Raw genomic sequence first — 71749 nt, forward strand, 5'->3', positions numbered from 1 at the left:
GCTGCAGGCACTTTTATCAGTATTGTTATGCTACACTTGAATGAGACTATAAACCACTTGATTCAATTATTGAGAAGCCATTCTTCACATCACCACTCAGATGACAGAACTTGATTTTCCACTTGCAGAAATACAAGATCCACATTCTTTAGTGCCCAGGAAGAATCATAGAATATCAGGGTTGGAAGGGACCTCAGGAGTTCATCTAGTCCAACCCCCTGCTCAAAGCAGGACCAATCCCCAATTTTTGCCCCAGATTCCTAAATGGCTCCTTCAAGGATTGAACTCACAACCCTGGGTTTAGCAAGCCAATGCTCAAACCACTGAGCTATCCCTCCCCCCAAGAGATATACTAGAGCATGATGCTCAGTCAAGAATTGCATCGGCTGGTAGCAGTTGTAGGGAATGGCATGCAGGTACATGTCATTCTGAAATATACCTATAAGCAGATGGAAAATGACCAGTATTAAGAGGCAACTGAACAAAGTGGCACAAGTAAGTCTGAGTGGATTGTTACACACTAAAAGAATGCAGAGTATTGGAACCATACTCATTCTTGGATGGCATCAGGGCTGATGTTAGGGGGTAGAGATCATATAGGCAGCTACCTATGGCACTGAATTTTCATGGGTTGTCACTCCTACACAGCAATGCAGCGGCAGCAAGGCTAGGAGCCACCACAGCCACACAGCTCCTGCCTAGTCACCACTCCTGCCAGGACAGTTTTCAAAGGGGGGTGGGTCTGCCCCGTTAAGTGTGTCTAACCAAACTCAGCAGAAGTGGAAGGGAGCTGTTTTGCCAATGTAACTTTGGCCTAACTGTTCCCACAGCCCCTAAGCTTGGGAAAAAAGAAAAGGAGTACTTGTGGCACCTTAGAGACTAACAAATTTATTAGAGCATAAGCTTTCATGAGCTACAGCTCACTTCACCCCACTGATGTAGCTTTGGCCTGGCCATTACCCACCAGGTTAGACAACTTTTGGGGAAAGCATCTGCTTTTTTAATGGCATCCCTCCCTACATCAGCAACTGGGTCCAAACTAATGGGGCTCTGGCCCAACTGCAGCCTTTCTCCAGCCAGGACAGTTTTCCAGGGCAAGAGGGGCTGCCTAAAGTGTGAGAAAGTCTAGCACTGGCCCTGGGAGGCACAATCCATAAAGTTATTCCACATGCACTCGGGGCAGTTATGCCACCACAAACATACACTAGGCAAAGCAGCATGGGAAATACAAACAAAGAGCACAAGGTATAGGTCTTGCAAGCCTTGCTTGTGCCAGGAAACTGATCAGCTTTTCTCAGAGTATCCTGTTTATCCCAAAAGGGGAAGATTGGGAGTATTGACAGAGCTGTGCAGAGGACGCATGGGTGGAATAGCAAGAGGTGTTACAGGACAGAATTGATGTTCATTGGCACAGCTGTGGGAGTATGGGGCCCAGGATTGGAATAAACATGGGGGCTGCAGGATAGGCTCGAGCTATGCTGGCAGAGCAGTGCAGGCACCCAGGGATGCATATGAAGGGGCTGCATTGGCAGCTAGTGGTGAGATACTTTGAAATAGTTATGGGGGGGGGGGGGCAGAAACAGAATAGGAGAAGATTCAGAGATTCCAAGGACAGAAGGGATGATTATGATCATCTAGTCCAGTGGTCTCCAAAGTTTTTGGATCACGCATCCCCACGGTGCAGCCGAAGAAAGGAGAGCGGAAGACTTACCGCAGCCATGCCGCTGAAGAAAGAAGACAGGAAGACCTGCCTCAGGTGTGCCGCTGGAGGGGAAGACCTGCTGCAGGCGTGCAGAGCTGCTGCCAAAGGAAAAAAATGGCGGAGTGCTGTCCGGCGGTGCTCCTCCTGCCGCGCATCCCCTGAGATCCTCTGGGCACCCCCTGGGGGATGCACACCCCACTATGGAGACCACTGATCTAGTTTGACCGACCGCCTATGTAACACATACTATAGAACTTCCCCCAAAGTATTTTTTTTAACTAGAGCATATCTTTTAAAAAAATCCAATCCTGATTTTAAAAATGTCAATGACAGAGAATCCACCACAACCCTGGTAAATTGTTCCAATGGTTAATTACCCTCACTGTTAAAAATTTACACCTTATTTCTAGTCTCAGTGTGTCTAGCTTCAACTTTCAGTCATTGGATTTTGTTATACCTTTGTCTGCTAAACTGAAGAGCCTATTACCAAATATTTGTTCCCCATGTAGGTACTTATAGACTGTAAACAAGCCACTCCTTGACCTCCTCTTTGTTAAGCTAAATACCTTGAGATCCTTGGGTCATGCTGCTGCAGTTCAGGATTGAGATGTATATTAGCGCTATGGGGGAATGGAATAGCTGAGGTGTAACAGGTGCACTTGGCGCTGTGTGAGAGGGGCCCAGTTTTAAAATAACTTGAATGTTGCAGATCAGGCTTAAGGTGAATTGACAAATCTGGGGTTAGGGGGGATTTATAAGAGTGCCATGAGAGGCCGGTTGCAGGTGAAGCATGAGGTGTATTGGCAGAGCCTTGCAGGTCAGGAAAAGAAGGGGATGCCATGGGTCAGGATTGGATTGCCCCGGAGAGTTGTCATAAATGTCCTCCCACACCTGAAGGAAGGTAGTGTAACTGCTGTGTCATTCTTTTTGCCTTTGAGATGCAAAGCCCTGGCAACTAAGAATGGGGATCATTTGATTATGAAGTGCCCTAGGGGCTAAAGAAGAAGGGAATTCTCCTACCCGCTAATGAAATTGACCCAAAAGCACTGCCCCAAGCAGAGAACTGTCCTGCAGAGAGATGAACCGCCTCGGCCGTGGGAGAAACTGCAGTGCATGATAGCGATCCTGGCCATAATTCAGCATGATTAAAGCGACCGAATTATGCTAATTTCAGTCACAGTCCAAAAGTCTCCTTCCCAAAACCGGCACTAATTACAGTACTAGTGAGTTGTCCGCCCTGAACCAGCCTTCTAAAATCCAAGACAAAATGCAAATACAAACAAACAAAAATTAGAGGCTCATTAGAAATTACACCTCCCCGCCCCATCCCTTTGCTGAGTACCCCCTTCTTGCTGCCTCTCTGGAGGGAGCCGGCCCCAATCCCACTGGGATACAATGTCGAGGCTTCTTCGGGTTTCTGTTGGAATTCAGCCTGCCAACCCTTCGCAAGATCAACCCCAGCCAATGGCAGGCTCCGGCTCCGCTGGGGGGCGAGCTGGGATTGGTGCAGGAGCTCTGCTGATCACTGTGGAAACCCCCCCCCCCCCCGATGAATGGAGGGGGATGCTGCTGGGAAGAGGGGGGCAGCGGGCTGAGGTTCCCACAGAACAGGGTTATTATCGGAGAGGGGGAAGCCTACCCGTGCAGGGAAGAGCCGCCTAGGGGCACTTCAGAGCAGGCAGCGGGGCGGGGTGACTGCAAAGCGGCTGGCAGCGGAGAGGGAAGGGAAGACAAAGAGAAGCCAGGGCGACCATGAGAGGCGGGCAGGGGGGAGAACAGGGGATCAGCTGAATTCACCCAAGGGGGGAAAGGCTCTTTCCTTCCAGCCACCCTCCGGGAGGCGCAGGCAGGCCGCGGGGCAGCGGGCGGTGGGGGCCGGGGGGAGCGAGGCGCGCCCATGGGGAAAGGCGGGGAGAAAGGCGAGGAGGCCGGGGAGCGCCAGGCGCCGAGCCGGCTCTACAGCTGGGAGGAGGTCCAGCGGCACAACCTGCGGACGGACAAGTGGCTGGTGATCGAGCGGAAGGTTTACAACATCACCACGTGGGCGGCCAGGCACCCGGGCGGCCCCCGGGTGATCAGCCACTACGCCGGCGAAGATGCCACGGTAAGGCACAGCCGCCCCCGGCCGGGCTCGGACACCTGCCCGCGGCTCCGCGAGCGCCGGGCTGGCCGCGGGGGAGCGCCGCTGAAGCCAGCCGGGCGCACCGGCCGAGGAGCGGGTGGGTGGGTGGGGAACCGCTAGGCGCCCTCTCAACCCCCCCTCTCGCCGGTGTTTGCCTTTGCTCTGGTGCGGCCTCGGCCCTTCGAGTCCTGGGGTCAAGCGATCCCCAGTTCTCTCCCTGCCTGGCAGGTTGGGGAGCCCCGCTAGCCAGCCCCCCAAGACAGGGGCAAGCGGGGGCGGGGAGGGGGCAGCGCAGGCTCCGAAACGGCTCTCGCAGGACGGGGGGCTGGGTTGAGGGGGCAGCGCAGGGAGCCGCTTCGCTCTCTCCCCCCCAGGAGGCAGGTCTCCAGGGGGCTCTGCCACCGCTCGGCAAGGAAAGAGCCGGATCGGTTTCTCCCAGGCTGCTACTGCACTGAGCTCTGCCTCCCGGTTCCGTGGCTTCCCGCCCAAAGCGAGCGGAGCGGAGCAGCTGCAGGATCGGCCCGTGGCTCGCTCGCTGGCGGCCGGCTCCCAAACCCCCTGCCCCAGGGGCGCAGCCACCGAGTCTGTGCTCCAGAGTCGGCGCCTCAGCCCGCCGCTCGCTGCCTTGTAGCTTCCACGCTGTGTGCGCCCCCCAGACCGACGTCAGGGGGCCGGAGAGAACAAGCCGCGGGACTCGTCTACGGTGGCTGGGGCTCCTCAGCGGACGGGAGAGGTGGGTCTGACATCGGTGCACTGCAGCTGGCTTCCCCCAGGTGTGCGTTTGCTGCCGGTCACTGGCTGTGAGGTTATTTCCAGTCATCCTCCTTAAAGTCCAACGGTTTCCTTTGCTGCCTCTGTGCCCTTGAAGCAAAGCCTCTGAATGAATGGGCTTTGCAAATGGGCCATATTCGCCTTTCAGTTGCATTAGCAGAAACCCACTGCAACCAGAAGGGTTGCAGCAGCAGTACAAATGAGAGACCGCTTTGGCTCAGATGTCTCCAGTTTGTCACTCAGTGGGCATTTGGTCTTGCTCTGGGGTTCAGCTTGTCTTTGCCAGGATTGTCCCACGAGTTTGTGGTTCTGTCACTGTCGTGTAGCTTCCCCAACTACATCCCACTCCACAGTCCTCAGTGCAACACTGTCCAGTAGGAGGCAGAATGTTCTCAAGGTAGGTCCATTTCAAGCACCCTCCGCCAAACCCTGTCAGTGAAGGGGACTCCACCTGCATCAGGCTTACAACTTTTCTATGTACCTACAATTATCAGCCACAAAATGCCCCTCCCATACAGCTGTAAAAGGATATTAAGACTAAACTGACATAGTTAACTGAGGGCTTCAGGAAATTATGACCTGAGTGCTCAGGGGAAGGCAGTAGTGACAAAAACACAACTCTGCAAGGTAATTCACATTCTTGAGTCTTATAAGGTCCCCAGCCTTAAGGATGCTCACACCATCAGCACCTGAGTATCCATCCCAGACTGCCCAATAGCAACACACCATCAGCGCCTGACCATCCATCCCAGGCTGCCCCATGGGAACATACACCAACAGTGCCTATACCTCCATCATGGGTTACACCTAAGGACCCACACCAGCATGTTCAGTTGTCATGAGCCAACTCCCAAGGAAGGGCATTGACACCAGAAGCTCCTGTTCGTGTCACTCACACCACCCATTAAGGCAGCTCATATCATTGCTACCACACTGGCCTTTTCTCCTGGGCCACCTATGGACACCCACGCTGATGGTGTATGATCGCATGTGTTCACTCATCACAGGAGGTCCCTAAAACTGCTGACATTGACGGTTCCCATGACAACCCATTCATTCAGTATGGGCCTACCTCTAAAGATGTTTGTACCAAGAGTGCCCATGCCAGCCTGGTTATCTGTCATGGGCTGCCCGTGCTCAGAGTTTGTCCTACAGAGGCCACACCTCACTGTGTTCTCACAGTTGGTGCCGGTGGCATTCTGTTTATGCCTCATCTCATGGGCAGCTGTCATACTGCCTTAGACCTTGAGAAGACAGACTAGATTTGCACTGTGTTCCATGGTGCGTTTTAAACTGTTGAGAATCCCAAGGGCTTCACAAAGCAAGAGCCTGGATACTATAATGCTGTGATTGGGATGGCAAATAGGGCACCCAATTTGGTGCACAGCTACAACTCACACATCTCTGGAGGTCAAAAACTGTTTTACTGGGAGAAGCCAGGACAACCCCTGCCACTGACATGTTAGCAACACCAACAAATCTTCAACTCATCTGGACAATGTCCAACTGTGGACAGGCAGAAGAGATCTGAATGTAACATATCCAATTATTTCATAGTACATCGCCCATTCCATCCCCCACTATAGCACTGAGGGTTAGCCCAAATCCCTATGTGGGACTTGAACCCATGACCTGCCAGCCTAGGAGAAATTGCAGATACAATACAAGAGGTGTATCTGCTGACACAAGAACTCGTCTGTCATTGTCACTCTCTTTTTTCTGGTGGTGAGAGATGAACTCAGTATTAAATATTCAGGAGCTGGTGTTCTCTAGACTGCTATGGGAGTATGTTGAAACATTCCCCTCTTTGCATAAGTCCGTGACATAGTTAATGAATCTCAATCATGCTCACATGGAGGGAATCTATGACTTCACCACCCCTGGGATCTCCCTTGAGAATGGGAGTAAGGTGTGAGAGCACGCAGGCTTTGCTGAGGTAAGGGAGAAAGTGGTTCCCAAACTTTAACAACCTGCAAACCCCTTTCACTAAAATGTCAAGTCTCGTAAAGTCCCTTCTAAAAATGAATATTTCCAGGGATTTTCACCCTTACCTCATCATAAATTATAAAAGCAGTGATCTTGAAAATATAAAATGTGTTTTTATGGCATGCTTATTACACACTATTAATTATTATTTATCATTACAGTATTTTTATTACATTATGAAATGGCAACACTCTTCCAAGATCTCACTTTTGTAGCTTGTATCAGTTTTGATTCAGCCTGTTATAAGACAAGGCTCCTTTCAGAGGCGCCAGTAGAAAAAAGAGGTGCGGGGGCAAAGCCAAAGGCCTCCGGAAAGTGGGGGGCCAGCAGAGGCCTCCGGAAAAAAAGGGGAGGGACCTGCGGGGGGGGGGGTGTTGTGCCGACACAGGGGCAGCAGGTGACCCTCACCCCCGGCCCCCAGTACTGGCGCCTCTGATTCATGTGGTGTTACTGGAGGGTGGCTCAAAGAAGCATCTTCTGTCTGCTACTCAGGTGTCCCCTCCAGGAGTTACCCTACAAATATCCCCTCCACTTTCTTTGAATGTGTTCCCCAAATACATGACATGCATTTCATAATGCTTCTAGGGAGAGAGTCTGCGCTGGATCTTTCCTTCAATCAATTTATTTTGAGGGGCCTTAATAGTCTCACTTCTCTATGGGAAAAGACAGAAACCTGCACACACAAAAAATGCCAGGACTGCCCGTGAGTCCCCTGTTGCTCTCACACCTTACTCCCATTCTCAAGGGAGATCCCAGAAGCGGTGAGGTCATAGATTCCCTCCATGTGAGCATGACTAAGATTCATTAAGTATGTCACGGACTTATGCAGAGAGAGGAATGTTTCAACATGCTCCCATAGTAAAAAAATATCCACCTCCCTTTCTATTTTGTATAAGGAGTCTTGAAGTTTACATCTCCTCAGTGTGATAGATATGCTTGTTTTGATCTGATTAGCTCTCGGAAGTCCTCAAGGCTCTGGGCCCCTTTAACATTTCGTGAACCCCAGTTTGGGAACAACTGCCCTAGAAGATTCATTTTTTCCATGAACTAAATGATGCTAATCAGATATTCTCTATAATTGCCTTTGTGATTCAAGCGCTCCTTCTTTTTTCTCAGAACCTTTGCTCTGAGTGGCTGATTCTCCATGACCTGGCAGCAAGAGTCCTTGGATATTCACCCCAAAACATTAATTCTGGTTACCAACATCCTCCCTTACTTCCCTTTTGGATCATGTTCTGGAGGTGACATCAGTCCCACAAAGGGAGTGAGGAGGAAAGAGTCTAGTGACCTGCATTAACTTTTTGAGGGAATACCCAGGGAGGCTTGTTGTCAGATCAGAGGAAGGATGGGCCAGTGGTTAGGGCACTAGCCCAGGGCTTGGAAGAGCTGGTTTTAAGTCCCTGTTCTGCCACAGACTTCCTGTGTGACTTTGGGCAGGTCACTTGGCTCCCTGTATCTCAATCTCCCATCTGTAAAATAATAGCACTTTCCTACTTCACAGGGATGATGTGAGCATAAATACCGCAGAGATTGTGAGGTGCTCAGATACTACAGCAATGGAGGCTATATATGTATATAGGGTATATAGATAGAACTATGACTCAGGACAAAGATGCTTGGACTGGGTCAGAGGACCAAACAGAAAGAGTTTCAAACTGTACCCAATGGAAGCTTATGCTGAAGGCCTTGTTGACGCTGGAGATTTATCCCAGTTTCAGCCATTGATGTAGCTGTATCAGTGCTAGCCCTTAGTATCCACAAGGCAAGCTATGATGATGGGAACCAATGGGTCTCACCCCTGCTTGAAATGTGCCTCTGCAAATCATGGCTTTCCTTGTCCACATGGGGGTTTTGCACTGGTGCAGCCAGTGACTGAAATCAAGGCAAATCGCCCAACGTAGTAAAGGCACAACTGAACCTATCTGACTGCAAATCATCCCTTATGGTAACAGGCTTTCACTTTGCTCCTCACTTGATTCCAAAGAGGGATTGTTTAGACACTTTGATACACGCTAACCCAATAAGAGAAAGATTTCTTTCTCCCTGGTTGAGGTGGAAAGGGATCAAATTGCTCCCAGAGTTAAAGGGAAAGTCCTGACTCCCTGAAAAATGTACATTAGGTAAGTCAGATTTTTTGGTTTTTTTGGCTTGCTCCACACAGTTATTAAGCTGCATATTCTGCCTCTTCCCCTCTGCTGAGACTCTGGCATTTTACAGCTTTCCTAATCTCTACATTATTCTCATGGACTTTCTTTTTCTTTCTCTCCTTCCTGCGGCTGGCTCCCCCACCTTCTTCCTGCTCCAGCGCTGACTTCTCACACAGTGATGCTAATATCCTCCTCTCTGTGTTTCTTTAGCCCCAAATTAAATGACTCAGATTGACATTCCCCCTTCTTCCCCCTTGCTCATTCACTTCCTCCAGCAAAACTGAGGTGGACAGAGCCGTTTCAGGGCCTGATCCAAAGCCTGTTGGAGTAAGCTGAAAGACTCTGGCTCCAACAGGCTTTGGATCAGGCTCTTACCCCAGTATTTTCAGAAGGGCTCAGCACCCACAATTTAAGACAGATTTTCAAAAGAGCTTATGTCCCATACAGGTCAGTTGTGGATAGTGAGCACTTGAAAATCTGGCCCTTAGTGTATAGAGCAATAGGAACACAGGACTGAAAGGGGCTAGCTCTAAATTACAGACCCCAGTCCCCTGCTATCATAGGCAACCCCATCATATAATTCCATTTATTAACATAACATCTCCAGCTTAAAACTAGTTAGGTTGTTGGCCTCCACTACTTCTATAGGAAGGCTGGTCCCAAACCTCACTCTAGTGATAAGAAACCTAATTTCCAGCCCTTCTCTGCACTTGTTCCAATTTGAATTCATCTTTCTTGAACACAGCTAATCATAATTATACACAGCATTCTTACCAGTGCCTTGTACAATGGCATTAATGCTTCCCTGTCCCTACTAGAAATATTTTACCTAATACATCCTAGGATGGTATTTGCTTTTTTTCAGAGCAACATCACATTGGTGGCTCATAGCCATCTTGTGATCAACTAATACTTCCAGGTCTTTTTCCTTCTCTGTCATTTCCAATTGATGCAGGCCCAATCTATAGCAGAAATTCTTATTGATCCTTAAGTGCATGACCTTACACTTTTATGCTATTAAATTTCATTCCATTTCTATTTCTCCAGTCCTCAAGATCATCCATTGTCTCCTGTATGACATTCCAATCCTCCTCTTCATTGACAATGACTCCCAATTTTGTCTTCTTTATTGAGAACTGAGGCAAAGTATTAATTTATTGGGGATATATCTAGATTATCTTTAATTTCTATCCCATCCTCACTGCACAGCAGCTCCACTTCTTTTCTTGTTCTCTTTTTAATAATACTGCTAATGAACCTTTTACTGTTTGTTTTAATTTCTTTGACAAAGTCCAACTCAGCTTGACATTTGGCAATTTTCACCTTCTCCTCACACTTTCTGACCTCCACAATGCAGTTTTTTTAGCTGATTAATCGCTTCTTCTATTCCTTATAGGCTCTCTGTTTACTCCTCATCTCCTTTATGAGGTGCTTGTTCATCCAGCTAAATCTGAAGCACTTCCCTACGAGATTTTCCCCCTTGCTTGGGATGTAAATTCCAGACAGTTTTTGCACTGTTGAATTAAATAAATTCCAAGCCTTCTCCACATTTAAGTCCCTGAGCTTCTTTGGTCCACCTGATTTCACTAATTAGTTCCCTTAATTTCTCAGAGACTGCCCTTTTGAAATAAACAAAACATAGCAGCCAACCTGTTTGGATTATCCTTCCATTGAATTTAAACCGAATCAATTTGTGATCACTCGATCCAAGGATTTTTCCTATGACCAATTCTTCTATAATGTTCCCACTGCTTACCAAAACCAAGTCTAAAATAGCATCAACTGTTGTGGCCTCAGTGACTGTTTGGTGAAGAAATCTGTCAGCTACCACATCCAGGAGTAACTGGGCCTTACCATTATTGGTAGCATTTGTTCTCCAATCTATATCTGGGAAGTTAAAGTCTCCCAAAATGACACAATTTCCAGTACTATTTAATGATACTCTCTAATAATATTTACGTGTTCTCTATTCATATCCAAATCCAACCCTGGGGGGGTCTATATCTAACCCCTAACACTACCCCAGTAAAACCTCTTTTACAATCCTTCACCAAAGTGATTTTGACCCAAACTGTGTTATCACTTTGTGTGTCTTTACAGTCCTTTCTCCTTTCCTCTCTCATGTCTTCAAATCCAAAACCGAACTCCACCATCATCTCCAGATGGATCTCTAGCACTTGGATCTTTTCTGCCATGAGCTCTATCAGGTGGCATGTCATATGTAAATAGTTTTCATCAGGTACCCATTCAAAGATACTATACAATCCACAGCTTCTGCATCCAGTCTTTGTCTCCATTTCTCCTCAGGACACCTCTAGCGCCACCTCCGTAGCCATCATTGTCTTTTCTTTCTAGTCCCTCGCCTTAAAGAAGAAAGGATGAAAATCCCCTGAACTCCCTCCTACAGACTTCCAAGTTTTCTATACTCTGTTTGCTAGGCCCTTCTCAATAGATGGGACTTAACACTCCTGGGTTCTGTTCCAGGCTCGGAGACGCTGGCCAGTACCTTGTCTCCTTTGAAAATCTTAGCCTTATTTCCTTGGGTGACACAGAGACCACATTAGCCAGTCTCATTGTGTGAACAGTGAAAATCCACATGCTGGCAATGAGCTAGATCACTCGCTAATGGCCAGTGTCTGGGGCAAAAGAAAACAAAGCCTGAGCCCCCTTGTGATCTCTCAAGTAAAGGGAAATGTCATAAATAAGAAATCTGGCAATTTAAACAAATAAACAGGTTTCTGGTGGTGGCTCTTGTGACAGTAGATCTCAGTACTATGTGGACCTGTTGAAAATCACTGGATGGAAGTTCTGTGAAGATTCTGGATTGAATCCCAGAATTTTGCAGTAACAGAAATGACTCAGCTGGAAAGAGGGATCCTTGCCTTTGAGAAACTCCCAACCCCACTGCCAATTTGGGCCAGATTCTGGCCAGATCCTGCAGAGGGAGGGGTGTGTAAAACTAAAGTGCCAGTCAGAATCCCATCAGAAATATAGTCCCTTTTCTCTGCCAGCACCTGTGGGAGCTAGATACCTAAAACTGAGCAGGAAAGGGTTGGATGGAGGAAAAGTCAAGGTTTTGCCATCAATGGAACTGGCAAAGCACAGAGAGGAGCATTTGTTACACACATGCAATGTGCACTGATGAGGAAGCCCCATGCAGAATTCTGGTTGACTCAGCAACTTGGCCTCTGCATCCCATCCAGAGTCTCAAGGTTGCAGAGCCAGAACCTTGCACATTGTAAGGAGTGAACTATCCAACACCTTGAAAACTCTGAAGAAAACCTCTCTGAGAAATGGATTTATTGTCTCCCCTCCACTGTGTGGGAGCTGGCATGTTCTGGGTGCATCAGTGGGGGTCAATTTTATGAATTTGCTGAGGTTCTTGTCAGATTTTAAAGCTAAAATCTACCCATCAGATTTGCCAATTGAATAAATATTATAGCCAATATCTGAACAGAATTTAATTTGGATAATTCCTTTTTATTGAGTCCAGGGAGTGTTTGCTTACTAATTTTAACACAAGGTTTTTCTGAGGTCAACTTTTACCTTGCACAGTATCTCTCAGAGCAGGCTGCTTACGGCTTGTCTACACAGAGAATTAGTGTGTGAAAAGCCAGAGTGTAAATCTATAGCGTGCTAGCTTGCCATGCACTATCTGGATAGGTGGACCTGCTACGGTGCATTAAAAGTTCCATAGTGTGCTTTGGCATACTGCTGTTTCAGTACTATGGATGTTTTAGGGTATGTCTATACTGGGAACGAGTCTCCCAGACCAGATCCACACACTTGTGTTAGCAGGACTTAAACTAGTGCATTAAAAATTGCTGTGTAGACAGTGCTTTGATGTTGTAACTTGGGCTGGTGCTCAGGCTTGGGTATTCAAGCTTTCAAGCCTGGAGTTGCATTTTCACTGAATATTTTAGAGCTATACACAGGTCAGGGGCAGATACCTTTCAACAGTCTTTTTCCTTCTGGTGTCCTTTTGTTCTGGTGTTTGTACAGTGCCTAGTGCAATGGGGTCCCACTTTATTATTTTTTGTATTGTTGGTAATGCAAATAATAATAATAATAATAGAGTGCAAACACTTAGAAAAAAACCCCCCAAAAATCTTTAATCATTCCTCTAAATGTAATGGACATCATCCACACATTCTTTGATTATATTTAATATCTTTCTTTTCATATACTTTAGGGCTTACTAGAGACATTATATTGAAAGAATGAGACAGATCATCTGCATATTGAGAGATGTTTTTCTGATAAATAAGGCAGACAAATTCACAGCTTCTAATTGGGGTGAAAGATATATTAGACTTCTTTTTGCCTAGGTGCCTAATTCCCATTGAATTCAATGGGAATTAGGCACCTAGGAGCTTCTGAAAATCTCACTAGGCACCTATTTGCATCATTAGGCACCTAAATACCTTTAAAAATCTGGCCCTTTGTCTACAAACTGCATATTCATTCATCTACTTCTAGCAGCATCTGCTAGAACCAGGAGCACTACACTGAAAGAGTTGCGTATTGTGGGTACTGACAGTGAACTGACACTAGAACTGGGGAAACTGTTGGGGTAATGTGGGGGAAACTCTGAGGAGAAGACATTGCTGGGGACAAACAGGAAAAGGCCAGTGTGCAGTGAGCAATCGCTTTATTGAATCCCATCTGTCTGCCTGTGTTTCCACTCCAGGATGCTTTCCGGGCCTTTCACCTCAACCCCAGCTTTGTGCAGAAGTTTCTCAAGCCATTACTGATTGGAGAGCTTGCCCCAGGGGAACCTAGCCAGGACCGAGGCAAAAATGTGAGTATCAGCAAACCCCTCTCTGTGGGCTCTGTTTCTGGAGAAGAGTCTACAATCTGGTCATTCCACAATTTATCTATAAAGCTGCCCTCCAGGTTCTGTGTGCAAAACCACTACATATAATTCACAAGCCTTCTTCACAATAGACAGCTCTAGTAAGTACAGGAAACTGCAGGGAAAGACACCCACAGTCAGACAGCTCTGTGTGTCCATGTGTATATCCCAATATTGACTGGTGCAGGGATAGGCAATACTTAGGTCAACTTCTCTTGACCTGCAGTACCCCCTGCTATTCCCCTCCTGCAGGTTTTCACAGCTCTGCCTGTGCACTTCAGGCCTGATCTGTGACAACTAAAGAAGAGCCAGTTCAAACTCATCAATTTGAACACTTGCAAACTTTGGATAAATATGGATCAAAATCTGAATCCATTGTTCGTGGCTGGAGTTCATCTCTAGTCAACAACCCTGTTGCTCAAATTCTCATGACCTGGGTCTGCCCATCATTCCATAATGCATGTCAGTTTTGTGCTACAGACAAAAGGCCATGAGGCCACCAGAATGAGACTGCTTGTCATCTAAAGCGGATTTGAACTCTCTTCCATCCTCTGCTCCATACCATTGACCATGCAGCCCAAGCAAACACTATTCTGAACTTCATATGGGCTTATCCTGATTAGCTCTCAGCAATGGAGAAGTCTGTGAAAGTGGCCACATTTATGGAGGAAGTGGCAATAACACCAATGGGTGAGATGAAACAAACTGCTCTCTCTGAGCACTATGCTTATGAAGATGTAACACAACAGGGCCCTTTATCCACCCCATGTCAATGTGTCCAGCTCTATGCAAGTCCCAAATGTTCCATTCATTCATTATTCAGACCCTGTGCACTGCACAACTGACTCCTAAAGTGAAACCCTTTCTCCTCTGTATTGTTCTTTAGCCGACTGAGTCTGTGACATGCCTGTTTCATGCACAATAGCAATGACTATATTAACCTGCATTACCTTTTGACCTGCTTTCATGAGTGACTGCATGCTAACTGAACACATCCCAAAGAGAATGGAGCTGCCTTGGCACTATACTCTCTCATCAGCAGAGGTTCAGGGTTATGCATAAGTGAAGAGACTGAATTCTCTCTTCCCGAAGGAGAGGGGAGATGTCCCTTCATAGCCTATATGGAATGAATTATGGAACACTGAGACTGGATAAATGGAGAGGTGCTGGACCAGCTGGTAAATCACCATAGCTTTATTGACTCCAGCGTGTCTCGGGTGACTTATACCAGCTGACGATCTGGATTTTAATTGTAATTCAGAAGGTGGGGTAAGACCCATCTGGGTAAGGACTCAGATCAGGTTCCTGAGGGGGGCAGTGTAGAAATTCTGGAGACTGCATGAGTACAGAGACTAATTCTTCTCCCATTCTGGGGAAGCTGATGGCTTCAAAACAGGCAGGGGTTAGTAGTGTGGAAGCCCAAGCTTGAATGGACACATTCACACATGTAAAGAAGGTGCACCTTAAATCTTGCATTTCCATTTTGCAGCCCCAGCTGGTGGATGATTTCCGGGCCCTGAGAAAGACAGCAGAGGATATGAACTTGTTCAAAGCAGATCCCTTATTTTTCTCCCTTTACCTGGGTCACATCATCATGATGGAAGCTTTGGCTTGGTTACTAGTTTCCTACTATGGCACCGGTTGGATCACAACCTTTATCCTTTCCTGCATCCTTGCAACCTCCCAGGTGAGATATAGCACAGAGTAATGGGGGTGCATGTGCTTCCATGACAGGTGACCTGTCAGTGCATCCAGTTGTTCCGAGCACTTCATGCCGGGACTATCACAACACTCACTTTGGAAGAACATTCATGAACCTCGTGCAACTCCCAGATCCCCTCACTGCCTTGCTCTTGCTCATAGTGAGCCTACTCACTGCCTCACACTCAGATGCATTGAGCCCACTGCCTGTCTCTTGTCCCCCTCCCATAGATCCAATACCAATGAAATTAATACAAAACTCTCCCCCTTCCATGCTTTTTCTTTGCATAGGATTGTGCACATTTCATACAGACAGACAATACTTGCCTTCCACTCTGTGTGTCCTTTACTTACCTTTGATTTCAGGCAGCCCTGTCACCCCTGGTCCTTTTTCCTCTGCAGGCCCAAGCTGGGTGGCTACAGCATGACTTTGGACACCTCTCTGTCTTTAAGAAATCTATATGGAACCATATTGTCCACAAGTTTGTCATCGGGCACCTGAAGGTAAAGGTCGTTTGCTGGATGCCAGCACACACTGTGCAGAAAGGAAATGATTGCAGCGAAGGAGACTGGGGATCCACTCCATCCCATTTCACAGACTGAAGGTGTAAAAGCCATAAACCCCAGCCCTCCAGTCGGATCTCCCCCTTTCAGAGGGAGCAGCAGCATGGAGGAAGAATTAGTGACAGATTCCAGGTGGAGTTCTTGTGAGGCTCAGATAGGGGAGCCAGATCCTCAGCGGTGTAAATCATCATAGCTCCAGTAACACCAATGGAACTATGCTGATTTATGCCAGCTGCGGATCTGGCCCATAAGATTGTTAAAATGAAGCATTATACAATCTCCTTTACTCCCCTTCCCGCCCCCACTTTCCCTACCTAAAGCCCGTGTAACATGTTTATTGATTAAAATGACCATCCTGGCAGCTCTCACCCATTCAGGACAATTTTAGAACTTCAGTCCAGGACAGGGTCCAACACAAGAGTCCTATACAATCCAGCTGGCAAAAGGATCCACCTACAATGGAGAGTCTTGTAGGAAGGGATGGAATGGTAGGCGTTATTAGATGCACATTTAGTTTGGCCTTGGCCATTTTAACCACAGGCCTGGAATGACCTCACTAGCAATAAAAAGTATAAAAAGGCAGCAGTGAGACAACACTGTGTCCAGACCCAAGGTGGGGCTTCATCTATTGAAAGCCACAGCAACAGGTAACCTTGGCCACAGGTCTGTTCTCACCTTGTGACAGTGTCCCTCTACCCCTCTTTCTTGAGGCCCAGCTTGGGTGGTACTGACCAGGCATTTCCCAATTTGCAAGTAGAACAAATAATGCTCAATTGCTACCCAACCTGCTTTAATGCAAGGAGAGGAAATAGGGAGTCCTAGCAGAAGAAGCCCATTCTTCTTGGTGTATGCAAAGGGATTAAATATGGAGAGCCTCATTTGCATGAACAAGGTTAAGCAAATTGCCAAATTTGGGCTCTAGATGAATTTTCTTCTTCAGGGCATATTTGGCAGTATAGAAGAAATCAAGGCAGGAGGCAGGCAAAATATCAGAGCAGAGAGATGATAGCTCAGAGAGAGAGAGAGAGATCATTAGGGATCTGGGATGAAGAGACAGGATTTCCCTTCCTCTAGAGCACTAAACAGGGGATAATCTTTTAGGATTAGATTGGCATAGCCTACCTGATACATCTCCTTTCCTTCCGGGGGAGAGGAGGGGCATTCCTGGACCTTTGCCCATCTCACAATTCTCTGTGTTCCTCCTTCTTCACTTTATAGATGATCACTTGCAGGTCCTGAACAAGGAACACCAAAAAACCACAAATCAATTTATTGCAGCAATCTAAAAACGAGGGCTCCCATGTTGGGGTTGGTTATTCTCTCACTGCCAACTTCCCAACAATGCCCCTTTATTCATAGCAACCAGAGCTCTCAGATTGCCCAGTCCTGGGACAACCAGTTTCCAACATGTGTAAGCAGGGGCAAGTAACCTCCGAATGCTCGTTAACATGACTAAACTGAAGGCAGCTTTGTGAGATGGAGGCTCTCTGTCCACTCTGAATTCTTGGAAGCAGCCAGCTGCCCACAACGCTTATCACCAGTCACAAGGCAAGTGCTTTGCTGGCCTTCTGCCTGAGCATCCTTGGCAGAGGGATAACTTGGCACTGTGTTTCACAAGTGCCAGCGGAAAATGAGGATATAGGACCCTTATGGGACACTGTCCAGTCCTTTTTTTTTTAATACTCTCCATTAAAATCTTTTTTGGACACTGGAAAATAATATTTCTTTCCTGGCCAGTTTTGTCTTTTTTCCATTGGGCAAAGAGAGATTCTTTTCACATTCTTTCTTGCACTGCATAAGCCAACATGGCTTTGCCTGCCTTACGTCATGCTGGACTTCATCAATGAAATGGGTGATGGCACCAATGACAACAGAGCTCTGGGTAAAGGATGCTGTTTATCTTGTGCTTCCCCTGCTGGTGGGATGTCTGTCTGCCTGTCTTTGCAGCATATAAATATTAGGAGTTACATGAAAGCAAGGCTAACTTCTTTTTTCTCAACATGAGTGGCATTTTTTTAATACGATATAATAATCCAGACAGATCCAGATCCTCAGCTGGTACCAATCAGCCTGTCAGAGCAGAGGATTTAGCCCCTTCACACTTACAACAATTTCAAAGGTAGCTAAGAGTTTGGACATAAACTATACGCCATGGGCGGTTTAGATTATACAAGTGAATGAATATCACAGCAGGGGGATCATCCAGTGGTGTAGCCAGGTCGAGAAAACAGGGGGAGCGGAGATTAAAAAAGGCGCCACCTGCTAGTATTCACCCAGCGGCGCTCCAGGTCTTCAGCGGTGGGTCAGACGGCGCTCCGGGTCTTCAGTGGCGGGTCAGGCGGCGCTCCGGGTCTTCAGCGGCGGGTCAGGCGGCACTCCGGGTCTTCAGCGGCGGGTCAGGCGGCGCTCCGGTTCTTCAGCGGCGGGTCAGGCGGCGCTCCAGGTCTTCAGCAGCACTTTGGCGTTGGGTCCTTCACTCGCTCTGGTCTTCGGCGGCACTGAAGGACACCCCCCCCCAGCCCCCGCCATCGCAATGCCACCGAAGACCGGAGCAAGTGTGAAGGACCCGACGCCGAAGTGCTGCTGAAGACCTGGAGCGCCGCCTGACCTGCCGCCAAAGACCTGGAGCACCACCGGGTGAGTAAAAATTAAAAAGGCACCAAAGAATTAAAAAGATGCCACTTCTGCTCGGTGGGAGAGCAGCTGCTGCCCCACTCCCCCCCTAGCTATGCTACTGGGATCATCTCTCCATTAGCGGGAACCATGCCTCCCAATGGACTAAACATTTCCTCCCTCTTTCCAGGGTGCCTCAGCAAACTGGTGGAATCATCGTCACTTCCAGCATCATGCCAAGCCCAACATCTTCAAGAAGGACCCAGATGTGAACATGCTGCATATTTTTGTGCTGGGAGATTCTCAGCCCATTGAGGTAAGACAAGGAAGTGGTGGCTGCTGGTGGGCTTTAGAGACCTTTTTCTGTGAGGACAGGGGTTGATCAGTGTCTGGAGGACCAGACCTCGGCTGTTAAGACTTCGTCTTGAGGAAATGTTGAAGGGAAACACCCCAGTTCCCTTCATCTATATTTTCTGACAGGAGTTTGGGTCAAAATTTGAGAGGATATGAGGGCCAGAAAGTTCAGTGGCTGATATAATTTCTCATGCCTGTTTTCAGCCCAAAGGTGATCATATGTTTAGGTGGCTTGAGAGATAGGGAATGAGAGTGAAGAGAATGCAGAAATAGGGTCAATTTTAATCCCGTTGTTCTGAGATATCCAAGTGTGGAAAAAATGGTGCAGAATACTCCTTTGCTGACTTAACCCTAACAAGGCTTCTTTCTGATATTTCCAAATTCTCATTGGTTTATTACTTCTGTGAGGACAGGCACCTCTTGTAAGCAGTCAAAGCAAATTCATTTTAAAAGTTTATCTAATATTGAAAGAAATGCCTTACGATATTTGTGTACAAACAGGGGTCCTCACTTCATTGGAGCCTTGGCAAATTCTCTTTAGAGCAGATTGCATGGTAACATCAGAATAATGGTTTCCTCTTGTGTCTTCTGCTTGGAGAAAAACTTGAGGAAACTATCGGGGGCAGGAGGAAGGAAAGAACTACACTAAGTTGCATCCAATGAAGTGAGCTGTAGCTCACAAAAGCTTATGCTCAAATAAATTTGTTAGTCTCTAAGGTGCCACAAGTACTCCTTTTCTTTTTTGCGAATACAGACTAACACGGCTGCTACTTTGAAACCTACACTAATGCAATTGTAGTGCTGATGTGTTAAACACCAAAGGCTTGGTTGTACTTCATGACCTTATAGGGGCATAGGGGAGAGGAATCCCTCATGTGTGCCCTTTATGTGCAGTCCAGGCTTTGGGTCTGGTCATGCAGGGGTAAAAGGTGCTGCATGCTTACTTACTTCCCCACTGGAGCAAGTCGGGGTGGGGCAGGGAATCCGTGAAGCTTTGGCTGCATTTTCCAATCCACCATCCAGCAGAGCTCAGCCAGCATAGCAGGGTGAATGGTAATTATACCCCTGAAGCAAGCGGGGAACACGGAGGGAATTGCAGCTCCCTGAGATGTAATTCCTTCTTGGGGCAATTCAGTCGTGGGTGGTGTCCTTGGGACACAACCTAATCTTGCAAAAATCTGTAAATTCAAAAGACAGGGGGCCAGATACTTGACTATGTAAATCCATGAAGTCAATGGGGCTATATTGATTTACAACAGCTCAGGTTTAGAGCCATGGTTCCCAAGGCAACTATGAGTCAGCCACACTGCACACAGTAACTGAATCTATTAAGGTAATGCAATTAAATCCAACTCTCTGGGGTCACAATATTTACTGTCTGTATTGCAGAAAAACCCAAGGGAAGGGTATAATAAAGATCAATAGTGGTATATGACTTATCAGCATAAGGACATACAGCAAAAAAAAGCTTAGAAAACCAATGTGTGGATCTGAAACACCACAGCAAAGGCATTTGCAACAAACAGAATATAGGGAGACATAAGAAAATACTGGGGCACATTCATGCCACCGCAACCCACTTCTATGCCACAAAGAAGCTAATTCCAGATACATGGTGAAGAGGCAGCCTAAAAGGTGAATTACATGCATGGGTACTGTGTTCTATGAAGACAGAAAGGTCTAAACATATGTCATTGAAATGAATCACCCCGAATGGACCATAACACACCACTAACCAACCATTACGCTATAGTAACTAAATATCTGGAGTCAGATCTTCAACTGGTGTAAATTGGTGCTCCTCCATTGACGTCAATGGAGTTTGCTGACTTACACCATTTGAAGAGCTGGCCCCTGATAGCTAGGTTTTGAGGATGATGGTCCCATCACTGCACAAATAGTTGAGCAGAATAGGGGTGCTTATAGCAATGAAGGAATTGGTTCTGTCTTCCAAGATGAGTGTCTGAAGTTTGAGCACTATAACAGTGCTTGGATGTGCTTGCACTGTTGTATATTGAAACCTTACCCTGATGCAGCCTTGCAGAACTTGGACTGCACTTAATTCCCTTCTCATAAATCTGCAATTCCTGAAATCACCAGTGCCTCGTCAGCCATGTGACTGTATTACAGGTGAAAGGTGTTAGCCTGTTTGAACTCGGATGAAGACATGGACCAGGTCCCTGGAAGATGCCCCTCAATCAGAGGGAAGGGAACAAAATGGAACAGAGGTCAATCAAGATGGAAATGAACAAGGGAGTGGGGAGAAATAGTGAGATAAACAAGTAAGAGGAGAACACAAGTGTGGGAACACTGTCTGGAGAACCACAGACAACTGGTGACAGGGACTGGCCTATTTACAAGTCTGGGGTGGTGAGTGGAGACCACGAAGAACTAAAGGAACACCCCCTCAATGAAGAAGGGGCCAGAGGTCCCAAGTAATCAGTTGACTACAAAAGAAGGAAACAGGAATGAGCGTGCAGATCAAAGGTTTAAAGCAAGGGAACCCCAGATGGGGACACTGAGCTGAGAACCCCAGACAACTGACAATGAGTATTGGATTGATAGCACAGGAAACTCTCCCCTACCCACAGAACAGTCAGCAGCAGTCCAAGCTTCCCAACACTGCCCCATCATTGTGTAAAGAAGCATTTCCTCACACAACGCACAGTCAACCTGTGGAACTCATTGCCGGGGAGGTTGTGAAGCCAAAACTATAACTGGGTTCAAAAAAGAATTAGATAAGTTCATGGAGTATAGTTCATAGAATCATAGAATATCAGGGTTGGAAGGGACCTCAGGAGGTCATCTAGTCCAACCCCCTGCTCAAAGCAGGACCAGTACCCAACTAAATCATCCCAGCCAGGGCTTTGTCAAGCCTGACCTTAAAAACCTCAAAGGAAGGAGATTCCACCACCTCTCTAGATAACCCATTCCAGTGCTTCACCAGCCTCCTAGTGAAAAAGTTTTTCCTAACAGCCGACCTAAACTTCCCCCACTACAACTTGAGACCGTTACTCCTTGTTCTGTCATCTGCTACCACTGAGAACAGTCTAGATCCATCCCCTTTGGAACCCCCTTTCAGGTAGTTGAAAGCAGCTATCAAATCTCCCCTCATTCTTCTCTTCTGCGGACTGAATAATCCCAGTTCCCTCAGCCTCTCCTCATAAATCATGTGCTCCACCCCCCTAATCATTTTTGTTGCCCTCCGCTGGACTCTCTCCAATTTGTCCACATCCTTCTTGGAGTGTGGGGCCCAAAACTGGACACAGTACTCCAGATGAGGCCTCACCAATGCCTAATAGAAGGGAATGATCACATCCCTCGATCTGCTGGCAATGCCCCTACTTATACAACCCAAAATGCTTTTCGCCTTCTTGGCAACAAGGACACACTGTTGACTCCTATCCAGCTTCTCGTCCATTGTAACCCCTAGGTCCTTTTCTGCAGAACTGCTGCCTAGCCACTTGGTCCCTAGTCTATAGCAGTGCATAGAATTCTTCTGTCCTAAGTGCATCTGCACTTGTCTTTGTTGATCATCATCAGATTTCTTTTGGCCCAATCCTCTAATTTGTCTAGGTCCCTCTGTATCCTATCCCTACCCTCCAGCATATCTACCACTCCTCCCAGTTTAGGTCCATTAATGGCTATTAGCCAAGGTGGTCAGGGACACAGTCCCATGCTGTGGATATCCCTAACTCTCTGACTGCCAGATGCTGGGAGTGGATGACAGGGGATGGATCACTCAGTGATTTCCCTGAGTTCTGTTCTGTTCATTCCCTCTGAAGAGTATGGCATCGGCCACTGTCGGAAGGCAGGATACTGGGCTAGATGAACCATTGGTCTGACCCAGTATGGCCATTCTTATGGCTTAACCCAGATGGGAGGATCACTCAGAGGGGAGAGGGCTTTTTAGGGCTAGTCAATCTTTGGCCTCTCTGCTGCTACTGCCACCTACCATCACTACCAATTGGTGACAGTATTTTGTGATGGGGACACCTGTCCTCTGGAAACTAGATGGAAACCCTAGATTTAGTTCACATACTGGAGACTACCAAACAGCCACTGATCTGATTCTTCACTCCCTTGTGCTTGCCTACTCTTTTTATGGCTATTATTGTCATTGATCTGGACTGCCATAACTGTACTGATGTCACTGAGGAACTTTCTCCTCTGATTGCTGCAAACCTGTAGTGTGATACATTAAAAAACTGCAATAAAAGCCGTATCAGCCAGTACTGCACACAGTATTAAAAGCTGTTACTTCTGCACAGTTTGTCTGAATTACAGATGCTGTGGGGAGACTAATTATGAATTTCCTGATGTCGATATACTTAAAGAGGTGCAGTTTTAATGGACTGAATTGTACCTTAGGGTACATTGCTACACAAAAAAGAAAAATCCTGCAACAGCAAGTCTCAGAGCTTCGGTTAACTATTCGGCCTTGTGGGGCTAAAAATTGTAGGGTAGATGTTCAGGCTCAGGCTAGAGCCTTGGGCTCGGGCTGGAGCCCAGGCTCCGAGACCTGGGTCTTGGCTTCAGCCCAAGTCAAAACAAACTGCTATATTTAGCCCCACAGCACAGGCTGCTCAAGTCAGTTGACTGAGCTCTGGGACTCTCTGCCACTGGATCATTTTGCTGTGTAGACAGACGATAAAATACGTTAGTTGCAATTACAACACCCTGGCCTCTCATTGATGTGAGAGCAGTGCCTAGAGGCAGAGACTGAAATCAGCCCCGCATTGTGCTAGGCCCTGTCCCTACCCTGAGGTGTATACAACCCAAATAGATAAGACAGACAAAGGGGAGGAGGAGAAGAAAAGAAGAATTATCATCCCTGTTTTTCACATGAGGAACTGAAGCACAAGGAAATTAAATGACTGGATCGAGGTCACCCAGGAAAGCTGTGTAGAGCTGAGAATTAGCCTGAGCTCTCCTGAGTCCCACTCTAGTGCCTTACTCATTAGACCTTCCTTCCTCTTGCCTGAAGGATGGTTATGAGCTCATGCACATTTATTACAGCTGATTGATATTTTTTCCTCAAAATATTTTATTTAATGAAATATGGCTTTTGACTAAAAATGTCATAGTACCTTTGCAGTGTGGCCACAATTTTCCATTTCTTTCATGAAAACTGGAAGCCAAAACCCAGCCATTTTTAGACAACTTGCATTTCAATGAGACTCAGGCTCCTAAGTGCCTGTGTCACTTTTGAAAACAAAACTTAGGCCCCTAAGTCAGTTAGGCATTGCAACACTGAGGCCTAAAGGGGAAAGTCGATCTAAGCTACACAATTTGAGTTACGTGAATAGCATAACTCAAATCGACGTAGCTTAGATCTACTTACCGTGGGGTCCACACTATGCTGTATCAATGGGAGACACTCTCCCATCGACTCCCCTTCCTCTTCTCGATCTGGTGGAGTACCGGAGTCGACATCCAAGCGATTGGCGGTCAACTTAGCGGGTCTGGATCGATCACCGCATCATCGATCCTGGCTATAGTGTAGACAAGCCCTGAGTGGAGCAACACCTTTAAAACTCTGGGCCTCAGTATCTCTCCCTCAGTTCCCCCTCTGTAACAGGAGGATAATAGCATTTCCCTACCTCATGGTACATGAAAGACTGAGAAGTGCTCAGGTACTTCGGTAACAGGCTAAATAAGTACTCAAGTTGGATGATTTTAAATGGGAACTTGCCTCTAGTGTAGACAGGGAAGTCACGATTAAACATGTATTAGCAGGGCAAGATCAACCCTGACAACAATCAGTTAACACATCTTAAAACATGACCTATTCCTCTACTCTAGACATACCCTTGAAGAAGGAAGTATTGTATGCTAAGACAGCTTTCTAAGGGCTTGCTCCTGCTCCATGTAAAGCAATGACAAAACCCTCATTGCCTTCAGTAGGGTAGGTTTAGGCCATAAATCCCCAGCTCTGACTAAAGAGAGTTAACCAAATATAAAGAGGTGTCATTGAGAGTCTCCTCCTGTGGAGAGTTTTCTCATAACCATGGGTGTAATAAGCTGAGACAGTTCTCTGTCATTTGTCTCCCCCTCCAGTATGGCAAGAAGAAGCTGAAATATCTACCTTACAACCACCAGCATGAGTACTTCTTCCTAGGTGAGTATGCCCGGGCCCCCTATGCTTCCCTATATGGTGAGATCGAGGGGATGCATCTTTACCTTGTGGCTCCCTTTTGCCTCAGCAGAGCGATTCTTCACTTCCTAACTAATCCCTCCCTATCCAGGACCCGCTATCCCTTTCACATCTTAATTGCAATAGAAGCAGGCACCTCAGTTCCTCCGTAACATCATCATTGAGATCCATGGATCCTTACCACCACCAAAGAGGCTAAATAAAGTGAGGCAAGTGACTAATTCTAGGAGGCATCCTGCATTAGATAAACATGTCAGCAGAAATTCTGGGCTTGCTCATTGTTAGTCTAGAATCTTCCATACCAGAAGGTGAGCAGGACATGGAGGAAATGCCTCCTCTCTTTGCTGAAAGACAGTAGCAGAGCTCTGATTTCCCCATCAGAAGCTCTTGCCTCATCTCGTATTTTCAGGTCCCCAGCATGTCTGTTCACCTCATGCTACACACCTGTCTCCCTCATCTGCTATCTTTTGTTTGCCTTTCAGTTTTCCCACCTCTCCTCATCCCCGTGTACTTCCAAATGCAAATCATCATGACCATGATCAGACGCAGGTTCTGGGCGGTGAGTGAAAGGTTGTCTCTGCTCTGAGTGTCAAACCCTGTCTCACGTGGATGGTAGAGAGAACCCTATCAGGGGAGGGAGTGACGAGGCTTCTGTCCACTCTGTAAAGAGACCTGGCTTAAGGAGGGGTGTTGTTGGGGGTAAGGAGAGGGTACGTTGCTTGTAATGCATAATCTCTTCTTTCTTTCCCTAGGACTTGACCTGGGCCTTAAGTTATTACATGCGCTATTTCATCATGTACATCCCTTTCTATGGAGTTCTGGGATCCCTGTTTCTCCTCACCTTTGTCAGGTAGGAGACACTGCTCTCCCCTACCTCCAGACATGGACCCCACCCATCCCACATGATGAGCGATGTCAAGCTAACTCATCTATGCCGTGACGTTCTCCCTCATTAATCAACATTCTCTCCACTCATTTACCCTAATCTGTGCTATATCCCACTGCCTTGACTAGCTTCTCTTGCCTCAATCTCCTCCAGAAGATTTGATTCTGGTGTTTAGTCTCTCTCATCATCAGGAAATGCTTAGTGGTGGTGATGGCATGTGGAGATGGGAATCTCCCATTCCCTCCTTCCTTCCTCACTCATTCCCAGCCATGTAAAGCTCCCACACTGGGTCTAAGTCACCTGAGGAATTTTGGATGTGGTTCCTTTCAGAGCCCCTCCCAATTCAGCTGGAAAGTAACTCAGGAAAGAGGCAGGGAGCTCCCTCCCCTAGGGACTGAATGTGTTGCCTCCACATTACACCCAGCTCCTGCCAGCTCAGGGAGCGAGAAGTCAAATGCTGTCCCCCACTTGGATCCCCTGCATGTAGCATGCTTTGCTGGATGGCCCCTGGCCCAAGCACTCACAGATCATTTGTTTTACACCCTAGTACTGAGACAGTACTATGATTGACTGGACTGATGTTCCAGACCATAGGATTGTATTGACATCTTCCACTGGAAGCAGTGACTGTGATAGCTAGCTCATGCCCAAAGGCTGGCCTGAATTTAGTTTCATTGTTAGGGTCCTTAGAAAAATAATGTTTTAAAAGAATTTTTGCAAAACTGTGTAAAAATCTTTAAATTGTAGGATCGGAATTCCACCTCCCATGTTATTTTAATGGCTCTGATCATGAGTTAGGAAAAATTCCCATTGATATCAATGGGCTTTGGATCAGGCCCTTAGAGAAGCATGAACACCAAAAGATTTCATTAAGTCATGATAATCATCCATATGTTTAAAGGTTTAGCCAACCTCTTTTGTGTCAAATCCAGTTGAAAATCTCACAGTGACAGAAGTAGTTAGATTTCCAGTACTACTTTGTTTCAGTTGGATCACAAATGCAACAAGACCAGCTTTCCTCCCAGTAATATGGTTAATGAATCATCACAAAGATTCCTTAAAATTGCTTATTTAAATTTAAGACAATAAGGAAAGAGTCCAAGGAGTTTTATAGAGCAAACCAGCATTCTAATCTGTTATGAAATCTCTCCCTAGCTGCTCTCTCATTGGTCAGGGAAGCCAGAATTCTTATACTGAGTTACCACTTCTATTCAGGCTGCAGATGCAAGCTCAGATAAAAGCATTTACTTTTGATGTGAGGCCAGGCACTTCTAGCCAGCAGGAGGAAGACAGTAAATTCAGATTGTTCTGATTAAGATATTTGGCCCATATTACCCTTCAGTTGCTGGATTAAAACACTATGCTAAACAAATATGGTGTATAAAAACCCATCCAGGCCAACATCACAACCTTAGAAAAATTCTTGGATCTTTCTTCACATGCACCGCCCTCTTCTTTAATTTGTGAGTGAAATTATTGTTGGTGAAAGATGCTGGCTAGGCTAGACGAGTCTGGAGACTGAAGTCCTCTGTTTCTTCAAAGAAGAAGTTCAAAGTTCAGAACAAGGACAGTCCTGTGAAAGTCCCTCTCAACCCCGGCCTAGCGAATAGGCATAAAAAGAGAGTTCTGTTTCCTGGGTCTATTTCAGTAGTCTCCAACCTTTTTATACACAAGATCAGTTTTTGAATTTAAGTGCAACCCAGGATCTACCACTCCCCTTCCCTGAGGCCCCGCCCCGCTCACTCCATCCTCCCTCTCTCCATTGCTCTCTCTCCCCCACTCTCACTCATTTTCACTGGGCTGGGGCAGGGGATTAGGGTGTGGGAGTGGGTGTGGGGTGTGAGCTCTGGGAGGGAGTTTGGATGCAGGAGGGGGCTCTGGGCTGGGGCATGGGGTTGGGGTGTAAGAGAAGGTTTGGGGTGCAGGAGGGAGTATGGGGTGCTGACTCCGGGAGGGGGGCGGGGGGGAGGACTCCCACCAGGCGGCACTTACCTCGGATGGCTCCGGGCGGCAGCGCAGCAGGGCTAAGGCAGGCTCCCTGCCTGCCCTGGCACCATACTGCTTCTGGAAGCAGCCAGCACACCCTGGCAGCCCTGGGGGGGGGCACATGGCTCCATGTGCTGCCCCTCCCTGTAGGCACCACCCCCACAGCTCCCATTGGCATCAGTTCTCTGTTCCCAGCCAATGGGAGCTGTAGGGGCGGTTCTTGCAGGCAGGAGCAGCGTGTGGAAACTCCTGCCCACCCCCACCTCCAGGAGCTGCAGGCCAGGAGTTTGTTGGCCCCTTCCAGGAGCAGCTCAGGGCCAGGGCAGGCAAGGAGCCTGCCTTAGCTTTGCTGTGCTGCCGGACTTTTAGCAACTGGAGATCATGATCGACTGGCAGAAGCTCCAGGATCAACCAGTCAATTGCAATCTACTGGTTTAGGACTTAGGACGGAAGAATCCCATGCACCTCTACAGGCTGAGGACTGACTGGCTAAGCAGCAGTTCTGCAGAAAAGGATCTGAGGATTACAGTGGATGAGAAGCTGGATATGAGTCAGCAGTGTGTCCTTGTTGCCAAGAAGGCTAATGACATACTGGGCTGTATTAGTAGGAGCATTGCCAGCAGATCGAGGGAAGTGATTATTCCCCTCTACTCAGCTCTGGTGAGGCTACATCTGGAGTAAGGTGTCCAGTTTTGGACCCCCCCTACAGAAAGGATGTGGACAAATTGGAGAGAGTCCAGAGGAGGGCAACGAAAATGATCAGGGGGCTGGGGCACATGACTTACGAGGAGAGGCTGACGGAACTGGGCTTGTTTAGTCTGCAGAAGAGAAGAATGAGGGGGCATTTGATAGTAGCCTTCAACTACCTGAAGGGGGGTTCCAAAGAGGATGGAGCTAGACTGTTCTCAGTGGTAGCAGATGACAGAACAAGAAGCAATGGTCTCAAGTTGCAGTGGGGAAGGTCTCGGTTGGATATTAGGAAACACTATTTGATTAGGGTGGTGGTGAAGCACTGGAATGGGTTGCCTAGGGAAGTGTTGGAATCTCCATCCTTAGATGTTTTTAAGGCCTGGCTTGATAAAGCCTTGGCTGGGATGATTTAGTTGGGGTTGGTCCTGCTTTGAGCAGGGGATGGACTAGATGATCTGAGGCTCTTCCAACTCTAATCTTCTATGAGTCTATGGTTGGTGACCACTGGTCTATTCCATTCTTGATCTCTTTGCTAAGACTGACCACCAGAAACCTAGCAATGATTGGGGGAGGAGGGTGTTGTGAGGAGAACATGTGTCCACCAGGAAATTTAACAGATCAAAAAGGTTCATTCTGAGTGAGTGTTTCCAGGTCAGTTTTTATTTTATCCATACTGGTATCTCCTATGTATCTCAAATAAGGGGTGAATCAAAGCTTGTAAAGGCAGGGTAGTGTGAAAGAGCAATCCCCAAGTGAGAATGCGAGATCAAGGGAGATAGCCACTAAGGGAAATACAGTTAGGTATCCTAATAATCATGTTAGTGCCTAGACCTAAAATGGAGCCCCAACAGAGAAAGAAAAACCTACTGCAGAACTGATTCCTTCCATTGACCAGAATCAGAAAGCTGCCTGCTCCCTCATCTTGGGAAATACTCCCCTAGTATCCTATGCCTTCTCTGTGTACAACATGGCTGCTGCCTGTACACTGCCTCTCCCCACTCCCTTTGCTATCATTGTTGGCCTTACCTGTACTACCCTATATGAGGATGGCAAACTGCACAGATTATAGCCTGATCTGCCCTGTGAATGTTTATGCTTCCTTTTGAAGGTTTCTGGAGAGTCACTGGTTTGTGTGGGTCACACAGATGAACCATATTCCAATGGAAATTGACTGTGAGAAGCACAGAGACTGGCTCAGCACTCAGGTAATGGCTGGGATATTAATGTCCCATAATAGGTTAGAAATTCACTTGCCCCTCAGAGAACCGCTGGATTATCATTGACTACCTGTCCCCAACAGTTAGTTTGAGCCCAGTTTAGAAGTTTTACAACATAATAGCCTGGGGTATCTGTCTAGGATCCTTTCCCCCCTTCCCCCCTCCCCCACACTCTCTCCTATAGGGAGTAAGGCTGACTATGAGGAGATGGAAATCCAAATCTGTGTGCTGAATCTGTCCCCTGAATTGATACATTTTGAGGGGCTAATTAAAGCTTTCCTTATTCAGGTCTGGGGAAGTGCAAGGCTCAAGGGGCTTCACAACAACCATCCTTCATAAAGTGCATTGGCACACAGGTGTGCAAATCAGAAGTAACTCCATGTAAGTCAATGGGCCAGATCCTTAGGTGTAAATCAATTTAGTTTCTTTGACTTCAGTGGAGATATACAAGACCAGCTGAGGACCTGGCCCAATGTCTTTCTAACTTTTACTGTTCAGGAATAACGAATTCTGAACACATCATGTGAAAACCTGTCATAGCAGCTGCAATGGCTCAAAATGCCTTCCACAGACTCACCAAACATATACACCCATACATATATACATACCTGCCTCCTACCTAGTGTTCTAAGACTAATTCAGCTCTTACGTGGCCTGCGTCTCCTCTCCATTACACTGGTGTAAATCAGAAATAGTTCCAATAACATCAGTAGGAAGCGGGCATAACTGAGTTGAGTGCAGAATCCATCTCCTACATCAGGTTACAGTATCTACTGATTTCAGAGTAGCAGCCGTGTTAGTCTGTATTCGCAAAAAGAAAAGGAGTACTTGTGGCACCTTAGAGACTAACAAATTTATTAGAGCATAAGCTTTCGTGAGCTACAGCTCACTTCATCGGATGCATTTACTGAGGCTCGCAAGGGGTAGCTTTCAAAGTCTGGCAGTCACCATCTCTCTCTTGGGTCCTGATCCAGTAAACACTTAAGCATTTGCTTAACTTTAAGCATGTAAATAGTCCCACTGTAGTCCGCTACTCATGTGTATGAAGTGAAGCACGTGCTTACCTGTTTTGTTGGATGGGGGATTTGGAGAAAGAGCAAATCTGACACTGATGTGGTTTTAAGCTGAGTTCTTTGGAAACACCTATTGCTCGTGCAGTCATCATGCAGAATTCACTGCCACAGCTTAGCAAGGAAAAGAATGTAAGAAGATTTTAAAAAAGACTATGTAATTGTATGCTCATGAATAACAATGGTAGCTATGCCAGCTAAGCAAATGTTCCCAGCTTGTTCAAACCTCATGCTTCAGGGTTCAGCTGATGATCTGTGTGCAGCTAGGAAGGGAACCTTCCATCCCTCACCTCCCACAAAGTCATAGTATTACACAGCTGGCTGGATGTACAATGGCCTCTTGTTTTGCCTGGCTCGGAAGCATTGGGTATAGGCTGTGCTGAAGGCAGGATACTGATTAGATGAACCTGAGGCAGTATGGCAACCCCTATGCTGCCTCACACGTGCAGTTCACTTTCCAAAACTTGAGAGAATCCCTGATCAAGCCTCTCTGGTGACAAAGACCTGGGTTTGATGCCTTGCAGCCTTCTCTCCTTCCTAGGCTAGGAGCCATGCAAGAGGATGTGGTTATTCCCAGGGGAGTTGGTCACTCTTCTTTTAGTGCCCCCAGCCATCTCTGTCAATCTGCCTCTGGCTCAGAAGGGATGGACGTCTCAGGAGCAACTTGCAATTGGAGATAGGGAGGGACTATTATGATAACTAAAAGATAGGGATCTGAATGAGTGGAAACACCCTGATATCAGCCTTGTTATCATGAAGGATCACAGGACAACCTGCAATGTGGTTTTCTGCACACCTTGGACCTAAGAGCCATTTCCAAGATAGGCTGAGACTATGAACACCCTAGTAGTTTAACTGGCCTGGCACCATTAGCCTCTTTGCCAGTTACTGAGGTGGTCTTCCTGGTCTCTAGCCCCAGGGTGCATCAGGGGAATATACAGTAGGTCAGGAGTGGCCAGATGGGATTGGTCTAGAGCAGTGGTTCCCAAACTTGTTCCACCGCTTGTGCAGGGAAAGCCCCTGGTGGGCTGGGCTGGTTTGTTTACCTGCCGCATCCGCAGGTTCGGCCGATCGCGGATCCCAATGGCTATGGTTCGCTGCTCCAGGCCAATGGGAGCTGCTGGAATTGGCCAAACCTGCGGACGCAGCAGGTAAACAAACTGGCCCGGGCCGCCAGGGGCTTTCCCTGCACAAGCGGCGGAACAAGTTTGGGAACCACTGGTCTAGAGGAGCATAGGGAATACAGCCAATGCAGGAGAAGCTGCATCAGAGAATATTTCATCCAACAGCTTGGTAGTGCAGTAAAGGTGCACACGACTGCTTGGTTTGAAGTACCCCCTCTGCCTTTTGCAACATGCAGGAAGAAGAGCCCTATACCAATTGCTTTTAGGCCAAGGCTTCATTAAAATTCACTGTTGGCATCTTGTCTTTGCAGTTGGCAGCTACCTGTAATATCGAGCCGTCCTTTTTCAATGACTGGTTCACAGGGCACCTGAACTTCCAAATCGAGCACCAGTGAGTATGTGCCCAGGGGGATGGGAAGGAATCTTATGGACACAACCAGGTCACCATCTGGCCAATCAGGGCAGGGCTTAGGGAGGGGTGCAAGCATTATGGGGCGGCAGTGAGCAGGAAAGGAAAAGAGACCTCAGGAACATCATGCATGAAATCAGAAGAAACAACTGCAGTCATCCTCTCATTTCACCACTAAACACAAATATCTTTCACCTGTTGCCACCAGCAAATTCCCCTTTCACCCTCACAATCTTAATTTACAGTCTGATTCAGGACTCATTGATTAAAATGGCCATTAAATCGGGTCCTGGGCTCATTTGGTTTGGAGTATTTCTACTCACTTCAGTAATTCCCTCTGCCTCTTCCCAGCCTCTGATTTATGTAGCTTTAGTGCAACTGCATAGGACTATCTGCAGTTCTAGGTACCTTAGTTCAGCAAAGATGTCAAAAGATTAGATCAATTATGCAAAATGCTGTTCATGACAATACAAAAACTAGAGGAGAGGTCATATGGAGTAAGACTGAAGGACCCGGAAGTTGACTTAGGGAATGAAAGAGAACCCAAAAGAGCAGCAGAGGATACCAAGACCACAGATTCTTTATCTGTTTGTCTGGTCTATGAGCTTCCAGATAATTTAGCTTGTCAACAGACAATTAGTTGTTGTCCAAAGGGAATGCAACTCAAGTTGCAGTGGGGGAGGTTTAGGTTGGATATTAGGAAAAACTTTTTCACTAGGAGGGAGGTGAAACCCTGGAATGGGTTACCTAGGGAGGTGGTGGAATCACCATCCCTAGTGGTTTTTAAGGCCTGGCTTGACAAAGCGTTGGCTGGGATGATTTAGTTGGGGTTGGTCCTTCTTTGAGCAGGGGATTGGACTAGATGACCTCCTGAGGTCCCTTCCAACCCTAATGTTCTATGATTCTATGACAGCAATCTCAGCAGATCAACTAAGGGTTCTTCACTCTTCATTTTTCTAACACTCCCTGTTTTCTAATCTGATCTTTCATTCTTTCTAAGTACGTTTTTGTTTTGGGGCATGACAGCAGGAATGGGAATCAATACATTCAATTTTCAAGAGCATTTCTTTAAAGCTTGGATTTCTCCCTCTCGCTCTGTTCTGTCCGCCTGTTTTGCTTGGAGAGAAGGAGGCAGTAATTAGTCCTAAGAGGAAGCAGAAAGAAGTGTCTGTTTCCAGGCGTCTGTCGCTAGGTTTTTCTCAGGCTCTCTCTACTTCTTTATTCAAGCCTGTTTCCCCTGATGCCACGACACAATTACTGCAAGATTGCCCCACTGGTGAAGTCATTGTGCACCAAGTACGGAGTCCACTATGAAGAGAAATCTCTCGGCAAGGCATTCATAGACATTGTTGGGTAAGGGGCCTTCAGTACTACTCATGGGTGTATGCAGCCTGTAATGCCAGTGCCCGCCTTCCAGTAATCTATTGTCTATTTTAATAGAAAAAAAGCTCTGCTTCATTGGTACCTGTGCCTAGAGCAGTGGCATCAGAGCTGTAAAATGTTTGTTTGATGTAGGAGTGATAATCTTTTTGCATCAAACTAAAAAGCATTTGGATTTTTACTGTAGAAATGACATAGCTCCATTGACTTCAGTGGAGTAACAACAATTTCTGGGCCGGATCCCCAGTTGACATAATGTCATAGAGAAGAAAAGGACAACGCTATCTCAAAAACAGCAGGTTCCAGCTCTCTAACCCACAGACTCCTGCACTTAGGACGGAAGAATCCCATGCACCACTACAGACTAGGGACCAAATGGCTCGGCAGCAGTTCTGCAGAAAAGGACCTAGGGGTTACAGTGGACGAGAAGCTGGATATGCGTCAACAGTGTGCTGTTGTTGCCAAGAAGGCCAATGGCATTTTGGGATGTATAAGTAGGGGCATTGCCAGCAGATCGAGGGACGTGATCATTCCCCTCTATTCGACATTGCTGAGGCCTCATCTGGCGTACTGTGTCCAGTTTTGGGCCTCACACTCCAAGAAGGATGTGGAAAAATTGGAAAGAGTCCAGCAGACAGCAACAAAAATGATTAGGGGACTGGAACACATGACTTATAAGGAGAGGCTGAGGTAACTGGGATTGTTTAGTCTGCGGAAGAGAAGAATGAGGGGGGATTTGATAGCTGCTTTCACCTACCTGAAAGGGGGTTCCAAAGAGGATGGATCTAGACTATTCTCAGTGGTAGCAGATGACAGAACGAAGAGTAATGGTCTTAAGTTGCAGTGGGGGAGGTTTAAGTTGGATATTAGGAAAAACTTTTTCAAGTAGGAGGGTGGTGAAGCACTGGAATGCATTACCTAGGGAGGTGGTGGAATCTCCTTCCTTAGAAGTTTTTAAGGTCAGGCTTGACAAAGCCCTGGCTGGGATGATTTGGTTGGGGATTGGTCCTGCTTTGAGCAGAGGGTTGGACTAGATGACCTCCTGAGGTCCCTTCCAACCCTGATATTCTATGATTCTATGACTCCGTCCACCCTGGCCCTCAAACAAGGAGAAATCGGGAGTGACTTGCTCTGTGATTACCAAGTCGCCACTGAATTCCCCAAGAGATGTTCACCCCTTTCTAGCACATTTCATACCATGCTATTCAGGTGGCTGTTCCTTTAAATCAAGGAGCTACAGGCCTAAAGTAGCCATTTTGCACCTGACTATTGCAGACAGCACCTTCCTATTGCTCAACTGACATTCCCGAAGAAGTGGCACATCTTCAGGATAGGGGAAATAGGTAGACTTTAAGTCACTTTAAGACAAAAGGCCCAGATCTTGAGCCACACTGAGTCCTGTTTGTGCCCCTCCAGCAGTGGAGAGGGCACTTTACAGCACACATATGCTCAGGATTTATGTGCTAAAGAAGCAGTTGTGGATTACTCCACCATTGCAGAATCCTCAGCTGGCAAAGAGTTAGCATAACTGGTTCTGTACCACCTACTCCAAAGGGGGCCTGTTGGGGGTCGGAGGAGATGTGGAAACAACAGGCTGCAGTAACAGCCCCTAAGAAACCAATCTAAGCTGGCACAAGTTAGTGCAATCCTTAAAAGGATGGAAAAGTGACAACAAACCACCTTTGCTCTTCCCCCCTTGCCCTCAGATGCATCAAGTACTGCTCTGATGCACAGGGGAATTCTGCCAGATGTTTCTCAGGACAGTGGCCACATGGCTATAACATACAAATTCTCTGAAACGATGAAACATGGGTGTTGCCTGAATTGTAACTAGAAGGAGTTCCTGCTGCAGAACATATTGACCTACTTTCTGGCACTTTGTATAAAGTCCTCCTACTACAAAGGGCAGGGTACATAACACTCTGTGGAAACCTCTGCACGCTCAGAGACAGACAGATTCAGGTAGCTTCACTCCCCACTGAAGTCAATGAGCCCACCTGTGGAGTAAGGGCCTGCGATTCAATATTGGTAAGAGTATCACAATCTGGCCCATAGTGTCAGCCCAGCCAAATGCGGCACCAGCAACCTCCTATGTACAGTGAGGAAGCGTGTGTGGCCCTTGTTTGGGAGAGTAAGAACCAACAATCCTCTGTGGAAGTCCCCCACATTCACACAGCCTCACTTCCAGACCATGTATGCAATCTCCAGCCACCTTGTCTCATTGAGAGGAATATTTGATCCATAATAGCCCAAATGTGTTGCATTTTCTGATTGTCTTCAGTGAATTGCAGTGGAAGGAAATTCTGTATGAGGGGTGGTGCAGAGGAAGAAGTGGGGAATTCTTGTATGTGTGCAGCTTGTTCTGCATGGTTAGGCAGGGTTAGTTTCAGTGTGTGGAGTTACCATTTGTTGTCTTTTGGGTCAACTCCTCAGTGGATATAAATCAGTGTAATGCCCATGAAGTCTGTGGAGTTAATCTGATGGACACTACCTGAGGATTGTGCCCATTGTGTTTTAAGTCAAGTTGTGTATGGAGTGAGATAGGCACCTCATCTTGCTTTATAGACCCAACATTCAGGAAGGAATATTGACCTCCTGAGGAATGATGGTTGGATTCAGAAGTGGGCAACTCCTTGCAGAATCTCTGTGAGTCCTGCTTCACTAATGCCTTTCTTCTCTTTTCATAGGTCCCTAAAGAAATCTGGAGATCTCTGGTTGGATGCCTACCTCCATAAATGAAACTGGATCATAGTGGGGAGCTGCAAGTGAATGGGAAAGGACCGTGTGGTTTTGTTTTTTTTCTGTCAGATTTCAGGCTATATCTGTGTGCACAGTTTGAGGAGAGTTTCCTGTCTTGCGAAATGCTGCTGGGGGGGGGGGGGGGGTAGGTGGGAGCTTCAAGAGACCTTTTTAAACCAGAGGGATTTTAAAAGTGTTTGGCACAGTCTTCAGAAGATGAGTTAAAAGATCCATTTCATACCACCCGGCTGGAAATTGACCAAGCTGAGTGGGGTTTTCTATTTTGGAGGTGGAGGGTGAGAGAGCGGAGTGGATAAACAGAAGAGCAATTTCTTCCCTCCTCTCCCTCTTCCTGAGCCATTCACTGCAGCCCTAGCCTCAACCCCCCACACACAGGCACTAGATTCATAAACGTGATCAGGCCAGCGTCAGAGAGCTTCTGCATCTGTTCCAATATTTACAATCCCAGAAACCCCCATCAGCTTGCACCCTTTTCCCCCTTCTGATGCTGGTGCAGAGGAGCTACAGCCCAGGATTGGATTGTGTTTAAAAACAAAAAAAACAAAAGCCTGTTTGATCACCCATGGAACGGCGAAGTCTCTTGGCTGTGCTGCCTGCTGCATCCTCCTTGGAGGATTGGGAGGCGCAGCTGTGAGCAGCAGATGCTGCATTATGAGTCTGCCTGCCTCACTCAGAGCCCTGCTGTGGCTTTGTCTCTCTCAGCCTCTTTCTGTCTCTGAGCGTAGCGCTGCTTTTGTAAAGGCCATGGCACCAGTCCTACGCTGAACTCCCACATTAGCTTCGCTGGGACTCTACACAGGCACAGGTATCCAACTGCATGGGCCTCCATGCTGGATCAGGCTCCGGGTGTGTTTTTACTGCTCACCCCTGTTTTCAGGGGTCTGTGACTCAGCTCTGGGCTGAAACAGCGAGAGGGATTTAACAATCATGTCCTCAGGTTTGCTTTCCATGTGGCCCATTAACACTGCTAAGATGTCTGCTAACTAATGATAATATCGATGTGTATAACAAATTGACCTGCCCATTGCAGTTGCTTTATTGTGCTCCTCTATAGTTCCCAGACTGCCTTGGGGGGATTGCAGCTACTTAACACAAATACAGCAGAGAACCAAGCTATCCTGGTTTTACATTTGGTGTGAAACTTTCCATAGAGCACTGAGAAATGTCTTAAATTGTCTAGACCTATTTTCTGTCTGATACACAGTTACCCAAGAACTATTAATGGCTCTAATGGAGGGTAGTTTGCAAGGTTCAGTTGGTTCCATGGCACAGGGCCCAATCCAAAGCCAATTGGTAGCAATAGAAAGTCTTCCATTGACAGCAGTTGGCTTTACATTAGGCCCGGAGACTTTAATTTAATACAGTTGAAAGCAAGATAGATGTGACATTCCAGTAATGTTAAGGGCCAAGGTTTCTAAAAAAGGCCTCTAAACTTCTGCCCATCCCTTGTTACTTGTTCAAAACCCACATTTCCTTGTGCAAAATAGGTATTTAGTCATGCAGTTACCTAATAGCGAGTTTGTAAGCACATCATTAGGTCCCAATCCCACAACTGCATCTCCCCCAGGCAGATCCTTTCACCCAGATGGTGCCCTGCTAAAATCAACAGGGCTCTGCCTGCCTGGAGGCAGCTGCAGGACTGGGGCTTGACACTTGAGAAAGTTTAATCCACTTTAGAATATGCCTCCCTGAAGGTCAGATTTTACTGCACTAAAGTCAGGAAATTCATAGCGGAGATTGTAATTTAACCAATTCACTGATGCCTGAAGTTTGTAGGGGACTCTAAATATTTGGGTGATTTTACACACCCTGTTGATTGCAATACTTTAAATATCACCACAGGTGGTTAGAATGAAGTTTTATTGTCGTGGTGTGTTTCAGTTTCAACCAGACCTTGAACACCTTTTATATTGCAGTCCCTAGGGTTCCAATCTCTAACAGCATAATTAATAGTATCCTTCTGTATTTTGTAGTCTTTTTGAACAAGGTAGTAATGAGCTAGCATGGGATTGTGTAAAACACCATTGAAACTGCCTTAATCTCAGTCTCCTTCTGATTCAATGAATGTATCTCACATTCTCTGCTCCAGCAGAGATGAGCACAAACATACTGCAGCACCTGCTTTGCAGTCTTCCAAACAGGCAGCTTGCTTTTCGAGAAGGTTCAGGTGCTTTGCTCTTCCAGTTCTTGTTTCCAAAACAAACTCTGAGTTTGGCTGCTGCTTCCTCTGGGCTCTGGCCCCTTTCTCTTTGCTGTCTGTCTTGTTGGAATGTTGTCCATTTGCATGGTAAACGAGCAGAGGAACCTCAGGAGAGGGGTGGCCCAACAGACCCATCCCAAACCAGTAGCCTTATTCCAGTCACGTGCTTTTGTAGTTGTCATTGATCAGCTTACTGGAGGGACTTGTGTTTTATTAAAAGAATAATGTAATTCTGGTAGGGCACCCTGCATTGCCAATGCTTGGGAGATGGCAGCTATCACTACTGACAGCTGTAGAACCTCAGAACATTCTAGAAGAGCAATGGGGCAGGGCACCATGCAGAAGGAAGGGCCACTCCTGAAGCAGAACAATTGTTTCATTTGTCCTGAGCAACAACAAACAAAATCATAAAGGGAACAAGTAGGGACAGGCAAGTCCCTGATATTGGCTGTTTCCCCTCACCCAGGTGAGCTGGGTGCTTTAGATCAACCTATAGAAACATTCTTGTTCATGGAAAACTCTGAGTCTCTAAGACCTGCAAAATAAAAACAATGCCATTTTATAATTGGGAGAGATTTGAGTGTTGTACTGTTATGTCTACTGGAAGATGAAAGTCCTCTCTCTACAGAGGATCAAATCACTGATTCCACCATAACTTGCAGTTGTATTTATCTTACTTTATGTACTAATGTAACCCATGCCTGCTGAGTCTGGTGCCCTGTCCCCCTCTAGTGGCAGCTAGACCACTTAGTGATTAATGAGTCTGCTACAGCATTGGCTAAGAGGCATGTGGCTCTTAGCTCATGCAATACAGGTTCATGCATTTAACTCCAGAGGTCCCAGGTTCAGTGCTGACAACTGGGGTCTGTCAGTGTTACACTAACATGCAAACCAAATTCTCTCATGAAAACTGTGTGTTGGGAACAATGTCAGCTGTCTCTGTATTTTGCCTCTGGGGCCAGTCCCACTTAGTCACCTTCCCAAATAAGCAGTGCTCTTCTCAAAACTTCCCTCTTCGCTGGAACTGAGGCCTCTCTTCTCTCCCTCCCTCCAACTCCAGAGAGTCTTTTATTCAGACAAAGGGGTGTCCAGATGCAGCAATTTGATAGCATGACAAGGTGTCCATGCATACATTGGAGTAAGTCAGACTGAGCCCTGGTATAAAGGGATGAATCAGGCTCACTGTATTCAGAGAGATGAAAAAACTTTTATGATGAAATTTGAAATTCTAGTCAGCTAGTCTGAAAGGGGCAGAGCACTTTGCAACCCGGGGCAGCAGAGCAAGATTCTGGCTTTATTGAAGGCTTTGGAATGAAAGCCAGGAACCACTGAAGTGGCCTTGCATGGCTTTGGTCCCAAACCAGCCTAAACTCAGCAATTTTAGCTGAATTCAACTTGTGTTTGTAGGTTTGAACTTGACACTCAAAGTGAAATTCAGGGGTGCAAACATGGAAACTTAAAACCTAGTTTGCCCAAATCCCCAGAGAACAGCAATCAACGAGTTCCCCTCCCAGAGAGAGCAGGGAAAAATCTGTAATGTTTTTTCTCTTTTGATTATTTATTGCTTTTGAATGAGATACAAGCACACAACAAACTCTCGGACATGCAGGGAGCCTGTTGGGGCTTTCAAGAAACACATCACGGGTGAGTTGGCTTTTGGCAGCACGCAGGCCATTTCCAGAGGCTATGGGTTGGAGATAAGCAGCTTGTTTCAGACAGGACAATTGAATGGGTAGACATGGAGGGACAATCTTTGCGTCCCTCCATTTAGCAAGTGGGGTGGGGGTGGAATGTTGAGGTTAGAAGGTTCCTTGGCAGTTGGGATTGGCAGTTGGAGGGGGAAGGAGTGACCTGCTGAAAGGGGGCAGGAGCCCTGGGCGGGGAGATGGGGAGTATGGGTGGGTACGGGCAGGTCGTAGGGAGCTGGGGGACGTGTGAGGGGAACAGGGTCAGAGATGTGAGCATGAGGGAGAAAAATCAGCAGGGGAAAGAGAGGATGAGGAGAGAAAGGAACAAGGCTGAGATCAACTGTTCCATGTTCTCTCTCATGGCATTGTTACCTGACCAGATAATGGCTTCAAGGCTGGATTGTGGCTAGCCCTGCATGGATGCATGAGGAGGGAGGACACCAGCTCAATGAGCGCTCCCTTTCACAAGGAAGGAGAAGGCTCACTCTCAATCCTTGATCTCCCTGAGTAAAGACTGGATGCATCTAATGTAAGCAGCAATACTAGACAACCCAAAGAGTTGGGTTTTGGACCCTCCTACTCCCACCTAGTTAGCAGAACAGGGCCAGTGAGGGGGGGAAGGGAAAGAAAACACACACTGCACCCTTCAAAGGGGTGTTCCAGTTCTTTCTGAAATGTGTGCTTCCCTAGCACTCTGGGAGACATACTGGGTGATCCAGCTAGGAAATCTCCTAAAAGCTGTGGGCTAGATCTTCAGTGGGTGTAAATCTGTGTCACTCCATTGCCATCAATAGATCTGTGCCAGTTTGCACCTGCTGGGGATCTGGCCTTCCAAGTAAATCCTGACAGTAATAGTCAGATGTGGTGAGGGGTTAAAAAGGGTCAGGGACCTACAGCTGAGGATTTGTGTACCATGGATTAGGGGACTCAGCATCATAACACCATCCACATACATCAATAGAAGTCTATGTCAAAATGCCTCCTTTCTGTAACAAGCTGCTATACATCAGTCATGGCCTCTTCCAACAGATACTTTTCTAAAAGCCACCCTACCAGAGCCCTAAAATTTAGAGTGTGTCTAGAGGTAGTTTTAAAAAAAGAAAAAGCTTCCATTCAAAAATCTTCATAGAAAAGCTCCTGATTGTATCCTTCTTCAATAAATATTTCAGTAAATCAAAGGAACTATTTTTTCTAGTTATCTACTTCTCAATAAATTCATAACTGTTGACTATAAAACTGTTTAATGTGATTTATTCACGCATATTCAAAGTCATTGCTGTCCATAGCGAAACCTGTTGATGTATATGCTTCTTGAGCAGCTGCAGATGTACAAACACACTGAAGACATGCAACAAGGAGGAGCTATCTAACCTAATTAGGGCATTTTTAGGACACCCATCACTATATTTTCTGAACACCCGGGCAGCACACCATTCCTTATGTCTGGAGTTGGGTCAAGAATGTGTGTTTAAATCCAGTACTAGCTGGGTTTGGGGTGGGATTTAAGGTTCGTTTACCCAGGGGGTAATGCACAGTATCGAGTGTGATTTCTAAAGCACTGTGTTGCATGTTAATTGATCTGTATATACCCTGCTGGGGCACATTAAAGTTTCCACAATGTGCTTTTACATAGTGCTCTTTCAGCATAACTTGTATAGACTTGTGTGATTTAAGGCTGAATCTGGTATATGGTTCAGGATCCATTTTGTTAGAGCTGTTCTTGTTGACTGCTTCCAATTCCAAAACGCATAGGAAGAAGCTTTTTCCTATTTTGAATACCCATACCAGATCCCCAAGCCATAAGCACAGCTGAGGTCCAGACCACCTGGGCCTCAGAGGGATTAGGATTTAAAGTTCCAGTTGTGGCCTGTCTGTTTATTACAAATTACCTCTTTCTAACTATTTAGCCATATTTAGCAGACATGACTTTTGTGAATGTCTCTGGGAAACCCTCTGTGTTCTATGATTGCCCCAACCTCTCACTTTGTGGGGATGGGTTCATATGGTGACTATTTAAGCCATTGAAAATAGATATCTCAGCATGCTTTTGTATTGGAGGGTGTAAACCTTGAAGAGCAGGAGACTTCCTTCATCTGAATGAACTTGGAGGCACAAAATATTCTTATGTTCCTAATACAGAAGAAACTATGACAGCCCCTGTCGACAGCCACTCCAGCCCTGCAACAGTCCCTTCTTCTTGTGATTCGGCCCTCCGGGTGACCCACATTGTACTGCCACCATTTTGAGTCCAATGTCCTTACACAATGTCTTTGGACGTGACTCTGGCCCCCACAATTCTCACACCCTTCTTTCAGGGATCTCAATCATCCTTATCCCTTTCTCAGGGGCTTCATGCTGCATTACCAGTGGCTGGTAGGGGAACCCAGGCCCTCCCACTGCATTGGGTTCCAGGACAGACCATCAAGGTTCACTGCCAAACTCCTTGCTGCCACCTTCCTGGACTTCTTCCTACCAACAGGTCTCCTACAGCCCCTCTAAGTTCACCCTTCTTTCAGGGCCAGGACTCAAAGGTCTCTTCCCTGAACTCCCCCAGTAAACCTCAAACCAAAAGTATAAACTTAAACCAATGTCTTCCTTCCTCAGGCTTGACCTTTCATACCTCTTTTCTTCTTGCTCTGTTCCTCCACTGAACATGTCACAAGGCTCTCTTTCTGGAAGCCCAGCCCCCGCTTTTTTATCACTACCAGACCCTGTTCCATCCCAAGTGGCTGCTCTGGCCTCCTGCTAGATTTTGCTACAAAAGAGAGGATCGGAGGGTCAACTCTCCCCCTAGGAAAACAGTTCTGTCCGTGTCAAAAGCTTGATCCTGCACCACTGAAGTCAATGGGACTTTTGCCACCCACTTCAATAAGAGCAGGATCATGCCTGTAAACAGCAGCATGACGTAGTGATTCAGAGTTCTCACCATGGAACCTCAGGAAGTCTTCCTGCAGTTTCGTTTTGGAATGCAGCTCCTCTATATTTGGGCTTCTTTTGGGTTGGGGGAGGTGGTCCCTGCATGTAAACTTCCTGAAGGCAGCCCAATCTGAGGCATTTGCTTGAATAGTTTCTAGGCTGGCTGTGGACAAAGAGGTGATATCACAGAAGCAACCTTTTGCTCAAATCTCTGCTTTCATCACAAAGCAAACTGGAGATTGTGTGTAGCTCCCACAGGGCACAATCCTAGGAGGTGCTCCCCTCCCTTGAAATTAATGGGAAGTGAAGATTCTCAACCAGGATCGGGACCATAAGGACAATGATGAATGTGTCAGGTAGGAAGGAGATTATTGAAGAGAAAGCTCCTGTTTGCACACATCATGTACTGTACATTTTCTCTTTGCACAAATCCACCAGAGACATGATTGGTTGGTAGATTGCAACAAACCTCGGTGCCAGCTCTGTCCACATATCTATTCAAGGGACACCACCATAGGACCTAACCACATCAGCCACACCATTAGGGACTTGTTCACCTGCACATCTACCAATGTGATATATGCCATCACGTGCCAGCAACACCCCTCTGCCATGTACATTGGCCAAACAGGACAGTCTCATGCAAAAGAATATATGGACACAAATCTGACATCAGGAATCATAACATTCAAAAATCAGTAGGAGAACACTTCAACCTCTCTGGTCACTCAATAACAGACCTCAAAGTGGCAATTCTTCAACAAAAAAAACTTCAAAAACAGACTCCAAAGTGAAACTGCAGAACTGGAATTAATTTGCAAACTGGACACCATCAGATTAGGCCTGAATAAAGACTGGGAGTGGTTGGGTCATTACAAAACCTATACTTAATTTCCTGCTATTGTTACTCACATGTTCTTGTCAACTGTCTGTAATGGGCCACTCGCATTACCACTTCAAAGTTATTTTTCCTCCCTTAGTATCCTGCTGTTAAGTGAATTGTTTCATTAGACTGATCTCATACTTGGTAAGGCAACTTGCATCCTTGCATGTATTTATACCTGCTCCTGTATTTTCCATTCCATGCATCTGATGAAGTGGGTTCTAGCCTACGAAAGCTTATGCCCAAATAAATTTGTTAGTCTCTAAGGTGCCACAAGGACTCCTTGTTGTTTTTATCATGAGTATGGTTATCATGTTACCAATGTTAACAGCAAGGAATGCCTCAGAGAATTTCTGCATGCTAAATTCACTGTTATTCCCCATCTTGTTGCTCTGTGCAGGGTGAGAAATCTATGGTATCGAGTGAAACTGCACTGCTAATTTATATTGTTGAAAATATTGTTTTTAAAATATATAGGCAGTTCCACAGAGGCTATAAATTTGGTTTAGTCCTTTGAAGTTAATAGAGAAACTGATTTACACCAGCTGAGAATTTGGCTCATAAAATATTTTATGTATAATTACAAAATATATCATTTTGATTAGAGAAAAAGGGAGGAATGTTCTTATAAATTTCTCAAAGATTTATAAGAAGAGAAAAATGGTCTTGTTCAGAACTCCACAAATCACAAAGGATATAAATAATAAATAATGTCAAAACTGTTCATTTATCTTGTTTATCCCTATCACGTTTGATAAAAAAAAAAGTCATTCAGTTATTGTAACATACAAAATCTAATATCAAAAGAAGATAACTAAAATAATCAACTGTACACAAATAGATAATCACTATGGTCAGTTACCTACAAGAAAGAGAGAGAGGGTGTATTTTTGAAAATGAAATACTTTGGTTAACAAAAATGCATCTGTGCTAATTTGATTGCCCAAGTTCTCAGGAAAAAAAATGACAATTTCAATCCTGAACTATTTTCCAAAGCTATAACTACTGGAAATGGGGACTGAGAATGCAAGCCCCATGTCAAGCATAGCTGTAAGGAAAATAGCAATTGAATAAGTGCATTCTGGTAAAAATAGACACAAATAAGCAAATGGGCCAGCAAAGAAAATGCAGAAAGACCAACATATCTGGGATTCCATTCCATATCATACACGCCAAATCTGATGTTTTAAAACAAAATGGGTTTGTTTTTCAAATTATTTTGGTGTTGAACCAATGGCTCGGGGTCTGGAACTCTAATTTTTCATTGAACAAGGACTGCATAGGCATCAGTAATGGAAGATCCAAACACAACACTAACATGCTTCAACCTTTAACCCATTCAGTCCTTGTATTGTAGCAATCAGGCAAGGTACTAACAAACTTCAACAGGACTTTATTTTTAAAGTGGAAACCTCTTTACCAAGCTGATGCTGCACCCTCGGTAGCTCTCACGCTGCCTCCTCAACTTTACCCCGTCCTTCCTGTTTCCTGTCCTTTCAGATTCCCAACAGCCAGTGCTCCCAGTTCTAATAATTACAAGCAGCATCTAAACATCACACCTTGGTCTTTTTGAATCACCATGAAGGGCGTCAATTGTGAGGGTGGTTACTTGTCCATTAGGAGTCTGATCCAAAGCCCAGTGAAGTCAGTCAGGACTTTCCAAAGGACTTTGGATCAGTCCAAAGGGCCTGGGCTAAAATTCTTTTAACTAGATCACCTAACAGCCATCACATGTGGATGTCTACCAGTCTGTGCTAAATTCAGATTGATGACCTAAATAGGAAGCAGAAACATCACATTCCAGATCCCTTGAGTAGATCTGAGAAAAAACAACCACAGCAAAAATGTAGGTAAAGAATCCAGCCTCTTTTTTGCTTGAAGAAAAGGAGTACTTGTGGCACCTTAGAGACTAACAAATTTGAAAATTATGAGAGTATCCAGTTTTGAGAGCTCATTCCTAATCTTTCCCTGTTTGCTGTAGAGGATGTTGATCAGGTGGTTCCGCAGTTTCTTTGAGAGTGTGTGGCACAAGCTGTCAGCATAGTCTGTGTGGTATGTAGATTGTAATGGAATTTTTACCTTCAGTCCTTTTGGTTTGATGTCCGTCTGTTTGCATTTAGAAAGGAAGATGATGTCTGTCTGTATCTGAATGAGTTTTTTCATGAAGTTGATAGATTTCCATTCCATATGGCTAAATTCAGTGCCTTGCATAATGACAGGTTTCAGAGTAGCAGCCGTGTTAGTCTCTAAGGTGCCACAAGTAACTCCTTTTCTTTTTTGCGAATACAGACTAACACGGTTGCTACTCTGAAACCTTTTTTTGCTTGAGAAGTGCTTGTGAACCGATTAGAATTTCCTCAGATGTATTTGTTCAGATTTTGCTGATTAATTTCAGGGAGGTTTTTCACCTATGATTTACTACAAACAAATTCACTATAGAGTATCCATTATTCAAGATTAATCATTGCAACTGTCTTGGTTATATGTGATTAACCACATAAATCATGTTGCATTGTGCCTGAGATAGGAACATAGTTCTTAGTGTTTGTCCATACTTGGGATTATCCCTAACACAGACAGCGTGGCCAGTAACCACGGTACACAAAGAAAGCTGCTCACCACCACTAAAGATTATTTCATTTCAAGCACTGGTATCACCACTGATATATATCATGGCTTTGTTTGTATATGCTTGGATTTTGCTCTGATGCAGCTATGCCAATTGCTGGCCACCAATGGCTAAATTCAGCAGTTCTCAAACTGTGGATCAGGACCCCAAAGTGGGTCATGACCCCATTTTAATGGGGTCACTGGGGCTGGCATTTGACTTACTAGGGCCCAGGGCCAAAGTCCAAGCCTCACTGCCTGGGGCCAAAGCCCATGGGCTTCAGCCTTGGGCAGGAGACCTCAGGCTTCAGCTTCAGCCCTGGGCAGCAGAGCTCAGGTTACAGGCTCCCCACCCCGGGGCTGAAGCCCAAGTCTCCCCCCCATCTCAGGTGGTGGGCTTGAGCTTTGGGCCCCCTGGCAGGGCTTGGGTGGGCTCAGGCTTCGATCCCCACTGCTGGGGGTCATGTAGTAATTTTTGTTGTCAGAAGTGCAATGAAGTTTGAAAACCGCTGGCTTAATCTGAAGTACAAACAAGGCTTTAAATATTCAGGATGCCATGGGGGCTTTGAGTCTATCAGGGAGATAGATCATTTGGCGGCAGGAAGCAGATAAGCTTGATTGGGGGATGTTGACCCTTTTTCTTCCGGGCCTCACAAGCCTTGCCAGAGGCATCATTCCCAGAACAGTGTAGGTCACTGTGAGATTTATTGGCTGGACGCAGAGTTAACACTTAATCTTCTCTAATCGCTTACATTTAGAGTAATTGCATGTGAGTGGAGTCCTAGTTTCAAAGGATGCAACTGTGACGGGTTGGACCCCTTGGGAAGCCACCTGCTGTGCTGAAATACCACTACATCTACCTGTTCTGCCAGCATGGGCCCCCTTTAACCTGTCTTGCTGAGCCAGGCTCTTAAAACCTCCTCTAACACACACACACACACAGAGGCAGGGCCACACCCAGCTGCAGATCAACTCTGGAAAGATTCATCTTAAGGGACTTGCTCCAGCACTCAGATGTCCACCTCCCTTGGAGTACAGACCCAAAGATATATTATGAAATTTGCCCCCTGCCTCAATGTGAACAGAGGCGTCCACACTTCTTCAGTTAGAAATTACAGAAACCGGTTTTAATAATAAACAAAACAAATTTTATTAACCATAAAAGACAGATTTTAAGTAATAAAAGGGTTAACAAACAGAACAAAACATATTACAAATCAAATGAAATCAAACATGCAAACTAAGCTAGTTTCATTAAAGAAATTGGTTACAAATGGTAGTTCTCACCCTAGATATTGTTGCAGACAGTTTGCAAAGTTTCTGTGATTCAGAGTTCCAGTCATATTCCTTTTCAGACTAGACCCCTGTCTCAGTCTGGACTCCCCCCTTGCCTTCAATTTTTCTTCTGGGGCAGACAGGCCATGGAGACACAAGGAGTCCTGTTTACCTTCTTCCCCACCCTTAAATAGGATTTACATAAGGCGAGAATCCTTTGTTTCCCAAACTTTATCCCCCTTCCCTTACAGTGGAAAGTTAAAGAAGTCCCAGATAATGTTTTAGTATCAGGTGACAAGATCACCTGACTCTGGAGGATCACAGCGTCCATGAGTCAGTGGCAGTATGGAGCATCCACAGGAAGGCCAAGCTTTTCACAGTCCATTGTCTTCGCTGATGGGCCATCCGCCCTGTCTGGCTTTTCCATTGTTGTACCTGAAGTGTTAGCAGTGGGCGTCACCCAAAGTAGCATAGCTGAAATAAAGATACATAGTCAATATTCCAAACTTCAGATACAGAAATGGTACAAATTGGGTAACCGCATTCAGTAAATCATAACCTTTCCATCTTGCATAAAGTATATCTCAGTTATGTCATATTCATATCATAAGCATATTTTCATAAGGAATTTGGAATGGAATGTCACAGCAACCAGATCACTGCACTCTTGTCAGGAGTCCACGATTCCTGTTCCCCTTTCGTGACCGTCCCACATAAAGCAGCAATCATCCCATATAAAGCATACTGAGTGCATTTCATTTACTATCCTGTAATTTTCTGTCATTATCAAAGTAATTACACCTATGTTCATGGTTCTAGTTGCAAAGGGTATCATCTAATCTTTGGTCCTAACCCAAAGCCCAGTGAAATTAGTGAGAATCTTTTCATTGATTTCAATGGGTATTGGAATACGCCCTTTATCTGGACTTAGGGTGATCAGATGTTGGGACAGTCCCAATTTTAGGGAACTTGTCCGCGTCCCGACCTTACATCGGTCAGGATGCCCTTTGTCCCGATATCAGGACCATCCAGACCACAGCCGCGGTGCCACCACTCACCGCTTCCTGAGGCAGCTCCCGGCACACACACCCCCACCCCGACCCGACCCACGACTCTAGGAGCCAGAGGGATCTGCCTGCCGGATGCTTCCCAGGATGGGAGCCACCCCAGGTAAGCACCGCTGGGACTCCCCACTTCACCTACTGGCAGGTCCCTCCGGCTTTTAAGTGTGGGGGGGCTCTGCGTACTGCCGGCACCTGCAGGCCCCGCTCCACGGCTCTGGCAGCTCCCAATGGCATTTTTCCCGGCCAATGGGAGCCAAGAAGTTCAAGCTTGTGGCGGGTGCAGCACGTGGAGAGTCTGGAGAGCCCCCTCGCTGCTCTGACACTAGAAGCCAAAGAGCTCCCAACAGGGCTGGTGAGTGCAGCCAGGGAAGGGGGCAGAGTGTGATGGTGAGTGTCTGGGAGGTGTGTGGGAGCGGGGGGGGGGGGGGTGCTGGGCTGTGAGGGTATGGGGGCGCTGGGCAGTGGGGGAGGTTTGTGTGTTTTGGGGTGCTAGACAGTGGGGGCCTGTTGGGGGTGCTGGGAAGTAGGGGAGATCTGTATGTGTCAGGCACTGGGCAGTGGGGGTCTGTTTGGGGCATTGTGTAGTTATGGTGGTGGGGCTGTGGGGAAGGGCACTGGGAGGGAGGAAGGGAGGGAGGGGAAATCTGTGTGTATTGGGAAACTAGGGAGTGGGGGGGTTCTGTGTGGGGTGCTGGGGAGCTGTGGTGGGGTTGTAGGCAGGGGGGCACTGGGCAGGGTATGTGTGTGCACAGCACTGTGCATTTGTTGTGGAATGGTTGTAGGGGGGCTCTGGGCATAGTGGATCCAGGAGGCTCTGGGCAGGGGAGCTGTGTGGCACAGCATGGGTCCACCCCCAACAGGAAGGGGCATGCTGGTAGCACAGGGCCAGGTGGACCAGTGTGCCTCTGGCTCCGGTCGGGGCTGTGCACCTGTGTCTGTCTCTTTCCCCCCGCTCACCCAGTGTGTCCTGATATTTCACTCTTACGATCTGGTCACTCTATCTGGACTCAGATCTTTTAGTTCCATCAGGACACAGGCTAGAGGCTTCATGAATCCTGTCACCCTGCTGTATCAAACAGTGTCTCCACACCAAATATATTTATCTCCAGTGGAAGAACTCATACATGACTTCACTATCTGTGAATAATCAAGGACATAAGCTTATAATCAGCAAGTATTTGCTCATCCATTTGTAATCACAAATGAACATGAACTAGACTGAGGTCAATTTATTTTTAAACTTGAGCAAATTCTTGGGTTGATTTGGTTTTTTTTTTAACTGAATTCACCTAATTCTTCCCAGTCCAGTTCTGTTGTAGACACATTAAGGAGGGCAGCCCCCCAACCTGAAGGAAATACTCACCAGCATCTACACACCACACAACAAAAACACTAACCCAGGAACCAAACCCTGCAACAAACCCCGGTGCCAACTCTGTCCACATATCTATTCAAGGGATACCATCAAAGGACCTAACCACATCAGCCACACCATCAGGGGCTCGTTCACCTGCACATCTACTAATGTGATATATGCCATCATGTGCCAGCAACACCCCTCTGCCATGTACACTGGCCAAACTGGACAGTCTCTAACATTCAAAAACCAGTAGGAGAACACTTCAATCTCCCTGGTCACTCAATAACAGACTTAAAAGTGGCAATTCTTTAAAAAAAAAAAAACCCTTCAAAAACAGATTCTAACAAGAAACTGCAGAACTGGAATTAATCTGCAAACTGGACACCATCAAATTAGGCCTGAATAAAGACTGGGAGTGGATGCGTCATTACAAAAACTAATTTCCCCCTACTGTTACTCACACCTTCTTGTCAACTGTTTGAAATGGGCCACCCTCATTACCACTACAAAAGTGATTTTTCCTCCCTTGGTATTCTACTGTTAATTGAATTGTCGCAGTAACATTGACCCCCCACTTGGTAAGGCAACTCCCATCTTTTCATGTACAGTGTATTTTCCACTCCATGCATCTGATGAAGTGGGTTTTAGCCTACGAAAGCTTATGCCCAAATAAATTTGTTAGTCTCTAAGGTGCCAAAAGTACTCCTCGTTGTTTTTATTAAGGAGGATTTTTTTTTAAAAAAAAAATGGAGAGGATTCAGAGAAGAGCTACAAGAATGGTTGAAAATCTGGAAAATATGACTTACAATGAGAGAAACACTCTTTTTAGGTTATCAAAGAGAAAGTTAAGAGGAGACTTGACCCTGGTCTATACTTACACAGTGAGAAAATTTCTGAGAGCAGAGGTCTCTAGCTGGCAAAGACATAATGAGATCCAGTGGCTGGAAGCTGATGCTAGAAAAATTCCAACAAGAAATAAAATGCACATTTTGAAAAGTGAGAGCAATCAACCATTGCCAAGGGATGTCTTTAAATCAAGAATATATGTTTTTCTAAAGGATATGACAACATAGTTCAACCACAAATTACTGGGCTTGCTGCATGAATTACTGTATCTAATGCATCCGATGAAGTGAGCTGTAGCTCACGAAAGCTTATGCTCTAATAAATTTGTTAGTCTCTAAGGTGCCACAAGTACTCCTTTTCTTTTTGTATCTATGGCCTTGGTTATGCTAGAGGCCAAGCTGGATGATTATAACATTCCTTTTTGGCCTTAAAATCTATGAATCTGTGAATATACCTGTGTCACCCAGTACACCAAAACAAAACAAACCATTTTTTGAGTAGTCCACACACAAAAAAAGCAAATGAACAATTTTCTGGCTGGCAGAAACTGCTATTTATTTCATTTCAGAGACAGTTATTAGCAATTGGAAATTGGTGTTTAAGATGGAATTGTGTAGTACTAAGAGAAACACTAGATTCTGTTTGGCAGTGTATCTATTCTAACAATTTTACCATAAGAATTAACGTCAAAAAGTTAGTAAAGCTGTGTATGTTTAGACATACTCCTCTTTGCAGGAAGAGTTTATATTGGTTTAGCCATCTGTAGTCATAGCCAGATGTGAGAGTTTCAGAGAGGTACAAATCCCATTTTTCAGAAATGGTAACTGGGGCATCAAAGCATGACTTAGATGCATGTTCAGACATAACCAAAGATACACATGAATTTTCAATTGATCATAAAAGGGTACTGAAATTGATTGAGGCAGACATGTAGGCAAAGACATTTCAAAAATGGAACTCTAAAGTAACGTCTAAAATACATGACCTGATTTTCAAAAGTGCGAGCACCCATTGATCTCAGTGCCTGGGCTTCTCTCTCTTGATCTCTGCTGAAACAATTCACTTGACATCTGACAACAGTCTCCCTGAATTTGGAAGGTGAAAGTGCAAATTCTGTAGGTACTAAGGCAACCCAGTGGAGAACGTCCACATGGGGGAAAAAAAACCCTGAGAATTATCCTATGCTTCTTCCCTGATTCATTCTTTGATGTGGTCTCTCATCAAGGTTTGCTACATTGGGACCACATCCTTGAGGAGCTCAGAAAAAGTTCATCTGTCTGGTGAAGCTACAAAACAGGCAGAAGTATACTGTGTATCATCAGGCGTATTCTCCTCAATGACCACCTCCTTCCCCCTCCTGCTTGACTCATTCAGAAATTTCACAGTCAGAGCTGTGCAAAATTCAGCATTCAAGTCTTAACCCTTTGCAGAGTAGTGAACACCAGGTCCACGTACATATTCCCAGATGAAGGTTCACATGGTTCCCACATCTTTGGAGATTTATCAGAACAGGTTGGACAAACACCTGGCAGGAATGGTCCATTCTTGGTCCTGCCTCAGATGACCTCTCAAGGTCCCTCCCAGTCCTACTTCTCAATGATTTAATGGAGCTGAATATTTGCTATGAAGTTAGACCAGCACCCCCAAACAAAGCTAGTCTGACACAAGTAGCTGCTTTGTAGACATCCTTGCGCTCCAATCCCTTGCTCTCATTCATGTCTCTCAGTCCTGCTGAAGCTTATAGGCAACCCTCAATTTTCCAACACAAATAAACCTCTAATTCAGTGTGAATGGGGGAAAAACTCTCCTGTATATATTATGATGGGACTGTGATACTGCAATTCAGTATTGTTATGTTGCAGTAGAGCCACATTGTTTAGTTTGTGGTGCAGTGTCCCAACCTCATGATTTTCTTTCTCCCCACCAGCCCCCATAAGGCCTAAAGCGGGTAGAACTATGGTCTTGTGGTTAAGGCACTGGTTTGGGGGCTTAGGAGATGTGGATTCAATTTCTGGCTGTGCTACAGCCTCCCCCAATGACCTTGGGCAAGTCACTTAATCTCTGTGTGCCTCTATTCCCAATCTTCTGCTTCTATGCTATATCCTTTCCTCTCATTTTATCTTGTTTATTTAGACTGTAAGCTCTTTGTGGGAGAGCCTGACTCAGTCTACACGTAGGGTGCCTAGCACATTGAGGCCCCAGTTTCAGTTGGCACCCCTATGCACTAAGGAAATAGAAATAAAGAATAACAAGCCCAGACTCTTTCCTGTTGTTCTTTGCTTGCCAGGGAGAAAGACATGGTGTCAGAACAATATTTTGAAATTTTGAGTTTGGCTGACATTTCTGTTTGCACGGTGGAGTATTCACAAAGCAAAAGCAGGGAATGTTGCACAGTTCTCCTGGTGACATCTGTGAGTGAATCACATAGGGAGGAGGAGGATGTTTATTAAGGAGAAAGCTCCTCGGGGTGGTTTTGTCCACAGGTGTGGTAACCAGCTATAATAGGAAGTGAATAGACAAAAACATCAGGACAATTTTGTAATTCGTTTGTCCAAACTGGTTACGCAAAATATGTACCTGTTACTATGTGAGGCCAATTCCATTCTCAATCAGTTACACGTAGGTGGGCAAAATCTACTGCACATCCAACAGAGGGTAAAGATAAGTTGGGGGTAGGGGATTGGGGTTGTGCCATCTCTCAATTTACACCAGTGTTGATCTGGAGTAACTCCATTGATGTCAGTGAAATGACTCCAGATTTATGCTGGCGTAAATGAAAGCAAAATCTGGCCCTATGGGTGTAACTTTCACTCGAGAATATCATCAGTGGACTTAGGGTCCAAATTCCTTAAAAACACACAAGTGCACAAATCTGTGTGTGTAAAATGAGCCTGTACAAACAGGAAGCCTGGTGCTAAGTGTTTGCACACTGACACCCCCAACTGCACACTTAACTGGCACTTGTAGGAGTGTTAACAGTATTGCCAACACCAAAAGCTAAGAAATCATGTGTCAGACTCCAAGAAAATCACAAGACTGGTCCAAAAATTCATGAGATTTTGTTTTAAATTATACTGTGTTTCATTGTCTATCTTCTGAGCAACCCTGCCCACCCTGTGTGTGTGTGTGTGTGTGTGTGTGTAACAAATCAGTGTTGTCAGCTCCCCAAATGTATAGAGTGAGGTGACTTTGGCCCCCACTGCAGGAGCTCTCACTGACTGTGTGAGTGCAGAGCTTCCAGCTTCTGCCATCTCCCCAATCCCCAACCTTCTAATTCATGTATTCTGTGTCCTTCCCAGCCCCACATCTGCCCCTTCCTCAGCCTAGCAATTAATTATCCACCCCCCAGCCCCCACATCAATTCTCTTCCTCCAATCATCACATCTGCCTGTCCCCTTGCCCCCACATCAATTCTGACCTCACATCAGTTTTGCCTCCCGCCACCCAGCCTAACCTTTGCTCCTCCTGCAGCCTCAAGGCTTCTTCACCCTCCTCACCAAGGCCTGGAGTAGGGGGTGCAGCTGCAGCAGGGTCCCCTTCTTGCCCCTCCCAGCCCTGGTGTTGCAGGGATGGAGAGGGAAGTGGGAGGACCAGGGAGCACAGAAGATTTACCCATTATTCATGGGAGGGGAGTTGCCCTGAGCTGCTGGGTTCTTTCAGCTACCTTCTCCTCCCTCTCCTCCTCCAGGCCATCCCGCAGCTAGTGAGAACCCCTCCTCTGCTCCCTCTCCCCTACCAAAACCTAATCTTGGCTCCTTATGGGAGGGGAGACGGCTCAGCCTGCCTCAGGCAGCAGCCCAGATTGGCTGCTCTTTCCAAGGAGGTGGAGAAGTGAGTAAAGCAGCCAGTCAGAGGGGTCTTACTCCAGGCATGTCTGTAGTTTTTGAGAAAGATGGAGCTCCTCAAGTCAGGGTAAGACTGGCTTAAGTGTCAACTAGCATCAAGTTACTCCCGAGGAAATTATGACCGTCGGCAATTCAGGATTGTCTAGGTACTTCGCAAGTTTTTATAGAATTTACTACCCAGGAGGATTATAAAAATCTGTAACTGGCATGTGTTTCATTGGGCAAGATCAATCCCCTTGGCTAACCAAGCCAGCGATCAAGACATGAGGAATACATGGACCAAAAGACCAGGAAGCTAAGGGGCAAATCAAGGGGTTTAAGAATCAAGTACCATATTCTGCCCTCAAGATACATGCATGTCACTCCCATTGATTTCAATGGAACTGTTTATATAGGTAAGATCTGACCCTCAGGTTACTAATTGTCCCCTCAGTTAGTGTTCATGGAAGTAAAGGACTGCTTAGGCAAAGTACAGGTAAGGCTTCTCACATAGCTCTGCCAGTGCACCTCAGACCTGTCTAGCAGCACTCCTGACATTAGCCCTTAGCAGGGTTGGTGTGAAAGACTGGAGTTACTTATCACCTGATTCAACTCTCAATGAAATCAACATCAACTGTCACTGTCACTGAATTGTCAGTGACTGCTCTGGGAATTGGATCAATCTTAATTCTTATCACTTTGCCAGATGGCTTTCTGCACTAATAACTTGCTTGGCCTGGTGACCTGGAAGGTCATTAGAGGTACTGGAGGGTTTTCTCAGATTTTGCAGCGGGATGAGAACAGATTTGGCTAAAGAGTGACTGACATTTGCACTGGAAAGGATTCTCAATGTGATTCCCTAACATGATTAGATTGTGAGATTAGCACGTTGAGCCAAGGGAGCTGAGGACAGATGGAGTCTGCCTCTGAATCACATTACCATCTGTCTCTCCTGCTAGAAGAATGCTTACAGTCAAGAAGTGGAGATTCAAACAAGAAATATTGGCAGCCATTAGGCACTTACCCAGAAACTCTCAGAAGTTTTGCATGAAGAACTGAGTGTTCTCTGGAGCCTGTAGATACCTTCATGAGCTCTCCAGAGATCAAGTACATCCTCAGTAGCTCTCCATAGATGACCTCTCTGTCTTCCCTTTCAGCCTTTCCTTTAGCAGTTCCTCCACTTTACTCTACAGGTCTGTTAGAGTCCCTCAGGGAACTGTTCTCGGCCCCCTCCTCTTCGCCCTCTACACATATCACGGGGTGACCTCACTCAATCACTTACCAGGACTGGTCTGCTTTGCCAGTGTGGCCTGCTTCAATATCCTCTCGATTTCCTTTTCCCACTCATCTCTGTGTCTTTTTCCAGGCTGTAACCATGTATGAAACCACTGGGACGACTTGCAGAACAAGGTACTACTCAGCACGAGTAAAGATGGCAGAATGCAACACTCATTATAGTCAGTGGGCATTTTTCTGTATACTTCATCAGGCGTTAGATCAGACCCTTGGTCATGAGAAGGCAAATGGATGTATCCAGTGCTACACCACTCAGCTGCCACCTTCACTTCTCTAGGTGATCTAGGGCTACTCTCTTTTGAGTGTACCCTTTCCACTACACTGTGACTGAGAGCTAATCTTCCCAAGATTTCCCCTTTGCATTCCCTCAGTCCCAGACTATCTGCAATTGAGGCCAAATTGCTGAGGCCACAGTTCCAGTGCAAAATTAGCCTTAAATCGGGGACAATCTCCATGGCTGTGTCTATACTGGAATTTGTTTATTCACTACTACCAGTAGGGGAAGCACTAGTGTAGACCCGATTCGAGGCATCTAGTGTGTATCATCTAAGCCTGATCAGAGCAGATCTACATGGCACAGTGCTTAAAATGCCAGAAGCCAATGGCACGTTGTCTACACAAGGGCTTCCACCATTGCTATCATGTCTGGAGAGGAATCAGAGGTAGCAACAGTGGCCTGGGATTTTAGCAAACATTTCCTAGTGCAGATGAGTCCTCTGTCCTGCTGTCAAGTGCCAGGCTGTTTGTGACTGACAGTTGATTACCCTCTAACTACTGGCTTGCAAACTTTTCAGAGCAAGGTCCAAGTCCTCCTATGTGTTTATATAATGCCCATCAAAATGAGGTGCCAATCTTGACTGGGCTGTACTGCAACACAAATAGTAGCCCAATGTTAAATCTATAACTATGGGCTGATCTTCCTTGCCCTCCCTTTCTTACCCCAGATTCCCTTTTCCCCCAAACAGACCCGTAACAATGTGGTGCCACTGATTGCTGAGATCTGAAGGTTATCTTGATGTCTGTGCTACAAACTGTTGCCCTGACCTACCAAGGACGTTATGCAACTTCAGTGGGGTGACTGTCCATTTACTTATGTTACAGCTCACTTTAACCCCCAGATAATTCAGACAACTATGATGTGATACAGGACAAAGTTTGGCTGCCTTGACAGCTGGGGTGAAGTCTCTGTTTTAACTGATATCAGCCTGGTTGATAGCTCAGTGGCCCTCTTTTAAACAAGCAAACACTGAAACACTTGTCCAACAGATGATAGTTGTGCGAGTGATGGTGCAACTGAGATTGCTCCTATGCAGGAAATCCTATGCACCATGTGGGAGCAGAACTGACAGTAACTCCCTGCAGCCCTCAACACGGGGGGAGGGAGGGTGCCAAGATGGGGACAGGAAGCATAGGAGGTAGCCAGTTACCCTGGGGGCAGGAGGAGGCATAACTATCTAACACAGACTAGCCTACTTGTCTGCTCTAATCAATATTGGACCAACACAGAACCAGCCCCCAGATGAGGGAACCCTTTCTCACTCCCGTGTGCTCCCTCCTACCCTCCCCCCAAAACCCCAGTTTCCAATGCAGACAATCTAGCCCATGACTTCTAACCTGACAATGACTTTTTAAGGAACAGAGCCAGGTCCTGGTTGGTAGTATCTGGTGCCAGGCTATCTGCTTTGCCTGATGCTATAATGATACATTGCTCCATGTTCTGCAGGGATCGCTGCCGTTTCTGCATTTCAGCCAGATTGAGAGTCATCTCCTCACATTCCAGAGGTTTATACGTCGCAGTTACGTTGGAAACTTTGTGACGTACCCGCCTCTTAAACACTCAGCATTATCTGTGCTCTTGCTCTGCCCCTCTCACCTTCTCTTTATCTGTGGCTGAAACTGAAACTTGCATCTGTTGATTCCCAGTAACACAAATCTCTCCTCTGCATCTCTAAATCTGCCTGTTTTAGAGTCTGTCCAAATCTTTGGTGATGGGGGCGGGGGGGACATGGACAGGAAGGACAGTCCTAGGGGAATTACTGTCACTGGCCAGCTAGCATCTTTAGTCTTGTAATCTCACTTTCTCTCTTCCTGTCACTCAAAACTGATGTTAAATTTCACACACACGTGCACATGCGGGTCCACCACAGAAACTAATAGAAGTGTATGAACCCCTTTCACGCACTTGAATGTAGTGCAGCCTCAGCAACCTGGTCATTTGAGACCGTGCAATTCCATCATTTGAGACCGTGAAATTCGGTCCTTACGTGAACATCCCCTGCTAATCCAATCTTGAGTTCCCTCCCAGCTCTGCCAGTGCACGTCAGTCTTAACCTGAAGTCCCCCTACTCGCCAGCTATATAGGTCCACTAGACTGGGAGTCAGGAAACTTGGGTGCTAGTCCCAGCTGTACCACTGCCTTGTTCTGTGACCTTGGACAAGTCACTGCACTGTGCCTCAGTTTCCCCTTCTGTAAAAATCAGCTAATGATACTGACTTCCTTTGTAAAGCACTTTGAGATCTAGGGTTGAAATGAACTCAGTATTAATATAATATAGTTATTTCATTTCTGGGCTTCCCACACAACTCTTAATAAATTCAGTCCTGACCGACAGCTTTCCTGCTGTTCCTGGTCTGGGCTCCCCACACTGCTGTGCCAACGCATCTCAGTTCTGAGCTGCATCCCTCACCAATCTAACATCTGAGCCTCAACACCACCTATTTATTCCAGTCCTGGAGCTCTTTAGACAGATACCTCCCTATGAATTGTTTAACAGATTACTAATATGAACCAAAAGATTTCCAGGCTAGGATAAGCCAACCCCACAACAAAACTCATCTTACTTGTGTCCAAAATCACATTTGAATCCTAATGCTATTTTAAGGAAACTTACCTGGATCTTCGTTACCTAAGTCTTTCAAAGCTGGCAACCTTGCAAGTGTGAGCTCAGCGCATTAAGCAGCATGTGCGGGGGAGGAGAGGATTGCTTCAGAGCATTGGCACCTGCTGAGAGAAGGAAGAAAATGGCCACCTTGGGGAAAAATGCTTTGCCATAATGTTGGCAAACAAAGTTAGTTCCCTGCTCTCCAGGTTCCTTTCAATGTGCAATGGAGCAAGTGTTTCAAAACAAGCCAAGAGATTCAATTTCAAAGTAAATATAAATAAATAAAATATACAAATGCAACAGAAAATTGAAAATGTAAATGAAAAGAGTCAGGCAAGTCCGAAGTTAATGTCCTCATGGCACCATTAATTCCACCACTTTGAAGATGCAGAATAAATATTATAACGAGTAATCCAACCAACTATAAATGTGGCCAAGTTATACAGGATTTAGTGGTATTTCTATGGTGCACATTAATTATTAGTACTAGTATTTATGTGTAACACAATAGTGCCTAGAGGCCCCAGTCAGATATCAGGGTCCCGTTGTGCTAGATATTGTACAAATGTCTAATAAGATTGTCCCAGCCCCAAAGACCTTACAATAAGATGAGATACAACAGGTGGTGGTAAGAAACAAGAGCACGGGGAGGCCCAGATGACAGTGAAATGATCCTATTTGATATAATGTACAGTAGCACAGTCTCAGAGCATCTCACCCAACTGGTGTGAGGTCGGGAAGTATTACTGTCTCCATTTTGCAGATAAGGAAACCAAAGCACAGAAAGGTAAGGGACTTGCCCAAGGTCATAAAAGAAAATGTGTAGTAGGCTGGAAGTAAAATGCAGATTAATTGATTCCTAGTCCCCTCTGCCTCAACTGCAGGACCACTCATTTTTCACTCAAGATCACTCTCACCTTGCAGACAGTGCTGCTAGGTGTAGTTATTACTTGCATTACAGACTTCTTCGGAAAACACAGGGGCTGGCAGTTTGGTAGATGATGCACACTCTTGGTTCTGACTTAGCATGAAGCCATGGGCATAGAGGCACTTATGTGGTTGTGCATATATCTGTATTAACACTATTTATGACAGCGGACACTATAAGGCTGCCCAAGGTCACACAGCAATAAATTAGTAGCTGAGCTGGGATTGGAACTGCTGTTCTCCCTAGTGTCACCTCTCACACTAAAGCACCAGTAGCACACTAGGAGAAAACCTGTTTCAGAGTAGCACCCATGTTAGTCTGTATTCGCAAAAAAGAAACGGAGTACTTGTGGCACCTTAGAGACTAACAAATTTGTCAGTCTCTAGGGTGCCACAAGTACTCCTTTTCTTTTTTAGGAGAAAACCTGTGTGCATAGCCATTCCTCACCCCTCAGCAATGAGTGAGTATTTCCCCCAGTGTGGGGTGATAAAAACGGCTACCGGGGCAAAGAGTTCAAGAAAGAAAGAATTGCCCTGGGAAGAAGAGGTTAAAGTCACATGCGGGTGCTTTTCTGCTTAAAAGGCTACCAGGGACGGGGGGGTAGCCTAAAACCTGATTTATGAAGCAATATCCCCAAACTTAATACAAAATCTTGACAAGAATGTTCTTTATGGCAGGCAAAGAGGATTGGTGAGTGAGGGAAAGGGGAAAACAAAGGAGTCAGTTCTCTTGATTTTGCCTGCTGGCTTTAGAACAAGGTAAACACATCTATGGAATAGAGATATTTGAACTCACATCCTTGAGGGGCTCATTAGACTTTATACAGTCCAGCAAGGAGGGCCCCCCATTTTCATACAGCCCCTCTGCGAATGGGTAGTTGAGTGTGCACAGGAAAGAAATGATCATAGCCCAGAGCACAGCAAGATATGTATGCACTGCAGTTGGGAGGTCCAAGTTTGCCCGACCCCCTGGGCCCGAGCTCAGGTGGCTAGCCCAAGCCACCACTTGAGCAGCAGTGTCCACACTGCTATTTTTAGCATGCTAGCTCAAGCTGAGCTAGTGAGAGTCTACCTACCTGCGCTGGGAATCACCACCCTCTTTCCCCGCCTCCCCCACACCAACAGCAGTGTAGACATACTCACACAACCTCCATTCAAAAGTCACCCCACATTCTGTGCTGCCCTCAGGTACATGGGTGAAACTCCCATTCATGTCGACCAGGTAAATCAGAGCAGACTTGGGTTCTCTCTATCTATAGGGTACCCTACCATTTAAAGCTATGGAGAGAATACGAGCTCCAGGGGTTGGGAAGAGGATACAAAGAGTGTCACTAGCTAGGATGACAGTTAAAATCCTATCCAGAAGCCTCATGACTGAAGTTGGTACCGTCTGATGGCCGTTTAGTGGCCTAAGCAGAGCAAGATGGTGGAATTCCGTCCATTTCCTAGTGGCGCCAGTATCCACATCACAATTGGTATTAAGTGGCTCCTTCATGTCAGGGCTGAGGTACGCTGGCAGAGCACTGGAGGGGCTAAACTTGTCAGTATCTGTGCTGTGCCAGTTCTGTGGATGAAGAGAGGATTTCTGCTTCCAGGGCTGTAAGGTGGGCTGGCCTATATTACACCCTAGTACCACAAACCACCCAGGGTATAAATTGGTGGCTCCTTCATGGAGCCACGAGCCCAGACGTGTTGCTGGCATGGTTCACTGCTACACCCGATACCTGTCCTTTCTGCACTGAGAGGAAGTGTAAAGGGATTCCCCTTTCAGCCCTGGAAACCTTGGCTGGTAAGCCCTCCTGCTGTGTAAACAACACACACACTCTACCACGTACCGTCACCAAGTGCATCTTTAATATTGTTTTGCCTTATGCTCCAGGTACAACTCAATTTAGCAGCAGATAGAAGGGGTCCCCTTCCTGCTCCAGCCTTTTATACTGCTTCTTTTCTTCTAGCTGGCAAGCTAATTATCTCATTAGCTCATCAGACTCCTTACAAGTGCAAATGACTCCCTTTAACTCTTCAAACCCAGACTACCTTATTCCCTCCTACTCTAACTACAACCGTGCCTGTGTCTTCTAAGTGACCAGAGTGCTGGCTCCCAAAAGGGACTTTATTTATAGTTGCTAACAGCCTCCTCTCAGAGGAAGATACTGGTGCATGTCTACCTGCAGTCAGGTTACCACCCCTCTTCTGTCTCCTCTACAACATCTTCTTGGGGTTCTGGCTGCACTTTTCCTCACATCCTTCTGTTTGTTCACATCCCATCCCCAGTAAGACCAGGAATCTCATTACCAACCTCCCCCCGGGACTGGCCAAAATGGCCACCTACCAGTCAAGAGGAGGAGGAAGCTGGCTGAGGATGTTCTCTGTAACCATGGGCCCAATTTCCTGGCACATCTGCATTCATGGATCTGGGCACCATCCCTCTGGATGCCACCCACTAACTCCCTTGATTCCAGAGCAAAGGGAGCTGTCCGGGCTTTTCTTCTCGGTGTCCCCTTCCAGATCCCTTAGTTTGAGCCTTCGACCCAATGCCTTTCTTCTTTTGTTTTTCATTGCCCCAAGCCATTCAGTTGACCCCTCCCCTCTGCTGAAGATGAAGTCTGATGTTCTCATGGGTGGAACCCTTTTGGGGACCTAATGGTTCTCTCATGCCTCAGGCTGGCTTGGGATCCAGCAGCCCCTCTCTCTAGAGGGATTAGGGTTATTGGGCATCACAGGTGGCCTGCGGATTCAGTGAATTAAGTGTGTGCTCTACTTGTTCCCCCACAAGCATCAGGGAACATGGTTGGCACTGATCTCATCCTAATCACTTTAATAAAGCCAGCAGGGCTCTGAGAGCCAATGGGGCATTGGGAGGGAAATGGCTACCCTGGAGAGGTAGTTTTATGTAAACAAATCCAGATTATTCATGCACATGCAAGCAGGCGCACGTGAAAATATGCATGGCTCAGAGCCACCCACAAACATACCTGGTCACAAACATGCCCTAAAAATATGCACATAGAATCACTGTCAACAATCCCTTGGAGGTTGAGGAAGATTTCCATAAAATCCTAGCCAGACAGTTATCGCTGGTGATTCCGCAGGTGGCTAATGCGACCAACTCACAGATCTTGTCAAAAGTGGGGCAGACATTTCCCAATGGAAAGGGCCGATCTGGATTGGTGAGTCAGGCTGTGGCGCATTCTTTCCTCCTTTCCCATGTCTCCATTTCCTGTTGTCTCCATTGGATCTCAAAATACTGGGATCCTTGCCACAAGGTCCTTTTCCATTTTGGTCAGTTGCGGGCTTGGGTTTCCCCATGAGTTTATGTCAATATTGCACTTCATGTTGGCTTTCAGGGTGTCTTTGAAGTGCTTTTTTTGCCTGCCCTGCATCCATTAGCCCTGGCTCAGTTGTGAGAACATGACCTACTTTGGGAGTCAATTTTCTGGCATTCAAAGAACATAAGCAGTCCAATGGAGTTGGGGGTGGACGATCATAGCTTCAATGCTGGAAATTTCGGCTTGGGACAGAACACTGCATCAGTCATCCCACTTGATTCAGAAGATCTTGCTGAGGCAACGCTGAGGGTATTGTTCAAGAACTTTGAGATGTCTACTGTATGTGATGCAGGTTTCAGCACCATAAACAAGAGCAAGGCTAAGAACAGCCAGGTACACGAGAAAGTTGGTTTGATTTGATACGTCACGATCTTCGAAGCCACAGAATTATGGGGAGCTGGGCAAGAACAGACCACTTGCGTCCTCCCATGTGTAATTCTGCAGGATTTCTCAATCCCTCATTCCTACAAATGGCTTCTCTAGCCTGATCTTGAATTTCTACAGTGGTGATGCTTTGGCCAGATGTATATGCATATACAGGCATGGCACGAGCCCTTGGACATATACACATGCACATACTCGAGAGGCTTTGAGTAACTTCTCCAAGCAGTGTGCATGGGTGCCTGTGCATAGCTCATCCCATGACCACACACACATGTGAATATGCATGCACACACATGTGCATCTGGCCATTACAGAAGAGGTTCAGAGAGACATTTGTTGGAATGAGGTAATGAGAGATCCTGCCAAACTGCAGACTGGAGGAGCCACGTTTTAGTGCGCGTGAATCTGCATGCATAATGATGGACTCATTCATCCAGACACGTGTACATCTAGGGAATCCTCCAAGTTCATATTTGCAGCCAGCACGCAGGGGCAGGCAGCAGCCCTGGCCAGCTAAGAGCCAGAGGGGCCAGATCCAGCAATAAAAATCAGGGAGGCAGGAAAGGGAATCAGCTTTGAACTGTGGCCCTCTACATTCCCATGGCTCATTGGTGCTCTCCAGCCCCAATAGTGGTTCCTAAATCTCTCTAGTAGCAGCCTTCAGCCGCACGTATCTGCAGATTCCAGTTTTGTGGATCATGCTGTTATACCAATAAAATAAAAACCAGCAGGATCTTATTAAAAGGGGAAAAGGCAAAATGCCACATTTATTGTGAATACAGAAAGAATTATAGTAAGCAGTTAGTTATAGCTATAACATTCCATTCAATTTCATATTTATTCACACATTCATTCACACACACACACACACACACACAGGTTCTGCAAATTTGTTATCATAGTTACCAGCCTTAGAGTTGCTCATGCCAAGCCACTGGCCAGGTGACCTGGACACGAGGAGGGAGCAGGGCCTTGTCAGATGAACATCTGATGTTCCTGGAAGTTGGTTTGCAGAATCAGAGACTCCAAAGTTCTCCGTTTCTAGAGTCCATTTTTATAGGAATTTATTCCTATGCCAGTCTATGGGAATTGCTTAATCATACTTTTGCTGAATCAATCAGCAGATGGCACATTCCTGACAGCTCCGTGTTGTTCTTCGGTTCTCCCATCCTTGAGGCTGTTCGGTGGATTCCAGTCTGCCCTCCAGGGGTCCTCTGGTTGTTTCCACTTGACGCCTTCTTAAGCCGATGGACACAGAATTCTTAGGCTGGCACCTCCCTGATCATTCAGTTATCCACACCAAGCATCCATCCACATACATCCTCTATCTCTATTTTAATCACAATTGTTAACAAAGCGAGATAAATACAACAAAAGGGCGGGGAGTCTCTGTGTGCTGTTTCTGTTGTTACAAAGTATTGCTTTGAGAATAGACTCTGTTTTAGGATGTACTAACACAATTAGCAGCTTGCAAGTTTCACAGAGAGGGAGAGAAACAGTACCAAAAACCAAGAGACCTCTTAATTAGTAATACCCTGGAATTTAAACTATGGGGAATCAAACTCATTTGTGATTTTAATACAGAACTTCTTTAATATGATCCAACAATGTCCCCTCCCAGTCTTGTGCTACATCTCGGGATCTTGCCTTCATCCATCCCCATATGCAACTAGGCACTCACACCCGCACAAACACCCTCCCCGTTCTGCACCAGCAGGCAGCCAAACACTGTACACATGGACACCTTCCCCCTCTCCCCCTCCCCTCCAGAGACTTTTTATCACAAAACATGCAAACAAATGAGCTATCTTGGACAAATGGCTGGGAAGCTTTTATCCACAAAGGGCAGGTGCTTAGCCTTGTGAAACGTGGCCAGAGTTTCAAAGTTTCACACAATGCAAGCCAGGTGGATTGGGAGGAATGAGGAGTACATTCACCCACTGTCTCTCTCTGCCTCAGAAAGCTGCCTTGCTACCTAATGTACTGCAGAGGGAAAGGACAGTTGGGGGGGCGGGGGGAAGGGCACAAAGAAAAGGCAAATACTTCCCTGGTGTAACTCCACTGCAGTCAATGAATCTGGTATGTTAAAGACTAACCCAGCTCACAGAGCCCCTCTAACTCATGCTGGGAAAGGGAAGAAACGTTACATGTGTGTTATCATAGGAGCCCAGTCATGGACTGGGACCCCAGTGCGCTGGGCGCTATACAAACACTGAACACAACCACACATTCCCCATCCCAAAGAGCTCACACACACATTAAGACAAGAGAGAACAGAAGGGTACAGATAGATGAAGGAGTAGAAGTGAACAATGAGACAACATTGGTCAGCGTGACAGACAGTGCTCTCTGCATACCAACATCCGATGCATCCGATGAAGTGAGCTGTAGCTCACGAAAGCTTATGCTCTAATAAATTTGTTAGTCTCTAAGGTGCCACGGGTACTCCTTTTCTTTTTGCGAATACAGACTAACACGGCTGCTACTCTGAAACCTGCATACCAACAGCGTAGGTCTTGTCAAGGTTTTGTAGGCATCCCAGCAAAGGCGAGTTTTAAGGAAGACTTGAAGGAGGATAATGGGGCAGCTTTGTGGATGTTGATGGGGAGTGTCTCCCAAGCGTGAGGGGTAGCATTAGAGGAAGCACAAAAGTGCTTGCTTGAAAATGCAACAAGTGGGCGATGGAGGCTGACATCCTGGACCGATCAGAAGTGGGAGCGGATATCTTGATATCCTGGACGGTGCTTGGAAGTGAGGACAAGTAGCTTATGTTTGAGGTTATAGAGAAGGGGAAACCAATAGAAGGATTCCAAGAGTAGGATGACCTGCTCAAAGCAATGGGCTAGGAAAGCTATCCTGGCAGGAGCATTCTGAATGGATAGGAGCAGGGCAAGATTACATTTGTAAAGGCCAGAGAGAAAATGTTGAAGAGTGAATCTGCAGCCAGCATGCCCTCATATAGCTCAGCATGGTGTAGCAGGTTCTCATCTGGCACCCCCTGCCAACAGCTGTTCCTGCCCAGCAGTGGACTGCTTCTTCTTTTGACTTAGGCCTCTGGACAGGACACTTTAAAGTCTCACAGCTTCCAGCGTATCATTGTCCCATACAGTGTCCCACAAAACTAATGAATAAACACAGCATCCTCTGCTGCTCAGACCTCTGCATCCACTCTTCTCTCAGAGCAGTGCATTTCCAGACTCCTGCTTGCCTGGCATCCTCCAACAGAATGCAGAAAACCCCGGACAAACCAAACCCAACTAATGCCACCTCTGCCCAGCTAGTCCCACTAGGTTCTCCCCACCTCCCTTTTCTGGAGCACCGATTCCTCTTGGCAAGATCCTGTGGGGGATGTGAGTCAAAGGTGACCAAAAGGCAGCTGGGAATCGAGGACATGGGATTCAGAGTACAATTCTTTAGCTAGGATGATGGCAGAAGAGGAAAGAATAAATGTCTGGTGGAGGAAGTCAGTGTGATCATGGGACTACTTCCAGCAGAGATGCTCCACAGCATGAGCAGAGGAGTACAGGAAGAGGATGTTGAGGGTGAGCCAGGGCTAGAGGTTGGCAGGGTGGACCTTATGATTGGAAAGAGGGGCAAAAGAATCAAGGGAGGAGGACAGTGAGGAAGGAGTAGTTGGGTCAAACCTGACTGTGACCCCATATGCCAGGTTGCCTGCAACGCCCAGAGTAGGGAGCCAGGCCCAGACCCACAGGACAGGAGCCACTACTGTGGGGTTAATGTGGGACAGGCTCGCTCTCCAGCCCCTTGTGCCTCCCCAGGCCTCCCCTCTGCACCAGCTGGGATTAGGGCTACAGTGCTGGAATTGAGGGTGCTGTTGCAGGTAACCAGTTACCCCATGGCAGCTTTAGCCTAGCTAGGCTTGGAAGGAATTGATTTTTATTCCCAAATGTCAGGAAACATCAATTTCACTGTCCACTCACAAAGCAATGGCAATATATTTCCATCAATAATCGAAATTTACAGATTGGGAAATTATGAAAAATGCTGCTTGAGGTCTTACCCGAGTCAGAATCCAGTGATACAGCCTTCTGAATCCGAGTTGCTACAAATGGACACACAAATAAGTAGCAAAAAACAGTTTAATTTGTTGATTTAAGAATAGTTTCTCTGTATATTTTATCATGTGATGTTGACAGTTTGTGTTTAAAACTGTTTATAAAGCTTTAACTGTTTTAATCTCAATCTCCATTCTCATTAAATAATTGTTGTCTGACATACACCCCCAACTGTGAAAACAAACATCGATAAAAATTTGCTTAAAAATAAACATTGATATTATCCATCAAAATTATAACAAAAGAATAACTGAATTCTGCTAAGTCTAAACATCACACTGAATGGGGAGGCTGAAGACCAAGTCAAGTGAACAGCTCTTTTGATGACAGGAAGAGTAGAACCAGGATTGCAGGTCAAATGAAGAGGTGATGATGAGGAAATGTGCAGTTGAGGGGTTACATGACATGGGTCATCAACATGGAAGCTGAATTCACTGAGGATGAATGTGGGAGACTATGAGGAAAGGGAGAGAGCAATCCATGAATCAAAATCAGAGAAGAAGGCTGATGGAGAGGAGCTGGATGGACAGTGGGTGATAGCAACATGGAGGGAGAGAGACGGGTCGAATGGAATGGTCTAGAATGTTGGCCAATTGTGGATGGCCCTATTGAAGTGTAGGAGAGCATCAGGAACCTTTCCCTCTCCCTTACACCTCTGTATAGGGCCCGCCACCGTGGAACAGAGCCAGCAGAACTCTATGCTGGTGCATCAGCAGAACCAGCAACTGTAAACAGAATTAGGTGGAGTGAGCACACTCTCCCAGAGTGAGTAGGAGCAGTGGGTCAGGGCCTGGTTTGTTAACAGCAGGGGCAAGGTACCTTTGCCCAGCCCCCAACGAACTCTGGTACAGTTGGTGCTGAGTTCCAGCAAAAGCTGCATCACAGGAGCTCAAGCCCTGCAATTCTCTAAAATACACAAATAAGGAAGAACTGCCCAGTGGTAGGGAGCTAGCCAGAGACCTGGGTTCATTCCCCACCAGAGTTCCTGTGGGACTTTGAGCAAGTCTGTTAGCCTCTCTGTGCCGCAGTTCCCCATCTGCAAAATGGGGCTAACTGCACTGCCCTACCTCACAGGCACGCTGGCAGGTTAAATACATTAAAGACTGAGGTGCACTCAGATATGATGACAATGGAAACCACAGAAGTATCTGAGATAGATAGATAGATAGAAATGTGGCTCTTCCTGGTTCATCTCAATTAGAAATAGAATGAAGCGAATGCTGAATGAAGCAGACTGACGGGGGAGGGAATGAACCTGAACAAGCACCCCTTACAGGCCACAGAGGGACATTCCAATTCTCCTCACATCCAGCCCCATGGATTTCCCCCTGTCATAAATATAAAGGGAAGGGTAACCACCTTTCTGTAAAAAGAAAAGGAGTACTTGTGGCACTTAGAGACTAACAAATTTATTAGAGCATAAGCTTTCGTGAGCTACAGCTCACTTCATCTGATGCATTTGGTGGAAAAAAAAAACACCATTTTTTTCAAATGCATCTGATGAAGTGAGCTGTAGCTCACGAAAGCTTATGCTCTAATAAATTTGTTAGTCTCTAAGTGCCACAAGTACTCCTTTTCTTTTTGCGAATACAGACTAACATGGCTGCTACTCTGAAACCTGTCACCTTTCTGTATACAGTGCTATAAAATCCCTCCTGGCCAGAGGCAACATCCTGTTACCTGTAAAGGGTTAAGAAGCTCAGCTAACCTGGCTGGCATCTGACCCAAAGGACCAATAAGGGGACAAGATACTTTCAAATGGAGGGGGGAGGGGAAGGCTTTTGTTTTGTACTTTTTGTTTATGTGTTGTTCTCTCTTGGGACTGAGAAAGGCCAGACAGAAATCCATCTTCTCCAACTGACCCTAATCCAAGTCTCCAATAATGCAACCAGTATAGGTAAGCCAGGCAAGGCGGATTAGTTTATCTTTTGTTTTATGTGAATTTTCCCTGTGTTAAGAGGGAGGTTTATTTCTGTTTTCTGTAACTTTAAGGTTTTACCCAGAGGGGGATCCTCTGTGTTTTAAATCTGAATACCCTGTAAAGTATTTTCCATCCTGATTTTACAGGGATGATTTTTACCTTTCCTTTATTTATATATATATATATATATATATATATATATATATATATATATAAATAAAAGGGGGTGTGTAGGGCTTGAGGGGATATTTTGGGGGAAGATGTCTCCAAGTGGTCTCTTTCCCTGTTCTCTGTTTAAAACGCTTGGTGGTGGCAGCATACTGTTCAAGACCTAGGCAAAATTTGTGCCTTAGGGAAGTTTTTAACCTAAACTGGTAAGAATAAGCTTAGGCGGTCTTTCATGCAGGTCCACACCTCTGTACCCTAGAGTTCAGAGTGGGGAAGGAACCCTGACACCCCCCGATGGTCTCTTTCTCCACACACAGCCCTGGGACAACTCTTCCAACAATGGACCTGACTCCTCACCCAGGCAGAGTGCCCCCTGCAGGCGCTGAGAAGAGGCGGCAAGAGGAACATCTCCCTTCTCCACACTCTGTCTCGTGCAGCCAAGCAACAGGCTTGATGCTGCTTCAGTTACGAGCACCTGATCTTCTCGCTCTTTGTTGGACAAGGTCTGTGCCAAATGGCCTTTGCCCTTTTCATCTGGATTCAGTCCAGGTATTCAGGCAGTGTTTTACCAGCATATTCTGCTTCTTCAAACCTGCTGTCACTCACCAAGCTGTCACCTATAATTAAGAAGCCTTCCCTTGGCAATCAGTCTGCCAGCTGCAGTTGTACTTTCTGGTACAGAGCCAGCAATATGGGTCTGCAGCAAACCCATAGGGCTGAGTCAGGGTAAAAATGCAGTTAACGGGTTGCAGTACCTATTCCAGCTCGTGGAATGTAACAGTTCACAGATGCTGCTGGGTTAAAATGCACAGAAATCTGCATTTCCACTCACTCTGGCTAGGCAACTAAAATCCACCATGGTGAGAGCATCACCCAGTGGTACCTAGGGGACATTTCCATTCCCCTGCACAGTTCTGAGGACTCCTCAGAGCTCCTCAACTCAAGAAGACCACCACCTGCAGACACCAGCATGGTCTTTCCACTCCCACCCCCCGCCCAGGCTCAGCATTCAGGGCTCCTCTCCCATTGCTCTGCCAGTGCATCCCAGTCTCGGGTACAGCAACAATGGTCCATCCTAGTACCTGCTGGGAAAGATTTCCTTTCTCCTCTGCAAGTTCAGGAGACTCTTCTGGGCAGTCAGCACACCAAGCCCCAGACAGGGGAAAGCTCACTTTGCTGGTAATGGGGAGACCATTTTATTCTCTAGTCTTGGTACTGGGAACTCCTCTCAAAGGGTGTTTTCAGAGTCCCACAATGCCAACCTGATGAGTGCCCCAGCCCCGTTAGTAGCCAGGAGACATTGCACTGTCCACGCTTTCAGTCCTTGGGAGGTCTCTCTCCTCCAGGGCTGTCAATGAGCCCCAATCCCAGGCTGATGGGAGGGCCTCCTTTTTAGATATGCCCATTCTTCAGGTTCTCCGGTCTCCTACTGCACTGTCAGTACACCTTAAATCCCAGCCAACTGAGCACTCCCCCTGCTGGTACTGGGAAGCTCCTTCCCACCACACCGGCTGGCACAGCACTAGTGAAAGCTGTTTTTCTTTTCCAATGGCTCTAGCTGGTTTCCAGAGGCTCCCATCCTGCTCTTCTTTTGCAAGCTGTGCTGAGC

The 71749-nt window shown here is 46.3% G+C and overlaps 2 protein-coding genes across 7 annotated transcripts in view; one reads left to right on the top strand and one right to left on the bottom strand.

The window, feature by feature from the left end:
* Positions 1 to 3305: 3305 nt before the first annotated feature.
* On the top strand, positions 3306 to 41610 carry LOC119857372 (acyl-CoA 6-desaturase-like). Its single transcript, XM_038406169.2, has 12 exons — positions 3306 to 3806; positions 13419 to 13529; positions 15073 to 15270; positions 15687 to 15788; positions 18652 to 18777; positions 24876 to 24936; positions 25455 to 25531; positions 25725 to 25822; positions 29643 to 29739; positions 32257 to 32336; positions 33582 to 33707; positions 36422 to 41610. Exons 1-12 carry the CDS (start codon positions 3600 to 3602, stop codon positions 36471 to 36473), a joined length of 1335 nt encoding a protein of 444 aa, XP_038262097.1. The 5' UTR covers positions 3306 to 3599; the 3' UTR covers positions 36474 to 41610.
* Positions 41611 to 48050: 6440 nt separating this feature from the next.
* Positions 48051 to 71749, bottom strand: part of RAB3IL1 (RAB3A interacting protein like 1) — a 74265-nt gene continuing 50566 nt past the window's right edge. The window contains exons 12-15 of one of the 6 annotated variants that reach the window (XR_005293699.2): positions 67997 to 68038; positions 59345 to 59454; positions 51366 to 51441; positions 48051 to 48537 (exon numbers count right to left, since the gene is read on the bottom strand). Coding sequence is in view for 3 of the 6 variants with exons in the window: in XM_038407162.2 (XP_038263090.1) it covers positions 59369 to 59457; positions 67997 to 68038 (131 nt within the window). In the remaining 3 variants the exon portion in view is untranslated. Of the gene's footprint in view, positions 48538 to 51365; positions 51442 to 59344; positions 59458 to 67996; positions 68039 to 71749 lie in introns of all 6 variants that reach the window. The other 5 variants (XR_005293698.2, XR_005293701.2, XM_038407163.2 and 2 more) reach the window with 5 other exon arrangements.

The sequence above is a fragment of the Dermochelys coriacea genome, chromosome 6, assembly GCF_009764565.3.
Source record: "Dermochelys coriacea isolate rDerCor1 chromosome 6, rDerCor1.pri.v4, whole genome shotgun sequence".
NCBI lineage: Eukaryota > Metazoa > Chordata > Testudines > Dermochelyidae > Dermochelys > Dermochelys coriacea.

Coding starts and splice junctions, on each gene's coding strand:
- LOC119857372 (XM_038406169.2), top strand. CDS start 3,600: ATGGGGAAAGGCGGGGAGAAAGGCGAGGAGGCCGGGGAGCGCCAGGCG. Junction 15,789..18,651: donor TTGTCATCGGGCACCTGAAG/GTAAAGGTCGTT, acceptor CCCTCTTTCCAG/GGTGCCTCAGCAAACTGGTG. Junction 29,740..32,256: donor GAGACTGGCTCAGCACTCAG/GTAATGGCTGGG, acceptor TTGTCTTTGCAG/TTGGCAGCTACCTGTAATAT.